General features: G+C 35.1%; 7 protein-coding genes and 1 non-coding gene across 15 annotated transcripts; 3 read left to right on the forward strand and 5 right to left on the reverse strand.

Annotated features, from left to right (window-relative positions):
- The first annotated feature begins 18,033 nt into the window (after positions 1–18,033).
- On the forward strand, positions 18,034–22,510 carry LOC121238909 (asparagine synthetase [glutamine-hydrolyzing]). 2 transcript variants are annotated; one of them, XM_041136004.1, is made up of 14 exons: positions 18,034–18,177; positions 18,273–18,367; positions 19,146–19,284; positions 19,526–19,621; positions 19,791–19,932; positions 20,047–20,237; positions 20,467–20,628; positions 20,719–20,799; positions 20,891–21,112; positions 21,201–21,335; positions 21,451–21,531; positions 21,623–21,709; positions 21,848–21,955; positions 22,063–22,510. In XM_041136004.1, the coding sequence occupies exons 2-14, from the start codon at positions 18,288–18,290 to the stop codon at positions 22,300–22,302; spliced, it is 1,764 nt and encodes a 587-aa protein (XP_040991938.1). In that variant the 5' UTR covers positions 18,034–18,177; positions 18,273–18,287; the 3' UTR covers positions 22,303–22,510. The 2 variants fall into 2 exon arrangements, with proteins under 2 accessions (XP_040991938.1, XP_040991937.1); XM_041136003.1 differs by having other exon boundaries at positions 18,096–18,367.
- A 497-nt stretch (positions 22,511–23,007) lies between these two features.
- On the reverse strand, positions 23,008–23,079 carry TRNAH-GUG. The gene has a single exon. It is a non-coding gene; the product is annotated as a tRNA-His (tRNA).
- Positions 23,080–23,749: 670 nt separating this feature from the next.
- On the reverse strand, positions 23,750–26,831 carry LOC121238944 (protein PMR5). Its single transcript, XM_041136048.1, has 5 exons — positions 26,371–26,831; positions 26,107–26,278; positions 25,527–25,705; positions 25,245–25,403; positions 23,750–24,236 (listed from the first exon to the last, which is right to left on the reverse strand). The coding sequence occupies exons 1-5, from the start codon at positions 26,703–26,705 to the stop codon at positions 23,897–23,899; spliced, it is 1,185 nt and encodes a 394-aa protein (XP_040991982.1). The 5' UTR covers positions 26,706–26,831; the 3' UTR covers positions 23,750–23,896.
- A 3,007-nt stretch (positions 26,832–29,838) lies between these two features.
- LOC121238885 lies at positions 29,839–38,773 on the reverse strand. Of its 4 annotated transcripts, none has more exons than XM_041135962.1 (11): positions 38,501–38,773; positions 35,973–37,946; positions 35,694–35,823; positions 35,500–35,588; positions 34,468–34,697; positions 33,946–34,032; positions 33,684–33,783; positions 32,391–32,598; positions 32,196–32,313; positions 30,466–30,503; positions 29,839–30,334 (listed from the first exon to the last, which is right to left on the reverse strand). In XM_041135962.1, exons 1-10 carry the CDS (start codon positions 38,594–38,596, stop codon positions 30,485–30,487), a joined length of 3,051 nt encoding a protein of 1,016 aa, XP_040991896.1. In that variant the 5' UTR covers positions 38,597–38,773; the 3' UTR covers positions 29,839–30,334; positions 30,466–30,484. The 4 variants fall into 4 exon arrangements, with proteins under 4 accessions (XP_040991896.1, XP_040991894.1, XP_040991895.1 ...); XM_041135960.1 differs by having other exon boundaries at positions 30,466–30,511; XM_041135961.1 differs by having other exon boundaries at positions 32,187–32,313.
- A 10,771-nt stretch (positions 38,774–49,544) lies between these two features.
- On the reverse strand, positions 49,545–51,492 carry LOC121238955 (gibberellin 2-beta-dioxygenase 5-like). Of its 2 annotated transcripts, XM_041136065.1 has the most exons (4): positions 51,242–51,492; positions 50,654–51,115; positions 50,050–50,374; positions 49,545–49,906 (listed from the first exon to the last, which is right to left on the reverse strand). In XM_041136065.1, exons 2-4 carry the CDS (start codon positions 51,103–51,105, stop codon positions 49,676–49,678), a joined length of 1,008 nt encoding a protein of 335 aa, XP_040991999.1. In that variant the 5' UTR covers positions 51,106–51,115; positions 51,242–51,492; the 3' UTR covers positions 49,545–49,675. The 2 variants fall into 2 exon arrangements, with proteins under 2 accessions (XP_040991999.1, XP_040991998.1); XM_041136064.1 differs by having other exon boundaries at positions 50,654–51,489.
- A 2,187-nt stretch (positions 51,493–53,679) lies between these two features.
- LOC121238999 (PHD finger-like domain-containing protein 5A) lies at positions 53,680–57,253 on the forward strand. Of its 3 annotated transcripts, none has more exons than XM_041136123.1 (4): positions 53,754–53,813; positions 53,970–54,078; positions 54,651–54,793; positions 56,691–57,253. In XM_041136123.1, the coding sequence occupies exon 4, from the start codon at positions 56,747–56,749 to the stop codon at positions 57,077–57,079; it is 333 nt and encodes a 110-aa protein (XP_040992057.1). In that variant the 5' UTR covers positions 53,754–53,813; positions 53,970–54,078; positions 54,651–54,793; positions 56,691–56,746; the 3' UTR covers positions 57,080–57,253. The 3 variants fall into 3 exon arrangements, with proteins under 3 accessions (XP_040992055.1, XP_040992057.1, XP_040992056.1); XM_041136122.1 differs by having other exon boundaries at positions 54,708–54,793; XM_041136121.1 differs by lacking the exon at positions 54,651–54,793 and having other exon boundaries at positions 53,680–53,813.
- Positions 57,254–65,063: 7,810 nt separating this feature from the next.
- On the forward strand, positions 65,064–66,555 carry LOC121238934. Its single transcript, XM_041136036.1, has one exon. It carries the CDS (start codon positions 65,137–65,139, stop codon positions 66,427–66,429), a length of 1,293 nt encoding a protein of 430 aa, XP_040991970.1. The 5' UTR covers positions 65,064–65,136; the 3' UTR covers positions 66,430–66,555.
- A 773-nt stretch (positions 66,556–67,328) lies between these two features.
- Positions 67,329–68,388, reverse strand: LOC121239507 (glutathione S-transferase T3-like). Its single transcript, XM_041136764.1, has 2 exons — positions 67,957–68,388; positions 67,329–67,877 (listed from the first exon to the last, which is right to left on the reverse strand). Exons 1-2 carry the CDS (start codon positions 68,386–68,388, stop codon positions 67,329–67,331), a joined length of 981 nt encoding a protein of 326 aa, XP_040992698.1.
- Between the last annotated feature and the right edge of the window lie 2,404 nt (positions 68,389–70,792).

Consider the following 70,792-nt stretch of genomic DNA (forward strand, 5'->3'; position numbering starts at 1 on the left):
TGTCTCCTATTAGATAAGCTTAATGGGCTTTTAATCCAGTAAAAGAAGAGAGTAATGGGCTACATCTGTCGCTTCATTGGGCTGAAGGTTCATTTTCCAGCCTAGTGACATTGCAATCCAAACCGGGCCAACATCAGGCATACCCACCATTAAAAAAACCGCTTCCAAGACTATTTTTAACAAAATATCTGTCTGCAAGTTTGTTTTTCGACTCGTTCAATGAAGTGAATCTCACAACGATAAAAAATTTTCTCGTTTTAATTTTGTTAACATATATCAGATTGCATAACAAGTGATATAGTGATACACCATGCATGTATATAGTAAAAGAGAAATAGTATTTGCAGTCTTAGAATATGTAAGCTCTATGCACTATCTATAAAAAAATAGGTAAATTTGAGACCTACATAAAAAAATCATATTTTTAATGATGGGTCCCATTTTTTTTGCAAAGGAAGTGCGCAATAGGATTTGCACACCTTAGGATTGAATCTAGCATTACTCATTAAATATTATGGAATCAAAATTATCTTTTTAGTAGGGGTGACAATTCGTGTTTGCGGGTTGTTTTTGTGTCATGTCTATGACACGAAACCCGACCCATTAAGCTAAATGTGTCAAACTTTCAAGTAATCCAACTTATTTAAATAACGGGACGTGTCGTGCCACCTGCTTTGACCTATTTAATAATTAATTAGAAATATGTTAACACAACATAGCTCATTTAAATCCATTTCATGTAAATAAGTTGAATTACACGCATAATCCATTTGACATAATCAACATAATTTCATATAAAATTTAAGATCGATATTCATTAGTAGCCAAATTATCTAAAAATAATAATAAGACTACCTACTAACAAAAAAATATCAATAATTTTCAAACTTTAACTTGTAATAAAATCAATATTGCAAACCCTATAATAACAAATATGATAGGTCCAAAATTTCAATCCCAACAATAATAACATAAGCATATTGAAAAATACCGATATTACAACTCAACAATAATAAAATTATAAGTTTGAAATAAAATTTAAATGGGTTATTGAGGGTTGATTTCTGGTTAAGCATGTTGACCCATTATTGATCCGTTTATTAATCGTATTTTAATTGGTTAACTCGTTTTGATCCAAATCCATTTATATAAAACCCAAATTCATTAATTTCGTGACGTGTTTATGTTAAGTTCACGAGTCATGTCACGTATTAACACTCTTGCTTTTTAATATTCAATTAATTAAGGTGACATGGCATGAATGATCAAACATCAAAGAAACTTTCTTTGCATCGGTGATAAATTATTAATATAATAAATGTTAGTTTGACTGACATTTTAAATTTTGATTGGTGATATATAGGTTAATTTGTAAAACAGATGTAGTGGAGAGGGTAAAAAGATGTAGCCCAAGAGTCCAAGGCTCCACGGGCCAAAGGAGGCCCATCGGTTTGGTAAAGCGAAGATAACATAGCCTTTGATGGGCTCAAATAAGAGGTCCGTTCAGCCCGGCCCAAGAGTAATGAGACATCGACAGAAGGGGCCAAGGGTGACGTGTGTTGACCTAACAGCCGCCTTGTATCATCACTAGCACGTGGTTACTAGAAAGTGTGTAGAAGAGGTAACATGACTCATAGGCTGGGGAAAGAAAGGTGGGTGCCACTGTAGCAGGTTGAGAAGCCATTGAAATGATGGTCATGAAGCAGCCATTGAGGTGGTCATGAAGCAGCAGTTGCGGGGATGTGTGCCGAAAAAGCAATCATGACTCTCTCCGCAAAAAGAGATAGATGAGACTCGAAGGCCCTGATTGAGAGGGCACCGAGATGTAAGTCAGAGCCCAACGTCGTAATAATTATTTCCTTCAAAGCAACTAATTCACACGTGCTTGAAGCATGGAGCACGATGGAACAACACCTTGAGAATGGAAGTAACAACATCTTAAGCCTAAAATAAAAGCCCACTCAAGTTATGTTCAAACTCACAGAATTTGAGAAAAAAACAAACACTTCCTAAGAGCACTCTCATTGGATTAACCAAAGTTAAAAGACATTTTTTATAAATGTAAGAGAAATTTGACTTTTGGTTATTCCATTCACATAAATCTCCATATTGGAATATCTATTTTTTCATTATATAATAATAAAATAATATAAGATGAATTTGGTTTTAGTTATTCACATCAAATTTTCACATTAGATTATACATTTATTCATTATAAAGTAATGAATAAGTAATAATTTTTAAAAAATTTAATTTTTTTAATTATTAATTTAATTTATCATCTTTTACTATTCTACCTAGTATATATTAATTAATAATCATATTCTTATTAAATTAATATATCACTAACTCAATTTAATATACTAATTATGATAAAATATGTGATAGAAAGAATGAGAGAAATAATTAATAAAATATATATTTGATGTATGTACAGTAACTTTTAAATTTAAAAAAACTTTTGAAAGTTACTGTGGCTATTTGTAATTTAGCTAATCTATTGTGAGCATATTTTACTCTCTAATAACTAAAAACTCAATAGATTTAGTTTTTAACTAATCTAATGAGAGTGCTCTAAGAAGGAAACAAACATAAGCATTAGATGGTCACCTGACCACCCCCAAGCTCCCTTCTATATATATATATATATGTTTGCAGGTACCTTGATCCACCCCAGCTATCCAAGAAGATCTCCTAGTACGTGCGAAACATGTACAATACAAGTAGTATGACTGATCTTGAAAGGGATAATTGTGAATGAGCTAAGTATTTTTAAAAAAAAACTATTTCTATTTAAACGTGGCAGTTATATCCTTTTAATGAGACCATTTTATTTCATGACACTCAGGCCATGAAAACTGAAAGAAAAAGACCCCGAAAATTATGCTCAGTTATAAATTAAAAATCTAAGAAAGACAGCTAGCCGGCCATAGCATCCAAATTGCAGTGGATAAGAAGTATGGAAAATATGCTAGTTTGACCAGGCCAAATTAGCATCACAACCACGCGTTTTTTAGCACAGACAAATAAATAACTCAATGTCTCTTTCAGAAGGATGAGAAAATAGATGCATGAGGCCGATCGAGTATACGCGGTGGTCGGCACGATAGTACGTACGTTCCATTGTCAATGACCGGTTGCTGCACACGCAACTGCATCGTGTAGCCGCACGCCATGTCACCGTACATAGCAAAAAAATGGCAATATTATATATATATATATATGAAAAATAATTTATACAAAATCGATAAATATCGTATAAGACTTTTGTAAAAAATGTACTTCACCTTAAAAAAATATAAAAAAATTTATTTTTTATTAATGGGATTCACATTTTTAGTAAAAAATTTATATAAAATTTACGTATCTAGCATTATTCATTTACATTACACATCCTTTCTATTGGGCCTTATTCTCCACCTATCTATATATCTAAATTATTGATCTTCTAAAGTCACACTTGGCCTCATCATCATTATTAGGAAAAAAATGGATTTTAGACCCAACATGAGCGCATTCTCCATGCCAGTACCCTATTTCTCATAATCAACATTAAATGATATATAAGACAGATGACTGTTGACTGTGCTGGTCGTCTGAGAATGCAGTGACGAATTAAAAGAGAGCGAGTCACAAGTATACAACATATAGCGCTCTTCTCCGGAGGCATTGTGGTCAGAAAAAGTATGGAATTAGTGCCAACAATTTTTTCTCACTATTTTGTTCCGTGTCATACCTGTAGAGTTGGTGAGGAAAGAGCTTTTTTTCACTAAAAAATTATTTGTAGGAAAAAATTATTTTTACCCATGACAACATTGTTAGATAAAATATTCAGAATTTTGTGACAAATAGATATAGATATTATCTTTTATTGTGAGAAATAATATTTTGGCAATTATACTTGTTTCCACGTCCATATTTTGTGGGAATTAATCAAAAGTCACTAAATTACTATTTCCTACCAACTTAACTCTTCTTAAAATGTCTTTTCCCACAAAACCTGCTTATAGAAACTTCTAGTTTTCCCACAAAATTTTACAATTAAGTTTGATTAATATCACTATATTGAAGGTACAAAATACCAAGTGGCCATAAAAAAATATCAAATATACGAAAATGCTCAACTAAACAACAAAATCTCATTCACTTAATTAAACCAACACCTGAAGAACTTTAACAAAAAAATCAGAATGTGAATTATATATATCAAATCAGTTTGGCACATATTTCCACTGGCCAATCAATCAAGGCCTACTGCTTTACTACAATGTTTGCAAATAGGGAGTATAGGAGAGAAGCCAACATGGTCAATATTGTTCATAACAAAATCCTTTTGCCTAACTACATATATACATATTTCTGATTCTAAACACATTACTTAAAACACAAATTACTGCTGCTCTTGTGTGCTCCAATTCATGTAGTAATCCGTGAATTAGTTTCTGATAATCTCAATTCATACTTCGTTGCAAAGCCTCTTAGTCCAAAAATATTAGGGGCTCATAATTACCTGAAAAAAACCATGTAGTGATCTGTATTAGTCATTTTTGTGTCACATTTCTTACAGGACAGTAGGGACATATTCTTATCAATTAGTAGGGAAAGATGATACAAATGGGACATATGGAAAAAACAATTATCTAGCTACCAGAACATATTTGCTTAGCAAATCAGTAGGGAAAGATGATACAAACATATGTCTATTCCACGAAAAAGCAATTCAATGGACCAAAAAAAAATATTGAAGTGATTCCCGAATAAAGCTGGAAGGGGCCAAACTATTCCTAAAATCCATTCCACAAAATAAGAGATAAGCAGTTATCAAGGGACAATAATGGGGTGGAAAAACTAAAGCCATTGGGTTAGATCCAATCACATGATGTGCCATGTATATCTTTAAACGTCAAGGTGCATGCCAACTGATAATGTCTGCTTGCACTTTTTCCATTACATCTTCAATTGTTATGTTATTTAATCTCATTTTAGTGAGGATAGTTCTTAGGTTCTCTTCACTTCTCAGTCGACCAATAGTAATACTTGTATAAATTGAACACTAATTTTCAAAACACTAACATGTATCAGGACACAATCATTTCAAGCAAACCAGATCTCAAATTAGCATATAAAGTGATAAAACTCATTACCTAGCAAATTAACAAAACTCAAAATCATTCAAGCAAAGTCTAGCATCACCATAGTATGCACAAGATCAACAAAATGGTAAAAGAGCTTTTTAATGCCATTCTTCTAGAGCTAAAAAATTCAACCCATAACATAATTTGTATACATTTGTTACAAAAGTTAGAATCTAAATAAGTTACCAGCCATACCAGCACAAAGAAGCTATTAACACAACAAGGTATCCATTTGAATTTATTAACAGAATAGGAAGCCAGCAGAACATTTTTTTGTAAGTGATCTTTAAATAAATAATAATACTAATAGTAGTAGTAGTAGTATTTAAATAGCAAGATTATTTTCCATTAGAGTGACAAGAACACTAGGAGCTAAGCATGACAACTACTTCAAGTAATAAACCAGCACAAAAAATCAAACAATGGAATATCCACAAGAGGCATATGAAGAATATTGGTTATTAAGTCGATATATATCTATAGATGTACACATATATTACAAGAGGAAGTTTTCTGGGCACCCTACCAGATTTTCAATTCTGATGCTCCAACTCAAATACCACAAAAATCAGTTTCTGTGGTGACCCACCAGTGCCCCCATCTATCCCATACCATATCCAAACTAAGAACAAAAGGGTGACAATATGAATTAATTGGATGACTAAAAATTAAAAGATCGAGCATCATGCACGTTCATTTCATTCTAATAGCTACAATATTACGATATGTTCCCATTTGTGTCCGGTCCACAAAGTCATAACTCTTAGTTCATTCTCTCTCTTATGACCTTAAACTCTCATTGGTTCTTGACTTAGACTTTCTCTACTTAGACTAGTCATTATCCAGATGACCTCCAATATCTATTTACTTGCATACTTCTCCATGACATCCCTAATTATACAAACTTACACCATTTTCATAAATCTTAGGCTTAGATTATGAATCTAGAAATCCCAACTTCATCTTTTGATTAACAAAGTGAGCTTCTATGCTTCACTTAAATCTCCAAGGCATCACTCCCCAAGCTTTACAACTTAGTCCCTCTTCACCATTAAATCCAAACTAGATACAATACCCATCCTCCATAGACATATAACTAATCCATTGTCAAATCAAGCTCGCATTCACGTCCTCACCTATAAACATGCAACACAATCTAAACCAATCATACATATACAATCCACCTAGTATACATGTGTCATATCTCATTATCACCTAAGATCAGCGTATAATTCACTTAAGCAGTCATTTGCTCTTACAAACCTCATCCATAATCAATACATTTAATATGAACAACTAAGTCCATATAGCAACCACCATCCTCATCATGCTTTTCGTCCCCACTACTATTCCATCATCTCATCCCAACACTTCAAGACAAGCCCAAACTTCATACGCTCACATCCAACACCTCAATACAATCCAATTATAAACCTAGTCCAACTACACATAATCATGCACTTAGAAATTGCTTCAATACTACAACATCACAATCCACACGATCCAACACAATGACAATACATAAAGATTAATAAGCTTCATTCATCACTCCACACACTTAACCTTCACAATTATTATATTATATTAATAAGTCTCTTAATGCATACTGTTGATATCATGTTTCATAGCCCGAGCACTTCCGCAATAACCAAGCTCACGTCACCTACAACTAAGAGGAAGAAAAGGCTTTGGTGACGTCCGGGATCACTCTGATGCCAAAGTTAGTGAACAGTCCTCTAGTGATGAGAATAACTTAGAAGATTAGAAAGAATAGTAAAATGATTCAAGAGAGACCTCCCGTAGAAGGGATGACTACTATTTATACCTGATCCGGGCTCCATTGTCGAGGGAGATCGTGGCGTGTCAGGTCGTACTTGAGTCAAACTTGCTGTCACTCATTCCCTACTGCAATAGTGTGTTAGTTCGCGACTTAGGCGGCCGAGGGAGATCGTGGCATGTCAGGTGTGCTAGGTCAGACTTGCTGCCACCTTTCTGCCAGGGTTGGGTGTCAGGTTGTGGTCGAGCCGTCCTACGTACTCTGGGGGTATGTCGTTGCCTTCGGGCCTTCTAACACATGCATTGAATGCAACGTGTCTTAAGTCTGACGAGACCACGATTGAGCACGTTTAGCCATCGCATACAGTAGGGCATCCTGCTTGGTGCCATACGGTAGGGCTCTATAGGTGGCCGAGTTCCGAGACACTCTCAGTGACATATCCGAGCTTGGTCTCGAAAGACCTCTCAGGTTGGTTTACGGTCACGGGCTCGGCACATGATCTTCTGGCCTAGGATCTTAACCCACGATAGGGTTTCGTCCTTGGGCCTGAGGTTCTGTATATTAACCTTCTCGGGCTTGGGCCCGTCTGGGATGGGTTCCTCCCTCACAGTACCCCACGAATTTCTATCACGGGCACGTAGTGGGAATTCATAACACTTTTAATTATGGTGCCGCCCATTTGGCTTCTATTGCTTCAAGTTTTCGAGATCATCCGCATGTTCAAAGGGCGCCTCTTTTCCTCTCCCGAGGTCGTCCCATCACCTGACGATCGATTGGACGTGCTGGCCGCCCTTTCCTTAGTGTCTTGGGACCTTATTGGTCTGTACCCCTCACTCTATTGACACGACGACTACCATTCCTACTGTCTCTTCAGAGGTCGTGTGTCGCGTGGCGCTTGTTGATGTCGTTGTTGTCAGGATTGCGTTGTTTCCCGCGTGCTCTCCATCCTTCCTCCACTATATAAAGCCCTATTCCCCTTCTTCTTCACCCATTTCCTCCTGCTCCCGTCTATCGTGTTCTTGATGTTTCTCCCGCTCTCTCTCCAGCCGTCGCATTTTCCTCCCTTTTTTTTTTCTAGCCACCGTGTCTTGCCATTTCTCCTGTCCTCTCTCCAGCTATCAAGTTTTTCCCTCTTTTCTTCTTCATTTTCTTGTTGCTACCTTTTTTTTCCCTTCCGCGGTCGTAGCCTTATCGTTGGTCTAACGCCTTCAAATTCGTTTGCTCTACCTCGCACTGTCGTGGGGTAGTCATGGCCTCGAGTGTATCTTCAAAGTTGATGAACCCATCTGCTCGGTGCATGAACTCCTTCAGCGTAGTAGGGGTCTTTCGCGCTATTTTTGTCATGAACGGATTTCGAGGCCAGATTCCCCCTAAGAGGACTGCCAATGTGATCTTCTTGTCTTGATCATCGGTGGTCATATGCTCCCGATTGAACCCAGTTAGGAGATAAGCTGCTAGGTGTTTCCTCTTACGACTTGCCAAGAACAATGTCATGAAGAGGCGGACGAGCTCCTTGAAGCTATCTACCTTTCCTGACGTCAAAGACCGAAACCAGGTCAGAGCGGTCCCTTTCAATGTTAGTGGGAAGGCTTGGTAGACAATTTATCCTAGGAAATCTTGTAGGGTTATGTGGGCTTTCAACGTCTCCAAGTGCTCTAGCGGGTCTTTGGATCCTTCGTACATTTCCATCTGGGGGACCTTGAACTTGGGGGGAAGCGGCACTGCCATGACTCCTGCGCTGGATGAGAGGTTGGTACTGATGAGCAGCTGGTCAATAGTGGATGGTGTGTCTGTCTTCTTAGCCATTTCCGCGCATTTGTCCCCAAGCTCTTGGATTTGGACGTGCATCTTGCGTATCTCCTCCTCCGCCGCAGCATCCGTATGGACCTGCCGCGAATCCTTATGTTCATTGCCGCTCAGTTCCCCCTACTAACTCTTCGTTGGTGTGCCTGATGGCCGCATTCTCCTGGCGTAGCATCGCAGCTTCTTTCGTCAGTTTCCTTACTGTCTCTTCCATGCTCGTGAGTCTTGCTTCCATCGTTCCCTCCTCGTTTTCTCCCATTCGTGTAGTTTGGGATCGTGTCATTGCCGGCATGCGAAGTACACACTTTTATGAAAAAACAAATTCCACAGACGGCGCTACTGTTGATGTCATATTTCGCAGCCCTAGCACTACCGCGATAACCAAGCTCACGCCACCTGTAACTAAGAGGAAGAAAAGGCTCTAGTGACGTACAGAGTTACTCCGATGCCAAAGTCAGTGGACAATCCTCTAATGACGAGAATAACTCAGAAGATTAGAAAGAATTGTAAAAGAATTCAAGAGAGATCTCCCGTAGAAGGGATTGAGTCGCGGGGATAGATAGACGAGAGTATCGTCGGGGGGAGGGGGGAAGAAAGGAATAAGGGAAAATGTTTTAATTTTATTAGCTTTTGCGGCAATAATATGCAGCAGGTTATTATTGCCGCAAAAGTTTATAATGTCGCCGCAAAAGCTAATAACCCAAAATGCTGCATATTATCGCCGCAAAAGTTTATAATGTTGCCGCAAACGCTAATAATCGAAAATTAAAATCATATTTCAGGTAAATTTATTTGGGACGAGAAAAAGTCGCCGCCAACTTTTGTAGACGTTCATGGTCAATTAATGGCTAGCTGTTTGGAGACTGCATGGTGTTTGCTAATAGCTTAAAAACAGGTCTATAAAATAGATTATAAGAATTTCTCTATCTATTCTCTCTCTCTCTCTCGCGTAAGATCACCTCATCATGTTTCATTGTTTATTATATTGCCCGTCAACCAATGACAAGGGATAGGATTTTCCGGCCATAATAATTAAGGAGACTTGACTTTGTAACATAAAAAAATGTTTGTATGAACCAGGTGTGACATGATATTGAACATAAACTTTTTAATACGATGATCATAAGCAATGCTAAAGATCTTGTTTATTTGTTTTTTGTTTCCAATATACTTCCCTCTTAGTGAATTAATAATAAAGGAATCTCAAAAACATTTTTTTATCAATTACAACTTTTCTGAACTATTATCAATTACAACTTAATTAAGAACATGCAGGTGGGATTTGTATATATATATATTTCTTCTATCTTTTCAGTTCAACTCTTGCATGCTCCACATATCATGACATGAGCATACTAATCATGCTCAAAAACAAAATATCAGTCTACGCACAATTAAAGAGTTGGAAGCCATATAATTGAAAGAAAATTACATCACCAGCTGTCATTTAAGTATGGTTTTGTCAGACCAGATTCGATAGGTTTTGCGTTTGTTCCGTATCTTTTTTTTAATAAATCTTCTCAATCTCCTAACACTCTATATTTTATATTTTTTTAATTTTTATTAATTTTTTTCTCTTATCAAATATTTATTATAGGAATAATAAATAAAAAATTTAAAATAATTTAAAAAGAATAAACTTAAAAAAAATATTAAAAAATTTAAAAATTTAAAAAAATATGAAATATAGAATAGAGTGGAGTTGCGTAAAAAAAAGATGAAGCTGTTGTCGAGTCGTAGACGTATTCATTGGGGGGGCCAGGCTTTACCCGTGAAGTTTCTCTGAGTATGAACGTCGTTCATTACTGCAGTTTCTTATTTTACTTATAATATTGATCTTAAAAGAAGGAAGAAAAGCCTCTGCATGCCTAAAAAGGACTCAATAATTGAGGAGAAAGAGCTGCAACCAGCTATAATTGCTATAGCCAGTGACCATGCGAATCTTTAATGAACTCGTACTAATGCAGAAACTTCTGGCAAAATAGTAGGACGTTGCAGAAACGAAATCTAAGGTCCAAATATAATGACAGGTGTTAGCAAATTAACCAATTAAATTGCAAATTTGCTGAATATATACATGAGTCCCTATATATATATATGTCTTGTTTCACATGCAAATATGCTATTTTTTTGTAAGAACCAACTTTAATTAGCAGTGTATTGGATGTGTTAATAAACCAGTAAAGATTTTTATAAAAGTCGATCCACACGTGTTGGGGGGGTACCCAGAAGTTGGGGTTGTTTCAACATGTACTGGCCCAATAGAAAAGAAAAGAACAAGCTACAATAATTTGTAGCCGCGGCGATATAATGCTTCTCATCTATTTCTCTGCTGTCATGCTTAGCCGAACGCATCTATAAACGATATGTCTGCCAATATGCTCCACCAATCAACCTGTGCCATCTCTCCCTTTACTTTGTCTAGAAATATGGAAAGGATAAGGCCTTGATCTGGTGAGCAAATTATCTGGGTTTTTAAATTCAGTTCTTCAAGTTAATTTTAAGTTGCGTTTGGATGTTGAACTGAGTTGAATTGAGTTGAGATGATAAAATATTATTAAAATATTATTTTTTAATATTATTATTATTTTGAGATTTAAAAAAGTTGAATTGTTTATTATATTTTGTATTGAAATTTGAAAAAGATATAATGATGAATTGAAATGAATTGAAATGATTTTGTAATCCAAACGTACCTGTCTTCGTGCCTTTATCCAGTTTGTGTTGCGAAACACGAAGACAATAAAGTAAAATGTACACAAAAGATAATCACACAATATAGATTTACGTAGTTCAATAACGTATCTATATCTATAGAACTATAGAGAATTTTATTATATTAAGGAATCATAAAGTATAGTTGTGGGACGATTTTCATTATTCAAAACAGCTGTATTATACATGAAAATAAGCATATTTATAGGATTACATGACGGAAATCTTAATTTTTACTTTTCTGTAACATTCGCTTGAGTGGAGTGTCGAGTGCGCATCAAACAAACTATTTGTGTGGCATTCTTTCAAGCCCACTTTTGAGCGACTGTCGAGCAAATTTTTTGTCTGGACTTTGCTCAACCCAAATACTGTCGAGCAAGACTCTATTGAAGATTCTGTCTAAACTTCGCTCTAGCCGAAAGTCGAGCAAATGTTGAACGAATTTTTTGTCTTGCTTCTTGAGTAAAAAAGAGTGCCAATAAACCACTCAAAAAACCAGCCTAGCTCATTAAGAATTAACTAAAAAATCGTAATAGATTATTATCGAGTCAAATCATCAAGTTAGATGAGTCATCGTAACAATAAACCAGCAAGAAATGTGTATACATTAGCCTCGACAACATTTTCCTATCCATGAGATCACTATATATGTTATCAGAGCTGTTTGCTTTACTAACCTAACTACTCTGATCTGATCATTAGGACGTTATAGCTCAATTATTTGATAACCAAATGCCTGCCTTAATCAATTGGTCTGCTGTGGGTTCCCCCCGTGATCTCTTCTTTTCCGGTAATGCTGGAAGTTTGGCTAACAATATATTAACAGATCATTTGCATTATTAGCTTTATTTTGATTAGAATATAGCATTAGCAATATCACCATAAATCGTCATATTTGATATGGTATCTAATATAAAAAGCATTTTATTAGTCGCTAATTAATGATAAATAATTAATTAATAAACAAGAATAAATTAGCTTAATTATGAAACATGATGGCACGTATATTCATTTATAATTAATGAAGTTTGATATAATTTAAAAAATCAACCAACAAAGCATTATGGCAGCTCGACCCATGTGCATGTGCAACAACCCACTTCTCAATAATAATATCCATGCAAGGATCTAATCGACTATACCTCTGCAGGTCGTTGTCATCCCACCCCAAGAAAAAGATAGCAGTGAAATATTCTTATTATACTCCATCTAAACTAATGTTTTCCAGCATTTTGGATCACGTAAAAGAGAGTTGAAATTCCAAACATGACCTTCCAATATGCCAAAAGTCGAAGCCGAGGTGTCTGAAACCGAAGCCGTTCATGTTAAAGAAAGCTCTTGGGGGTTGCCTTGTGACTATCAGCAAGTTGGAATTAGCTAAATAAGAAAAGGATCCTTTTGGTTTTTGGCAGTTTCTTCGCTTATGTATATATTTAATTCATCGATCGAGTTGAAAAGAACATGATATTAAAGTAAAATATTAAGCATGGCCTATAAATTAACGAAACGTCAATTACAGATTAAAAAGATTAAGAGTACTAGTATTGAACTCATTAAATTTATTTTTAAATTTTGATAAAAAGTACATATTTTTCATATATTTAAAACTTCTTTATTCATAATTTCACATTAGATTAGTTATTAAATTCATCAAAATAATAATATAATATTATTTTTTTAATAATAATATTATTTTTTTATATTTTATAATTACACTAATCATATGTTAATAAATAATTTAATTTTATTCTTACATTATTATTATAAGACGGTTGAAGATTAAACGTGAATAAAAAAAATCATTAGAGATTAAAAATGAATAAAAAATAGATTTGATGAGTGAACAATAGCTTTCAAATGTGAAGAAACATATTCATTTATTATAGTTCAAAATTTCATATTTATCTTTTTGATTAATCTAATACAACTCTCTTTTAATAAAATTTATCATATTTTATATTTGATTAAATTTTTGACGACGCTATTGCCAATAGCCTAAGTCTGATCATCTCATTTCATGCACAAGATCAGGCCTCTAACTGCCCTCTAAAAGTCACAGAAGTTTATAGAAAAAGAAAAAAAATGCAGAATTGTTAGCTCCATTTCCGTGGGTCTGTTCGTTTCGATCCGCAGAAAGTCACAGAAGTTTAAAAAATGCAGACGTCCATTAATACATTACTCTCTCTCTCTCTCTCTCTCTCTCAGTTTTTTCAAATAAGTGCATCATAAATGAACCTTACGTTGATTATTGTCCTTCTGATCATCTTTTCTTCATATACGTAGTCCATCATAAATGAACTGCATGCATGCATGCGTTGATGATGCCTGTCCAGCGATCAATAACCACAAATATATATTAGACTTAAAAAATAAAAAAACAAAAATAGACGATTGGAAGAACACCTGAGACTTCAAAGTAAAGAAGGCAGCTAGCTTAGACAAAATAAAAGAGAAACTTTAAGGTAATTAGTACAGTACTACGGGATATATACATACACACGGGGAACGGTTCTCCGAGTTGGTTTAGGAAGTGAGAATATTTAAAAAGTGTTAAAAATATTTATAAATAATAATAAAAAAATATTAAATAATAATAAAGAATAGGTGAAAAATAATGAATAGTAAAAAAATAAGTTAAGAATAATAATAAAGTAAAGAATAGTAATAAGAGTACTTGAGATACTCTCACTTGAACATACATTTGTGTATTTGACATAATGATTTAAATAAAAAAAATGAAAAAAATTAATAACTTATTTGTTTGGAAAAAAAATACAGAGTTAAAGAAAAACAAAAAATCAAGATTGAAAAAAATCTAAATTTCAGTAAAATATCTAATCGCAGATATGTTAAGAGTCTTGGTAAAACATGATTCTTCATTAAATTCTATAAGAAAGTTACATGTCAAATAGCTAAGAGACTTAAGGACATTTTGATAAAACAAAATTATTCATTAAATTCTATAAAAGAGTTAGACGTTAAATAGTCAGTAATTTTAAAAATCTTTTGATAAAATATGATTTAAAAAAAAAAAATTAACAGAAAAATAATAAAAATGATTATTTATGGTTAGATAGTTGCTTATTTTTATTTTTTATGTTTTTGGGATATGAAGTTTAGACGTACGCGGTGAAGTTTTTTAAGATGATATGATCGACGTGACCGGTGGAGGTCAACATGAATTATATAAGGATAATGAACCAAATTATATTTATATATATATGTAAATATAATATATCATTCTTTGATTTAGAAGCTACTAATTTACCCGTAAACCATAATATATATATATATATTTATATACACGCAAGAATAAGAATGGAGCAGTGATACACTAACAATCTATCTACAATTTGTCTACTACTTCTTTATAAAATATAATTTTTTCAAATTTTAGATACATCAAATCAAAACAAAAAAGCAAAGTCAAATTTAAAAATAATATTATTTTATTCAATAGGAGTTTAAGAATAATAAATTAGTTAGTAGTTTATCATTTCTCGTAAGAATGTGCAAAACCGTTATTTTTTTAAATTTTACTAGATATAAGTGAGTTTGCGTATTAAATTATATATTAATATTTGAAAAAATTTACTCAATTTCTTACTATTCACACAATCTCCACATATCACATATTTTTTAATTTTTATTATTATTTTTCTTTTATTAAATATTTAATATATGAATAATGAATAAAAAAATTAAATTATTTTAAAAAGAATAAACTCAAAAAATTTTTTTAAAAAAATATTAAAATTTAAAAAAATGTGATGTGTGGAGGTTGAGAAGGTTGTGTAGCATTACTTTTAATATTTACATGGTTTTTTTATTGAGAAGAAAAATAAAAATAAAAATTTTAAAAGAAGAATAAGATCATCTATCTTACAAAAATCATTTTCATTTTTAATTCGTACATTTTCGTTAAATAGACGCCTTACATATCAACATCAATGTGCAATTTAATACGCGAAATTGTTTGCAAGAAGATTTTTCTTTTTTTCGATTTACTAAAATTTTGAAAACTGAATATTATTTTAAAGAAATATAAACACACCGGTTAATTCTACGAAAAAATTGCAATAGTGTGGTGAATAATATAAGAATTTGCACTCATCCATGTAAATTCTGTGAATTAACCTGTGGCTGTATCGATCACTTCTTTATTATTTTTTCAAGTATCCGATTTTCTTCAATATGCAATAATATTCAAAGAGTAAGATATTTATATTAATTATATTGACAATCGTCAACTTGTATGCGCAATTGATGTTGAAACGAAACCCATGCCTTGATTATAGACAGATGAGGGTTTGAAGAGAAGTACGTGAACTTCGACCAAATTTGCGGATAGATCAATATATGTGAAGAGTAGTACATGAACTTAGATGAACTCTTGGCATATATGCAAATGGCAGGGGACCAAAATCATCATGAGGAGGGGAAGAGAATTATATATATATATATATATGTATGTATTGTTTTCCAATCACATTTATATATTCACATCAATAAATATAATTAAAAATGATAAAATAAAACAAAAATAACGCTAAAAAAGAAATTAGAAAACTCTGATTCGATCCCTAGGTACCTACATTATTGCAAATTACTTCCATACGAAATATTGTACGTTAATAGGTTATAATAACCACGAGTCTGGACCATAATGCATAGAAACGTGAACGTGACATAAGGCGCTTGCGGTATATATGGAAATTGAAAACACCCACATATGTATATAATATAATTCATGATCAGGTGATTCCAAGACTATCAAGCTAGCTAGCTCGCTAGGGTACTCATGTAGAGCTTCCTTAAAAAATGTAGTCACCCAAAAACAAATACAAATACAAAAACAAAACAAAACAAACATATATATATAATAAAAATTAGAAATGGGACAATATGTATAATTTTAAAACACAATGCATAATTAACTTAATATATTTTCAAATAATTTTTCTTGAAAGAGTGATCAGAAGCTAGCTAGGGGATAAAAACAATAAGCAATCATTTATATCCCCCACTTTATTTTCAAAGAATTTGTCTGGAAATTGACTCCATTGATCATTTTTAGTTTATCTGTAACTATTATTTTTATGAGAAATGATATTTGAAATTTTAAGTTTTGCAAGTTTTGTATATTTTTTTTTTCTTAAAAAAAGTGAATAATACTATAATCCATATAAAAACTCTATTATTTTTCAAAGAGATTATACGGTAATTAATATTACACACTCCGAGACTGTATTGAACATTATCTTGCTTTATATTTCTTTTTGGTAAGCACGATAAATGATATAGAAGCACATAGAGTAATATTCATTCAGAGTTTATTACATATAATTAAGCTAGTGGAGGATGTTTCCATTATGGAAATTAAATAAGGAAGTAATTAAGGGGTTAAAATATTTATTGAGAGAGAATGCCACCAAATTGGGATTTAGTGGCCGGCTGTGCATGATTACCTAATTAATTGATTGTTTTGATTCTAATGAATCTTCTTAGCTTTGATCAGTATCTATCTTTTGATTCTAAACAAGTGTTGAACTGCATTCAGAACCACCAGAATAATTAGATGGTTCATATATATTCTACCATTTTTTTTTTATTAATAAATCAAACAAAATAATTGCATTGAGAGAAAATTTAGCCTCTTGGCCACCAAATTCTGATGGTTCATATCTATCTTACGATTTATTTTTTGGTAGAAAAAAATGGATCACACGATTTTGAACTTAAATAAGACAAATAATTTGTATAAGATTCAAATAGACAAGTTTCATACAAATTTTTATAAAAAAGTAAACTTCACTTTAAAAAAATATAAAAAGAAGTACTATTTTTTATTAGTAAAATTCTTTTTTTTTACAAAAAATTTGTATAAGACTTGTCTATTTGAAACTTATCCTAACATTACTCTCTAAATAATAACCAAATTTTGTCATTTACCAATCACATTACCTCATATATAAAAGAAAAAAAGATTTTTAAATTCTTCACGTATGCATTGTTTTGTGGGTATAGATACACACAACATATTTTTATAATATATTTTATAATAATATTATAAAATAAAAATATTTTTATAAAATAACGTTACTTTTATAAAATATTTTATAAAATTATCTTTTATTTAAGACATTATTATAAAATATGATGTCGAAAATATTACGAATAAATCATTTTCTTTCTCTTGTCACCACTTGCATGGGCCAAAACTGGTCCATCAAAGCCACGTCAGAAGCCTGACTAAGTCTGCGGCCCTACCATCATAGTCACTGACACGTGGGCGGTTGAAAAAATGGTGTGAAAAACTATTTATCTAATAATTCTTAAGACTTTTTTTACGGTCCTACTTAAACTAAAGAAAAGTGCACTGCTGACTCAGCACTGAGACTTCCCAAAGGGATAAACCCAACCGTAGAAACTGGAGCTTTTGAAGTTGAAACTACCGATATAAATAATTAAATATGATTGTTTTCCTGTTTTTTTAAAAGAAAAAAAAAACCGCAAGGAACAGTCAATCGATAACACGTGGCGAAGACAAGGACAACATGAGCAGCGGGACCCGAAAGGAAACATAATTGAAACGGTGTCGTTGAGGTCCATTTGCTCGGACTCGGAGATCCTGCGCTATAAATAGACGTGGCCGAGATGGGAAGAACTTACTCCTTCAAACCAGAGTACGTGGTGTTCCCTCCTATATACACTCCACCCCCCCCTCTTCTCGTTCGTTGTTTCTGAGTACGTTTTTAGCTATCAATCGAGTGGTCGAAAAGATCGAAACTCTCTTTCACCTATATTTTTATTAGCAAAAACGTTCTTGTTCTTGGTCTTAGGTTCTGCAATTCACAATGTGTGGAATACTTGCTCTTCTTGGCTGCTCTGATGACTCTCAGGCCAAAAGGGTTCGCGTGCTTGAGCTTTCCCGCAGGCAATTTATATCCCTTGAACTCTCTCTCTCTCTCTCTCTCTATGGTTATTTATCTTATCTGTTCATGTTTCCTTAATTTGCCCCATTCTAAGCTGCTTCTTTTAAGGTAAGCACAACAGAAAAATAGGTGGTTTTTTCAACGTCTTTGGAGGTTCAACAAATAACAAAAATTTCTACCCATGATTTTGTTTGCCTGCCGTGGAGAACGTCTCCATTTTCCTTTTTTCTCAAGCCTCCAAGAAATCAAACGGTTTTGTATATCGGCGAGTATATTTTGCATAGGTTTAAAATATAAGGGAGAAAAAACCATCATTATCTGAACTTAATCAAAGCGTCGACATGGTGTTGGTCTTACAATCCGAATGCAGAAGTGATACTGTGGTGGCAGTAATTCTTCCCCATCAACGTCTTATCTTGACCATGTTGATATGCTGGTCCCAAGCTTATGCTGTCGTCAGAGAGGAAAATTAATTGTTTTGAATGACCAAGTTTCTTGCTCCATCCAAATTGTTGCTATATGGAAGAGAAAAAAAGGAAAGAAACATTGTCGCCATATGGGGGCACCCATGTGGAAAAAAGGGATAAAATTATGGGGGATAAGTGATATTAAAATATGGAAAGGATAAGAATTTAATCATGGTAACCATGTGGGATGTGGGTCCATGATACATACATCACTTACTACGACTAATGGTGGATGTTAAATGAAAATGGTTTAGCTTGTACGAGGAACCAACAACCTGCAACTCTGAAATGGTTTCCATTCTGCTTGTTACAGATTGAAGCACCGTGGTCCTGACTGGAGCGGGCTGTATCAGCATGGGGATTGTTATCTGGCCCATCAGAGGTTGGCCATTATTGATCCCGCTTCCGGTGATCAACCTCTCTTCAATGAGGACAAGTCAATCGTTGTCACGGTAGGCCATTTTCCTAAATTATTCATGATAGTGATATTCATTCTCAACTTTTAGCTATCTAACTTTCATTTTCAGCAGCTTTAAAATTTTGTTCGTGTTAGTAGCGTAGAGGACAAGTAGGTAGTAGTATATTGCCCTGCAGTTAGATTAGTTTGTTCGGAGTCCAAGAGCTTTCTTTGTTTTATTAATTTTTTTTTATTATAATTGCAAAATTGATGGAGAAGTTTGTGTTGAACATCAGGTAAATGGAGAGATTTACAACCATGAAGATCTGAGGAAGCATCTGCCGAATCACGAGTTTCGAACTGGCAGTGATTGCGATGTTATTGCCCACCTGGTGGGTCTTTGGGATGTCTTTGTACTAATCAATATCAAACTTGATTCATAATCTAAAAGAAGCTTTTAGCATTTTGATACACATGATAATTTCTTGTTGAACTTTAACATATAGAGGACATATATAGTTCTTGCTTAAGCAATAACAGTCTTGATAAATCTTTGTGCAGTACGAGGAGTATGGGGAAAGTTTTATTGACATGTTGGACGGCATGTTTTCTTTTGTTCTACTGGATACCCGCGACAATAGCTTCATTGTTGCCCGTGATGCTATTGGAATCACCTCCCTCTACATCGGTTGGAGCCTTGATGGTAATGTTTCAGGGGATCCTGTTTTTTTGAGTGCAGCCATGGCAATATATGTTCTATCTGCAATTTTGAACCGAAATTGGTGTTAGAAACTTAACCTTATTGTATTATGTTCAGGCTCGATTTGGGTGTCATCTGAACTTAAAGGTTTAAATGATGACTGTGAGCATTTTGAGAGCTTTCCTCCTGGCCACTTGTACTCGAGCAGAGAAGGTGGACTAAGGCGATGGTACAATCCTCCTTGGTTCTCCGAGGCTATTCCCTCAACCCCATACGATCCACTTGTGCTGAGACGTGCTTTTGAAAATGTGAGATTCCTATACTGTTTCCCAAGAGTGACTTAAAAGTTATTTCATCAGTCCTTGTAATTCTATAACTTAGCCCGAGTTTCTTGAAAATATGATTTGCCAAAGGCCCAAACGCTTCCTTTACTTCGCGGTTGGAGTCACAGCTCCAAGCCTCGTGAGAGGGTTCCAGATTTGGTTAAGATAAAGACAAATCTTGTGTCTTTGGCTCATTTGCCCATTTTATGTGCAGGCTGTGATCAAACGGCTGATGACTGATGTGCCATTTGGTGTTCTGCTGTCTGGGGGCCTTGATTCATCTTTGGTTGCCTCCATCACTGCCCGCCACTTGGCTGGGACAAAGGCTGCCAAGCAATGGGGAACACAACTCCATTCGTTTTGTGTCGGCTTAGAGGTTTGTTGTAAATCTTCATGATAACCAATTATACTGCAGCTCAGTGAAACTTCTTTTAGTGTCAAGACCAGTTTTTTTGTTGATAAGCAGGGTTCCCCCGATCTGAAGGCCGCAAAAGAAGTTGCAGATTATTTGGGTACAGTTCATCATGAATTTCACTTTACTGTTCAGGTATTAAGACAAAATTAGCATTTAAATCTCAAGTTTGGCCCGTTTTCGTGACCATCACGAAAACTAACAACTTTTGTCTGTGTTGTGACAGGATGGGATTGATGCCATAGAAGATGTTATCTACCATATCGAAACCTATGATGTTACAACGATAAGAGCAAGCACCCCTATGTTTCTTATGGCACGTAAAATCAAATCGCTAGGGGTGAAAATGGTGATTTCTGGTGAAGGTTCTGATGAGATTTTTGGTGGATATTTGTACTTCCACAAGGCACCCAACAAGGAAGAGTTCCACGAGGAAACATGCCGAAAGGTACTATAATCTTTTGAGGCACAAAGATCGCTGATATGTGGGCTGGTAGCATGAAAGATTATATGTTACATTCTGTTCTCGTTTGCAGATTAAGGCACTCCACCAGTATGATTGCCTTAGAGCAAATAAAGCAACATCTGCATGGGGCTTGGAAGCTCGAGTTCCCTTTTTAGACAAGGAATTCATTAGTGTTGCCATGGATATTGATCCCCAGTGGAAAATGGTACACAATTAACACTCGCTAAATTGAGTTTCCTTGATCTTTTCCATCGGAACTAAGATCATTAAAAATTACAAAATCACTCAATGGGTTTACCATCTTTTTCAATCAATTTCAGATAAAACGAGAAGAGGGACGCATTGAGAAATGGGTTCTAAGGAAGGCTTTCGATGATGAGGAGCGTCCCTATCTGCCAAAGGTATTGCAAATTGAACAATAAGTTTACAATTCAACGTTACTTGTCAGCATGGTAACTACATAGCTAACATGTCCTCCTCGATGCCCTGCAGCACATTCTGTACAGGCAAAAAGAACAATTCAGCGATGGAGTTGGCTATAGCTGGATTGATGGGCTCAAAGCCCATGCTGCTCTGCATGTAATAACCCGTACCACCTGCTTTCTGCTTTTTCGAACCTTTTTTTAGTTTGTTAACTTTACACACACTTCTACTGGAAGCTAAATGATCTTATATGACTGTCGTGGCTGATGATTAGGGCTCAACTCATACTTTCAGGTAACTGATAAGATGATGCTTAATGCTGCACACATTTTCCCACAAAACACTCCCACCACAAAAGAAGCCTACTACTACAGGACCATTTTTGAGAGGTTCTTCCCACAGGTGATGAAACCAACTGAACTTAGCCAGCAGACATTTAGTCTTCAATGTGGATAACATCGAGAACTAACTCGGTTATGCTTGCCTTCATTTTCTGTTTGGTCTTGCAGAACTCGGCCAGGCTTACCGTCCCCAGTGGAGCGAGTATAGCCTGCAGCACAGCTAAAGCTGTCGAGTGGGATGCTGCATGGTCCAACAATCTTGATCCTTCTGGGAGGGCTGCTTTAGGAGTCCATCTTTCTGCTTATGACAAGCAGGTCCCCTCTGTCAGCCCTGGCATACCAGAGATTCTTGATAATGTACATCTGAAGATGGAAGTTAGCACTCCAGGAGTTGCAATCCAAAGTTAGATGGCCTATGGAGGACATAATTATTTGTGACTTGAACCATTTGAGTCACTTTGCAAGCCCTGTTATATTGAAAGGGATAATACTCTTGATGTTAAGAAAGAACTATTATGGTGTTGTAAGATGATGTGTGATCAACGTAGTCTACTTTTCCTTATACGTAGTTTTTGAAGTGTGCAATGAATATATTTCATCTGTTTTTAAGACAAAATGGGAAATCTTCCTTCTTTATCTCCAACTTCAAAAATTACTGATATGATTGGCAATACTAATAACCAATAGGCAGACCCAAAATACTATAAAGAATGATTCTTATATGTACCTAATTAATGAACCATTTTTGTTAGCATCTTTCTTATGTTGGTTTTTGACAAAGTCTCGAGTGCAGAACTCAGCCAAGTTTAAAGCAGAAAAGACCAATCCCAAAAGCTTCCGAAACGACAGAAAAACTTAATTCGTAGGGAGACATTCTATAAGCGTCTTTCTTTACAAAAGTAGCCCAACCTCGTTGCACGGTTAACTCCAAGCACAGCTCGTTAAACAAGGCCCAGGCCGCTTTTGAAAGTGGGCCTCGTTTCAAAAGACTTAAAAGAATTAGAACGATTTGTCAAACAAAGAGCCTGGCTCCGCGGAAGTTGGGCTTATAAATGCAACCATCTTCTGGAGCTATGCATTTTTGCGAAAAACACAAAAAATACAACGGTAGAGTGTGGCTGCTGGGATTCGAGCCCAGGTCTCCACGGCCACAACGTGGAATTCTTACCACTAAACTACAGCCACTTATGTACTCAATGTCGTGTAGAGATTATAACATCTTCGCATATACTATGTCATTTCACTCACGAGGAAGACAAAAAATTAATAACTTAGAATAACTCAATAACATGTGTTGGTCAAGATTTCGAGATTTGTTTATTGCGTTGAAATGAGATGAGATATTTTATTAAATATTGAATAAAATATTATTAAAATATAATATTTTAATATAAGTTTTTTTTTTTTTTTTTTTTTTTTTTTAATTTGGGGGAAGGGAGTTTTGAACTCCAGACCTCTATTTTGAAGAATTATTTTTATTTTATTATTTGAAAAAGTTGAATTGTTTATTATATTTGTGTAAGAATTTAAAAAAATTATAATGATAAGATGAGATGAGATAGTTTTGTATATCCAAACTGAGCCTAAATTAGATGGCTAAAATCTTGTCACCTCAGCATTTATCATATGTGTAGTATGAAACAAATTTAGCACAAGAATATTCTAATATCTGAACCTTGGCAATTGCATATATTACACGCAATAAATGTTGAAATGGTAAATGTTAAGTTTGAAGTACCCAAAGAAAGTGACGGTAAGTTTCGTTGTGTTAATTACAAATTTGTGTAGGTAACCTATTGAATGAGATTGGGCCAACACTCTTGAAAAAAAGTAGCAAGATGTTTAAGTTGGTATATCTAACAACAATATTTATATATATATATATATGTAGTCTTATTTCCCAACAATATGCCATTAATTTACACGAGAGAGATGTGCAATTTTGCACTCTCTAGCTAAATTTATCACAACAATTAAAAACCATAGACTAGTAACAAACACACTAAATTAAGGAAAACAAAGTATTATAGAACAATTGGTTCCAAGTATCAGGCAATCCAGGAAGGCACCAATGGCTACAATCGGCAGACCTTGCAGGGTTGGCTCGCTGCTTGGGGCTCAAATCTCCGCTGTAGATGGAAGGGTGGCCGTCTTTCCTCAGCTCAGATAGCATGGTTATGTCCAACATGTATGCAGGGTTATGCATGTCCCTAATGACACTGTCCACCACCCTCATTTGATCAGGGTATGTCCCAGGGTATGTTGTTCCTGTAATTGGTACTGTTTCTCCATAACAATTCTTTGTTGTTGATGCTGTTGTGCCAACATTCCATTCACTTGGGCTGCCAAAAAAAAGTCATCCACCAACACATTTCAGGTCTCTAATCTGGCTAAGGGATTAACATTATGGAACCTAACACAGCAAGCCAGATATTTTGATCTGGTAGCTGAACTTGAAGATGCTGGATAATCAGAACAGACCCCTGTAAATACTAATAGTACTAGAGTGTGATTACTAATAGGAAAAACCAGGTGGGCCACCGTGATTTCTAGTGAAGCACAGAAGCTAGTTTGTCCGCCGACGGCATTGCTTGTGCTTAGTGCCACCGACAGAAACTTTCTTTTACTGATTTGTTTTTTTTATTTTAATTTATTTTCTTTCCCTGTGCAGAACTATCATTTATTGTGTCATGTTTTCTTTCTTGTCATCATATGAATATCATTTATCCTCTAATATTATATATACAGTAATATTTTAAAAGAACTAGTCGTTTTAGAAGTTCCCTAGGATTGAATGCCTCCCAACACTAATCTTGTTCTCTGGCTTTTCTTATTTCTTTGATAAATAACTTCACGGGACTCGGGAGTATCGTAGACCACATAAATTTCTTAAGGATTTAAGCCACAATATTCAACAGGTTGGGCCCAGTACAGCCCAACTCTCAACTTATAATTTTATAAACAGCTTATATTTTGGATCTCGAATTTAGGATTTAAATAGTATTTCGAATGAATTTATTTTATTTTATTTTTATTTAATGATTAAGAATGTATTTTTTAATAATATTATAAATTTTTTTAAAAAAAATATTTATGATGATTAAAAAAATATATAAAAAAAATTAAAATACACTATTCAATAATTTATTCAAAACTTAAAATTCGATAACTGTAGCACCGCTCGTTTTATAAACGGAGCAAATTTTTAGCATTTGAAACTTGCAGTGTAGCACTCCAACACACAATAATGAAGCCTAGATTTTCACCCAACGCAATTAATTATGAGAGAGAGAGAGAGAGAGAGAGAGAGAGAGAGAGAGAGAGAGAGAGAGAGAGAGAGAGAGACCCACTTGTAGTGTGTGGGAGAGATGGACATAAAGAACACTTTGGTTCTGGTGCTGTCAATGTTGGTGTCTACCCAATTGGCCCATGTTCTAAGTCCCTTGTCCAAAGCAGCCAACCGATCCATGTCTTGGTAAAATTTCCCTCCTGATTCCATGTAATCCCACCTGAAAATTATCACCTTAAAACCTTTAATCAAACTAGTCAACCTCTTAAACATACATATCATATACAAATAAATTGCAGATGTATGTTTTTTAAGTTGAAAACAAGGGCAAGAATTTGCCAACCCTTGAAGGGATCCTATGTGGCTCCACCAGTGACCAGTGTTAAAGGACAGCACATCGGCCCCCCGCCAAGCGTTGCCGTTGCCGGACATTTCTTCCAGCCTCAGAACTCTCTTTCCTTGCACCATTTCAATGCCAACCAGATATGGAGCTCGGTAAAATGATATGGACAGATTAAAATCCTGCAATAATGTTATAGCATAACACAATTATGGCTAGTTTGTGTAGACTATAATTCTGGGCCCAAAAAAAAGAAAAGATTAAAAAAGGTGGTTAGCGTGTTGCAGATAGCCAACCGGCAGAAGATAATACTGAAAGCTTTTGTTGGGTCTTTCAACAAAATTTCCAACTGGTTTTTGTACTATAAAAATAACTCTATCCTAGCCCTCTAGCATTAATTCAAGGATTCATGAATCGTGACGTAGATGAGTCAAATGACTTGTGGGGCGTGGCTACCAGAAAATCATGCGTTGTTTTTAGCTTTATCTCTTGGAATTCGTAAAAGTTGAGAAAGTAAATGCGAACTTGTAAAATTATTGAAAGAAAGACAGACAGGGAGGGTCAATACTATACTGAGACTGACCAAGAACTTAAAGGTTGAGAGAGGGTCGCCCCTGAAGATTTTTGTTGGGGTTGTAGGAGCTGCAGCTGAAATCATGCAAATCAAAGATTCCCATTGATTCCGTCCAAGCGAGTCACCCACAAACATCACCGTTTTCCCTCTCATTCTCAGTAGAAACTCAAGCCCATTGAACCTACCATGAATATGCTACAACATAAGTCACAAAAATTGTACAACAGAAATACAATAATCCTGCTGTTGCAAGAAAAAGCTGCAATTTTTTACCTTGGAAGCTCACAATTGAGGGGCTGCCATCGATACTTGAGGTAATCGGAGTCTGGCCGACCGTACATTTGGCAGTTGAACTCGGGGTCTATGATTGGACAGTTGGAAGATTGGTATAGTGGATATGTGTCATCACGAACCCAGGTGCCGGCAAACAATGCACAAGTGCTTTGGTTGGCTTGGATCATGGGACGTCTGTGTTGGTGGTTGGTATGGTGGCTTCTCAAGCCGAATAGGAGAGCTGAGGAGGCTCTGCGGGGCTGAACCACAAGTAGACACAGAATTGTTAGACACGACCCAAAAATAAAGCGAGAAGATTCATTGGAAAGAACCATTGCAGAGGCTATTAGGAAGGAATGAAAAAAGCAAAAGCAAAAAGGGAGGGAGAGGGGCTACGTCCTATATATAAAGGCCGGGATGAAGAGGAGGGGATGCGGGGAGTTTGGTTCTGTGCAATGCGGTTTTATATAAAAAAAAAAAATGGAGGGGGTGTTGACATCTTGTTTTGTTGTATGTAACATGGATGCATGTGAAGGTAGCTAGATGGGTTCACGTGAGTTAAATGTATTGATGGCGGTGTGCCTGTGAAGCTGATTTGGACCTTCAAACAGATCAGAAAGACTCACAATTTGCGGCTTGGGCTTTACATTTTTCCATCTGATTTTGTCAGTCTTATGTTTTCTGACAATATATTAAATAAAATTAGTATGATTGAAGGTGACAAAACTTTAAGTTAGAAGAGGAATATTATTTTCATCCTTATTACTGTTTGAGGAGCAACCAAACATAACAAAGTGATTGTTGCATCCCTTAGTGCAAGATTAGCTAGAACTCAAGTGAAAAACAGAAACCCCAGTTAAATCTGGTTTCATTCACGTCAATTTTGGATACTAGATGGTAGATCTTCTTGAAAAAGGCAAAACAGTGTTTAACAAAAAGGTTAGGAGAGTAGATAACCAAGAGGAAGCCAGTTGGGGAGATGGGGCCAAGGATATTGACCATTGTTAAAGCTACGGTTGGCTGAGAGGTCATCCCACTTGGAGCTAGGCATGGCCCCTGGCCCTCCCTCGTTTGCGCCTCAAAGTTTGATTTCCCAACTCCGAATCACGGAAAGGAGGCAGAAGAAGAAGAATACTTGCAGCTGCATTGTTTTTTTTTTTTTTTTATCCTCCTTTCTATCAAAGTAGGCAATTGCTCAAAGCAAATGTTCTTTGCTTTCCTTCTCCCACATACATAGAACGTCATTCTCTTTCACTCTTCTTTTAAGTAAACTCCAAGGAAATCTTGGAATCATCTTTACCAACCTCCAGCCACACGAGTTTGAGGTGTTCCAAAATGAATACATGCATGTAAATCATGTCAGGGTTGTAAAGCACCATACAAATTCAAATTCAAATCCCATATGGTCTGTCAAAGATACTGCCATGATTGAGAGATTTATATTGCCTCTAAACTTTATGGGTTGAAATTCAAAGATGGTATTCCCTACAGAAACCAATGATGGCAGTCATTTTATAGAACCCAACTATATCGCATTACAGCTTATAATTTCAACTTAGGCTACGTGGACGGAATTATCAATAGAATTTGCAAAGAAAAAAAAAGAAGAAAGGAAGACATTTGGTAATCGGTTAAGTAGAGAGAGCGACCCTAACCTTGATCTCATCCTAGGATTTGACCTCACATGTTTCCAGAAATGGGGAAGAAAATTCAAATCTTTTACAAAACTTCTCAACTTATCTTATCTCATCTAATCATTACAATTTTTCTAAATTTTTATATAAAATAAAATAAATAATTCAACTTTTTTAAATCACAAAATAAAAATAATATTAAAAAAATATATTCTAATAATATTTTATTCAACTTTTAACTTTTATCTCAATTCAACTTATTTCATCTGAGCTGCAAAAACAGACGAGGTCTTAATCGTTTGGTGCATGGTACCCAATGCCATGTGATTCAATCAGGAAAAACATTAATCATTATCAGACAAACATTGTATGGGGTCTGGGGTTGTGGGAATGGTATCTCAGCAGTAGACATATAACATCAAACCGCAATGTGGCTCTCCTTTGCCACCCAAAGGAGTCCTAAATAATGTTTTTTTTTTTTTTTTTTTTAATTTTCTATAAAAGTTACAGAAAATAAATAAGGAGTAATGCTACATATCACGTACTTTCATCTCACTATGTGAAATGTGATATTTTTTTTTTTTTTATCATTTTTAGATTATTTTTTTATTTTCCTTAGAGATAAATTCTAATGCTGATAGACATATTTAACACTTCATTATCTGTGGGGTGTGGAATTGGATATCAAACTTCGTCAGTAGCATGCTTCTCAAGCCTTGAGTTGAGTGATATATATGTCTCGTGTGTCGGATGTGAAGTAGCTGTTCTTCTTCTTATTCTGCAAATCGACCTTACAATTATTGCACATTCGAGGAGGAAAGATGCCGTCTCGTTTGCTCATTCATCAGTAGATAATATATATATTTGTTTTCTTCTACTCATTTTTCTTTAAGATGCATATGTCATGCAAGTAATTTAAAAAATGATTTTTACATAAATTTCAGATTTATCCACCTTTTCTTTTAAAGATAATGCAAAGGACTTGCATACTCTAAAATTAATTCCAAATATAATTTCTCTTTAATAATTGAACCCACGTCAAAACTCTCCGTCCCATACAGTGCCGATTATGCTTTACAATTCTTTTTTACATCGAATCAATAAAATACTATATCGCCATTAAAAAAAAAAAAATAGTTTTCGTGATTGGTATCTTTTAAATCTGACATGATTATCCTCCATTTAAAATAGATTTATAAAAGAATTATAAGTGTATTATTACATTTGGATCTCAAATTCATCTCAACTCATCTTATATAAACATTACAACTTTTCTAAATTCTAACACAAAATATAATAAATAATTCAACTTTTTTAAATTCTAAAATAATAATAATATTAAAAAAATAATATTCTAATAATATTTTATTTAATTTTTAATTTTCATCTCAACTCAGCCTACTCTTTAAATGAACGTTCAAATGGGTGATTATGTCAAACATTTATAGAGGAAATTTGAAATCACCTGCCCCAACATAAAAGGTCCCTACCTTTTTGGGCTCAATTCCAAAACCAATAGGCAAAGGGCTTGGATTTAAGCACTTTCTTGATAATGCATATGATCCCATTGCCAAAAATGGTTTTGGCTAAGTTGTCATCCAAACTTTGCAAGTCAAGGGTGGCCCTCCCCAAAGCACCGGTCCAACAAATTAATTTCCATGATTTGGGGACTTCGATAATCGAACCCCCACCAAATATTTTTGAATCTTGAATCCATTTTTTGCGGTTAAAACTTAGCATGGAGGAGGCAACTGACCTTAAGAGCATAGTCCTCCCAGCCTGCGAAAGCAATTTTGATTTGCAGCCTGCCAGTTTTTAGACACTTCTCTGGTAATGCTGTTGTAAAAATCTCTTTTGTTTCTTCCCTTTAAGATTGTAAGTCCCAGATATGCATCGTAATTTTGCTGGAGATGTTTGAATGGCTACATTTCTACACCAATACTATGCATCCAAGAAAAATAAAAGTTAGCTCTATAGTCACATCCATCTCTAGAACCTCGAAGCTCCTTCCTAACGTATTCTGTACAATCATCTGGTGGAGCAAAACTTGAAGTACTCAAAGTCTAAACAACTATCTCATAATTCTTCTACCCTCACCCTGACAGGCTAGAACGATTTTCACTTCGCTGCGCTGTGATCGCATTTAGATCGATCTATTTAGTTTTCTGGGCAATAGAACCAAGCTCAGCTTCTGTGGGATGATATCATGATACCCTCCTCCGCTTGTAGAACTTGAGATCAGAATCACTCTTTTTTCTGACTGTCTTGTCAAAATTAGCAGCTTCAACCAAGCACTCTCTACTGGTTTCGCTGAGACATTGTTGATCCACCTTTGGACAAAGATTCAGTCAAAAAATCTTATTTTAGAAGAAAATAGGCATACCAAAATCAGGAAAGGAGAAGGACAAAGACAGAATGATGGAAGAAAAGATTTGTTCACAATGTAAAATAACATGACAACCATATCAACTGGGCTGATGCTACCGCCTCCTTTGGTGCCTGCAGTCCTGAAAAAAGTCCCCATGGTCAGCAACAAAACAGACACCTCCACATGTATGAATACCGAACAGGATTATAAAAACAAGATTTATTTTTCAAGCAAGAAATGCACAAGGAAGGAAATGATCAATTGGGTAGGAGATAAGTGGCTCATTCCCGCAGGAGCAGAAATCACCTGAAGAAACATGTTTTTAGAATGGAATTGATGACAAAAGAAACTACACCCACCAACTAGACAAGAAAATAGGGTAAAGGAAGGAATAAAGAAGGAAAGGAAAACACATCTATGTTCACCAACGACCTAGGGGCTCGTTTGGATACAAAATCCATCTCACCTTATCTCATCTCATTATTACAACTTTTTCAAATTCTCACACAAAATATAATATACAATTCAACTTTTTCAAATCCCAAAACAATAATAATATTAAAAAATAATATTCTAACAATATTTTATTCAACTCATCTAAAATCATTTCGACTCATCTCATCTTAACTCTCAATCCAAATGGGTAATATGGGTGGATTCTAGGGTTAATAAGACCAGCGTGGTTTTAAGAAAACAAAAAGTTTAATCTATGAGACACATTGCACATAAAACTTTGAAAAAATGATTGCATTGCCTGGTTTGGTTACATAAATCAAATTATTTCATATCATCTCATTTAATCATTACAACTTTTCCAAACTCCCTCATAACATATAATAAACAATTCAATTTTTTCAAATTTCAAAACAAAAATAATATTAAAAAATTATATTCTAATAATATTTTATTCAACTTTTAACTTTTATCTCATCTCATCTCATCTTATCTTATCTATATAACCAAACGAGGTTGTCAAAAAAACTCAGACATAAGTACCCCACTAGAGCCCGAATGTACATTAATTCTAACCTTAAACTTCTTACCAGATGGACTTCCGTTAATAGCTGCAATGAGAGCAAATTCAGCATGAGATGGGATTAAGAACTTAGAGAAGGATTCCCACATGTTCTTACCTTTTCTTTTTTCATGCGTGTAAATTACTTAAAAGGAAGGCATTAGTTTTAAATATCAACGATTCATTTTAATATTATTCTAATATGGAGCAGTAGAAGCTTTACCTACAAAGCATAGTTAAAATTGTGGAGCAGGCTGCATAGTCATATTGTATGTACCTAATTTCAAGGTTTGCACGACTACACACACAAGCAAAGAGTCCCATTTTTGGGTGGTAGCAGGGAACTGTTATTTTTAGAAGGGTTGAGATTTATTTTTTTGTTCAAAACTCTTGAATTATGAAGTGAATCAATCTTCATATCATTTTTCAATATTTATTGAGCCCAAGTCTAGCCAGTTGAGTTGAATTACAGTAATTCTGAATGGTTGGTATAAATTTTAGATGACAATCAAAAAACAGAAACGGAGAACGGAATAAGAACACTGCTTCGATGGGGGATTTGGACCTCTGCATTTGGGCCATGGCAGTCCATAAATGTATTCAACCCAGAGCGTTGACTTGTTTTATAAATATTGGAATATGAATTATTATATTATAACAACATTCAGAACAAAATATTTCAATTCATATTCTTAATGTAGCACAGATTTGGACACTAGGATTGAATGTGATTGTCCGTGAAGATAGAATCCTATATTTTTTCATTTCATACACAGAGGAAGTGAGAGGTTAGACATACGTCACTAACCCCTGTTTGATAAACGTGCTCTCATCCACTTGTTCTGATTGATATACTTCAGAGACGGCACTGGACACATCCAAATCAGTATCGTCCCTGGTTCCACAGACAAGATCATGCTGTGTTCCTGCCATATGGAGTATTTACATTAATTTAGTGATTTACTTCCCTTTGTATAACGTACTTGGAGGGTAAAGAGGATACCTCTTGATGGCTTTGAATCAATTGGAGGGTTCTTTCTTAGGAGTTTCTGGCACATGACAGTATCCGGGAAATCCAAGAAAGTATAATCCAAAAATAGAAATCTGTCCAAACTTGTCATCTTTGTAAACCCAAAAGAAGTAGTCCACGTGTTCAGCACACTAGGAGTTGCAGGCAAAAAAAGCCTCTCAACTTCGAGTTCCATGAGCTTCTGCATTTAAGAAAAAAAAAAAAAAAAAGAAATGGAGTGAAAATCATGGTGAGAAATTACTATAGTCTGTATTCCATACTTATTTTAACAACACAAGTTAAAATTTGAGGGGTGGGGGGACCCTGTTCTTCCTTTATTTTTTCAAAATTCTACTTCAAAATTTATCCAACCATTTAATTTTCAATTTAGGAAAAAAAAGGTAAACAGAGCTGAGAAAACAAAGATCTATAGTACATTATGTACAGTTACTAGGGCAATCAGCAACCATCAATGACAAACCACCATAAGCGAATTAATACTAATCATCAAAAGTTTTAGACAAGACTTCAAAAGACTACAGAAAACAAAAACACATTTTTTTGTAAAAGAAAGTGGTATAAGGGCTGACGTCCACTTACAATAGGAGAGAATATCGTTTTGAAGATTGCAATTTTGAGAAAATACTGTTTAAAGTTGCATTGAATGTGTATTAAACTAAAATTACACGTTAGCACTCCTAGAGGATTGGAATGATTAAAAAAAAACTAAAAATTCTTTTGGGTGCGTTTGGTGGTGGAATAGGCAGCTGGAATGGAGATGGCTGGGAATAGCTATTCCCAAATATGAGGAATCCAAATATGAGAGGAATAGGTATTCTGGTGGCATCGATGTAAAAGTTATAAAACATATTTTTTTCTTTTAAAAAATCTAGTTGGTGGCCATTGGCATCCCCCAACTGCCCGCCCCACCAAGCCACCCCTATGGCCACAATGGGGTCCACCCCCATGGCCAATGGGCGGTCTGGCCAACCCCTAGGCTTTGATAGGTGGCAGACCACCATCTTTTTTATTCTTTTTTGAATAATAAGTTTAATTGAAACTTTTTTCTTTTCTATTTTACCTTTGAATTTAAAAATAAGAATAATGGCATTTTTGTAAAAAAAATGTGAAATTTGGATATTATAGAAATTTCACTTCAATTACATTGAGATATTCATCATTTATCACCAAGCAAAAGAAAATGAATGGGTCCTTCAATTCCTAAAGGAATAGGAATGGCATTTCGAGAACCAAACATGTCCTTAGTCATTTTTGCAACCTAGTTACCTTTTCCAGCTCATTCATCAAGATGCGGCACATTCCACGTCGACGATATCGGAGTCTAGTCCCAACAAGCGGTATTTCTGCCACCTTCCCTCCATAGATCCTAGATCAGGACAACAATTCAGAATAGCACACTTTGAAAAAGCAAAAAACTGGCATGAGACCGGGGTTTACTCTACAGGAGTGGGCCCGAAGGGCCCTACCTTGTAGAGGTTTCCAGACATAAGAAAAAAAGGCAAAAAACTGAGGGATTTTATACACTCGCCTTACAGTAGCCACAGCAATCATTTCATCATTTCTCTCCAAAAGCACTGTGTAGAACCCTCGAAAATTCAAACGGTTAAGCTCGGACCTAAAATATTTCAAAGCACAGAAATCATGGTTTGGTGCTGAAAATTAGTAAATTGCACAGAGGCACAGGTGGCTGCCACAAACATAAGAGTTTTAAGATTTCGTTGGTATATCAAATAAAATCAATTTTATGCCAAATTAAATCAATGATTTATAATGAATCAATCGATCCATTTTTTCTTAAACTATGTTTAATGGATACTTTTCTTTTAGATCACGATTCTATTTATAGATCATGGTTATATATTGTTTTTTAGACTATGATTCCATTTTCATTTGTATTTTCAACACTGGTAAGAGTATATGAAAACAATGCTTGAAGAGATCATAGATTAAGTAGAGTATTATGTGCTATGAAATAAAATAATTATGTACCGTGCTAACATAAAGGAATATAATGAAGTAACGAACACAGCCAAAACAAAGAACTTCTTACCCTCTGCTAAAAATAACATCTTCAACAAGATCTGTGCAAGTGCGAGGTTCCTTAATAGGTTCAAAACACTCATGCAGCACACCAAGAGCAACACTAAGCTTGCTATAATTCTCTGACAAGGCCTCAACATCATGACTATCAGGCGTCATTGGCTTTAATAATGTCCAAGACAGAGTACCCTCACCCACTGGACTTGGTTTGCCTAAAGTCTCTTGGAGGCCCAAAAATATCTGCAAAAACAAAATGAATATAATACATCCATGAACTACTGAAAGAATAAAATGAAATTAAAATCACACACATTTGCATCCTATTCCCAATAGAAAATAGAAGATAACAGCCACTTATGCTCGCTCAATTTGCACTTCTGCTCACTCAATTTGCTCTTTTCATATTTTTCTTAATTGCAAATATCTCTGTCATAAATATTTCTGCAAACTTGGATTGCATTAATGATATCACAAATACCAGCTGGAACCTAAATCTAGAGAGTGCAACCAGGAACAATTAATTACAAAGATACCAAGAACTCTAATCCCCCACTGTTCCATGAACTGCGTCATAATAGGAAGAATGAGAAATTCTATAAAGAGAAAAATCAATTTGGATATGCTTTTTAATATTTCCCAAGACCATTTAGTTCTAGCTCAGCATTTTCGCTTTTGCATTTATTCTTCAAATTATTAAAAGAGAGTTCTTGCCCTTGCAAATACTTTAGGCAAGCATGGAATGATCCAATTCCTTATATTTTCTGGTCTTCAAACAGTACCTCCCAAATGTGAAACTCAAACTTGAAATTTGACATGAAAAGCAAAAATCATAAGAGAAGGATACCTAAGAATATATCTTTTACATGAAATTTGACATTCAAGGCCTGGTTGCAGCAATTTTGTCTTTTTTTTTTTTTATTATTATTATTTTTTATATATATGAATTAAGAGAAACAGCAAAAAGCCTTAACATAATAAATTCCAAAACCAACAGTTGTTGACATAAGTAATTAATATTGGAAAAAAAGTGGATATAAAATACCTGTTCACACTTTTTGCAGCAAAACCATTTGTCTTCAGGATATATTTCCAGCTTATCGGCTCCTCTATTTCTTAAGCAGCCAACGTGATCTACAGAAAATAGACAAAAATGTTATTAGAAGAATGTCAGAATATGGATTTGCATACCCTTAAATCATAGGCAGTTTAGCTCCAGGCAGATTATAGCTAACCCACATTTACGCCCACACTGATTGCATGTGAGAACAGTGTCATCAACCAGATGTTCACAGTTGCTTTCAAATTTCCTTTGCCCACAAATTCCACAACAACATGATGGGCAGAACCAATCACCATCTGGAACATCCTGTGATAAAAAAATTTGCAGTCCAAAAAAAAAAAAAAATCAATGACCTCAATCATATAATTCCTAAGGAAAGGTCTTGAGGACTGAGAATAAAGTCCAAGGAATCTGATAACTGAGTTATGAGATCAGAATTCAGGACAAAAATCTACCTTCAAATTGAGGCAGCCTGTATGAAATGCAGATGGGCAGTTATCACATAAAATCAATTCACCGCCATAGTGACAAACAGAACAAATGTTGTCATTCTTGCCTTCATGAGAATTTTCGTCTATCCTATCTTCCGGTTTTCTCATGAAGCTTCCTATCTTCTGAGCACGCATCATTTGCATTTGACAATCTAACAGAGACCTGCCATCTTCCAGAAAAATATTAGCAGCTGGTCTGTGGTTTTTGCTGCCAGCATGAACTTCAAAGTTATGAAGAGTAAACACCATCTCACAACAGCTGCACTTTATTCCATCACGAGTTATCCGCCCTTCTGCCATTGAATGGTGGCTATCTCTGCTACAGTAATATACTTTTGCTCTTGGCAACACCACGTTGTTGTCTATCAGCCAAGAGAGTACAGTTCGAGGATTGTGGTGTGAGGGTCTAGGAGTAACCACCTGCTGCACTCTTTTGCTTGATAATAGGATACGGGTTGGACAATGACTTTGCAGACCATTTCTTAAATTTGTCAATCGTCCAAACAACTTTCTTCTTTTTAACTTTGGGAAGCTGGCTTTTAACCTCAATGTTCGAGTGTTATGATCAGGTGAAATATGCAAACTTCTCTGGCCGTCTGAGATTAAAGAGATCATCTCTGTGCTGGATTCCCTCATATCATCACAGACCTGACGAAGTGAATAGTAACATTTCCCATCAGGTGAGGTATAGCGTAGTCTATTTATGCCCCCATCTCTCATAAACTCAATTTTCCAACCCAGGTATGATAGATGCTTCCGCACATTTGTGGTTAAAGAATTCCCAGGCTTTCTGTTATTCATACTTAAATGTGCGTAATCAGTAACAGCAATTGGGCAGAATGCAGCTCCAGGAACTAAATCAGGGCCAGCAGGCAGCCAATATTTAGTTTTTCTTAGTGTCAAACATTTGGGATTCCAATTGATCTTATGAGAATTAGTACTAGAGAGTTCTTCACCAATCGTCACTGAGTTGGTGCTAGAAATTCCATCTGGATTGGAAGGCAATACTGGCAAATTCTCAGCTACCAGACACACTGCTTTACTATGGCAAGGTACATTTGAGTCGGCTAAAAGTTTTATATCTGACTCATCAACATCCAAAGTAGAAAATAATCCATCCACAGAAGGTTTCTCTTGATCAATAAATGAATCACTACACAACTCATTCTCAACGGGGACAATAGCAAGAGAGTTAGCCAAATTTGCTTCAGGGCTCATATCAACTTCAACGGTAGTTCTAGCTGACACCAATCCTCCACTGGTTTCTTGTAACAAGCCCCAGGGATTGAAAACCCAAAATACATCTTTTAGGATGATACTCAAGTTCTCATCAATGACCTCCAACATTAACTCTTTCCACAAGTCTTTCCTGGTACAGGTCCACACCTTAATCTCCCCAAAACCTTTTTTTCCCCGTAAGTCATACCATATTTGCTTCACTGAAACGCCAAGATATGCCTCTTGTTCATATTCCTCAATCAACTGGAGAAATAACCAGGTCCCACGAGGCTGCCAATTCTCTGTAACCTCACTCCAGTCCTGAGTTATTCTAAACATGTGAATTCCTGTCTTTAATTCATCACCTAAATCAGGAAAGAAAATCCTTCTCTCATCCGAACCTTCATTACGATCAAAAATCACACCTTCCCACCAAGCGTCCTGATAATACACATCCACACACAGACCATAGGGAAGGCCCCATTTATTAAACTCCACATGAGGTGGCAACGGCCTTATAGACCCACGATAATTATGGCTTTTCGCAGTGGCAAAATCAATGCCATCCAATAAAGGCGAAACATGCACAGCATCCTCAAGATTATCAGACCCGTCGTTGCATAGGATATGGTCGTATTTAACACGACGACCTTGGTTATAACATGCGATAACAGTCCCAGGATGCCATGAGCCTTGAAACCCATCTTCCTCGCTCCTTACCTGCAAAAGTTTACACCTTATAAAGAAATTAATACTTGGAATTCCCAATTAACATGTAGCAAATTTCGATAAGTGAGTGGCTAAAAACGCTAGATGTGGAAACAAAAAATGAAATAGTATTTAGCAAAATCCCCCAAGTCCACGCCTTTGTTCCCCCAAAACAACCCACCTCCCGGCTTCAAGGAATACCAAACAGAACACAAACTAGACACATACATGGACAAGAACAGTAAGAGAAACAGCTGCAGTGCACAATGTGGCCTAAATCAAAATAGATAGCATTCACAGAAATGGAACCCAAATGATCAACACACAACTAAAAGCACCGGAGGATGAAAGCAAATAATTAATATACAAATATAAAAATTTATAATAAACTAAGATCGAAAACTCAACTGGGTATCCAAAAAAGTTTTAAAAGAGAAAAAAACATGCATGCGCGCTCAGAACCCAAAAGTTTTGTTTAAGACAGAAAAATAGCAACCCGTGAATTATGAACGAAAAACAATCAAGAAAAAGAAAAGACGTTTCTAACAAAAGCGGCATTGTATCACCTCCACTCTTTCACCTATGCCGAGCTTTCTTTCCGCGGCTGACCTCTTTCGCTTTCTCTTTTTCCCATATTTTGATGCGATCGCCGGCGTTGCCATTGAGGAGTAAACCGGGAGTACAGCACTTGAAGGAAAGATAGACAAAGATGTAGCTTGCTCACCAAGTAACACACGCACTGAATCCCCTATTTTTCACGGGGATTGTGTCCGGTGCGTGTAAAAAGATATCGTGGGGTCCTTGAAATTCCACTCTCTCATCAAAACAATTATTAAAAAAAAGAAAAAGAAAAAAGAAAAAAAAAAGACGAAGATAAAGTTCTCGAAACTGGTTTTATTTTTTAAATTTTCATCACGAGGAATAATACCAAACTGCCAAATTGGTGTTTAAATCATTCTAAAAAAGCGCAAAAATAGAACTCGCATTTTTCCAGGAGTAGCCAGGTTGCAGGCAAATGCAGATGATCGTTGGGTCCATGAAGATTTGTTTCGACCTAACAAACGAAACCGAATGTTTTTCTCGTTCTTGTTATCATTTATAATAAGGTGGTATGGTAACGTGAAGCTAAAGCCGACAATTAGTGTACGAAAAACTATATACTTTTTCGTGAAAATAAACGGAAATAATATTGATAATTTAGGATTAGTTTGTTTTCAAAATTAAAATTTAAAATTTTGAAAATTTTGAAAATATTTAATCTCATCATTACAATTTTTTAAAATTTTTATATAAAATAAAATAAATAATTCAACTTTTTTAAATCTCAAAATAAAAATAATATTAAAAAATATATTCTAAAAATATTTTATTCAACTTTTTAATTTTAATCTCAATTCATCTCATCCCTAAAAACAAATGAAGTTAATTTTGTAAGTCTCACATAATTGTTTAAAAAAATAAATAAATATAAGATTTATATGAAATTTTAATAATAAATTCTATTTTTTTTTAAAAAAAAAAAAGAGCGTGCAGAAGTTATATACCAAAGAAGTGTGTTAGCCTTACTCAAATGTATTTTCTTATCTTGCAGTATTTTCTTTTAAGTAAAATGCATGAAAATTAATAATAAAGGCGACAAATTTTAAGTTTGTAATATTATAAGGATTAATCTTGAGACAAAATATTACATAAAGTATAAAACTTTTCAACCCTTTCCCTTTGACGGAATAGCGACTTCTTCGTGTCCAGTAGAGAAGCAGCAAAGTAGTTCCCAACCGCCGCATTTCTTTGCACACATGACGGCAAGAAATCTGAAGATCCTCCTCCGCTGTAAAAGGAAAGCGGTAGATTTTTGTTTTTAAAAAAAAGAATTAGGTTGTGTTTGGATGTTAAATTGAGTTGAGTTGAGTTGAGTTGAGATGATAAAATATTGTTAAAATATTATTTTTTAATATTATTATTATTTTGAGATTTAAAAAAATTGAATTGTTTATTATATTTTGTGTTGAGATTTGAAAAAATTATAATAATGAGTTAAGATGATTTTAGTTACCAACCGAACAAAAACTTTTAAAAGTGATTTATGCAAATTTATTTTAAAATATACAAATCGCAAACTTTTAAAAAAATTAATTGTTGCAGTTACAATACATTTTATTTTGTTAAATGAAAATTGTCAATGTGAGAAATTCTTATGGTAGCACACTCATGGCAGGGCGTCGCAATAAGTCTTCTTGACATGAAATGGAAAGTTGTTTGAAAGTTGTAAAGGCGGCATTTTATCACCATGGCCAGTTTTTAGTAGCGCTGAAAATCTCAAAAATAAGTTTTCAACAATCGTTTGTGTCACGTTAAGGAAATAAAGAGTCACTTTGTTTGCTCAATATAGACTTTCAATATTTTGCAAAAAAAAAAAAACAAAAAAGATATAGGCTTTCAATATATTGGACTCAAAATCTTTGAAGATATTATCAGTGGTGAATCGTTGTTATTAAAGCGACTTTGCTTATCGACTAGTAAAATTATTTTGTAAATAGAGGCCTCAAAAGACCTACTTCTTGAACCACCACGACCCGACTCATGTCAAAAAAAGATTTTATTTTCTTCTCCATGCGTGTCACCCAAAAAAAAGAAAAATAATAAATTATTTATTTATTTTACTTGCAAGTTGGTGTATATTGAAGGAATAAAATATTGAATATGAAATAGTTAACGGCGGAAATAAAATAGTATGTACCTCCTGCCATGGTGATTCAAGAATAAACAAGAGCCTAAAAGAAATCTCACTTTAAGAAAAATATGCTAAATATGAGTAGGAAGAAGAGAATTTTCTGGCCGGTGTACACAGGCCCTTTATTTATAAGCTAGGCTAGGGACCCTCTAACAAAGTTAGACTTAAACTATTCCTCCAATCAAGGAATATGAACTATCCATTACTAGTTGTTCATTAGAAATAAAACTCTTAATACTCAAGTTTAATTGAATTAAACTTCTTAACAAACTGTGGCATATGAGTCACTCAGTCACTCTAAATAGAATTCTAACATTTTCCCACTTGACTCTTATGTCACACAAATTTTCATATAGGGTGATAGAAAAAAAAAATATTGCCAAACATTATTTATTTCAACTAGTTATAGAACACTTCTACTCAGATAAAGAATATTATACACGAATCATGGCGGTAAAACCCTTTATAAAGTCAAGTCATCCCTCCCATGTATCACATGCACAATACCCCTTATATAAGTATCATATGAGCAAACAACTTTATGAATAAACTTCCAATAAGTTGGGTCCTACTTTACATTATCCCCATGGATAAAAACAATATGCGCAAAACAACTTTATTCTCCAAAATAAAATCAAAATGAATATTGTATGTCTATAGACCAAATAAAGAGAAACTAAACATAAAATAAATTGGTAAGTCCCATATTGTCCACATGACCCTTGAACTGCAGTACTGGTAAGTCTTTGGTCATGGGATCTGCAATCATCAACTCAATACTTATGTGCTTAATAAACACCACATTCCTCTTAATGTTCTCTCTAATACTGAGGTACTTGATGTTGATATGCTTACTTCTGCTACTGCTTTTATTGTTCTTGGAGAAAAAACTGTAGCAGTGCTATCACAGAAGATTTTTAGTAGCCTTTCATCTTAAGACCACTGAGGAAATTCCCCCAACCATAACGCATGTATAGTAGTTTCATAGCATGCTATGAACTATGCCTCCATAGTAGACATATCAACAATAGTTTGCTTATAGCTTTTCCAAAATATAGTATCTCCAACAAGTAGAAAAATATATCTTGAAGTAGATTTTCTGGTGTCTACACATCCGGCAAAATCCGAGTTTGAATAACCAACTACCTCTAAATGGTCAGTGTATTTATAGGTCAATCTGTAGTCCTTGGTTCCTTATAAATACCATAGAATCTTCTTTGCAGTCTTCAAATAGCCCAACCTCGGTTACTTTAATATCGACCTAATAATCCTACTGTAAAGCCAATGTCAGGTCTAGTGCAGACCTGTGACCTACAGATTAGGCTTCCTACTGTAGATGTATACGTTATCCCTTTCATCTGCTCCTGCTCCAATGCATTTTGAGGACATTGGATTTTACTAAATGCATTCCCTTTGACAATAGGTACCACTGAAGCTGTGGCGCCCTCGACCTTCATGTGTTATTTTTGTGGAGTTCGTGACACCGGGATGATGACCACACAGATCACGCACCCCAACGACCAGTGCTCAAAGTGTGTACAACATACAATAAATGTACAGTATAATATTCGCAGCGGAGAAAATAAAAGGTATTTCTTTATTAAGTACCAGAATTGTACAAAAAGTAGTAAAATAATTTTACAAGAATTTTACAGTCTTCCGACAGATAATTTAAAGAAAACAAATCACATAAGGGAAACAAGTCCCAAAACGCTGAACAACATATCAGCGTCTTAAGCTTCTGGCGGAGTCGGTCCTTCAAGTTCATACTCAGGCTCTGCGTCAAACTCTATGGCACCATAAAACGGAAACGTAGGATAAAACACCACTATGAGATTATGACATCTCAGCAAGTAATTAACCAAAACAACATTCAAGATATTTAAAACACATTTATATAAACACGCGTCCCCATACGGACAGATTAACAACCCACATTCATTTTCTCAAAAATACCATTTTTATACTTACACCAAAATCCCATTTTTGGTCCCAATCATATTTATTATGAGATTACGCATGCACCACGGTCTCCCCTATGGACCGTCCGCACACCCTGGCTCTCTTAGTCACATCACGGGTAACATTCGTGCATGAGACTTCGTAACGAGCGATGCCCAGTTTCGCGCCCAGCCCGTACATGGCCAAGCATCCCCTAACCTCGCCAGCCAAAAGGTCACAGAATCGGTACGAGAGCGTTACCGTCTCGTCCGTTCCCATCGTCGCCCTGCGACAACTCAAGGGATGTCACGTCAGTCTATTACGCTCCCGAGTGACTAGAGGAGCTCCACCGAGATAATACCCCATCTCGGCTTGGGGTCGTGTTACACATGCACCCACACATTCAGTAACCAATGCAACAGACCACGTAACATCACAGCACATTTTAATAAAACCATAAATATACAGTTCAATCGTTTAATAGGAATATATAATTCATTTATAAAATTAATCATTTATTTACAATTTCACCATTTCCACAATACACGTCATACCCCGTCCTCCACACCGGCAAAGGCCCAATTCCAACAATTTCAACAGTTACAACCAAATGTTTTAACGGCCCATGGCCCAATTCCAACAGATTATTTCAATCAACAGTTACAACAAAATGACAGTTTACAAAATATAATTACAACAACTTTATTATTAAAAACTGAGAAATTACATACACACGAAGATGGGTATTTCTGAAAGATCACTCGAAAGGGCGTTGCTCAAGGTGGCGGCTCAACGGCGGCACACGGCAATTACCAAAAATTTCACCAAAAACCCGTTTGAAATTACACAATTATAGAAGAAAACAGGGCTCGGCAAAGCTTCACAAGCTCACGGGTTCACCAAAAAAAATTCACAGAACAAGACACAAATCAACAAGAATAGAAGATGGCTAAGACAAGAGAGGAAGATGATGAACTCGGAAGGTTTTAATCGAACAACCCGTGGCCTATTTATAGGCCAAGTATGGCGGTGGGAGGAGCCGCGTATCGCACGGGAGGAAGAAGAACAAAAAGGGCAGCAAACCGTGCGTGGCAGTGCGGGTTGACAGCAGACGGAAGAATGGACATGAAGAAACCATGGAAGCTCGAGGTGGAAGGTGGTGGTGGCCGTGTGAAGCCACGGCTTGACAGCAAGGCTTCGGAGCCTCCATCGAACGACACAGAGAGGAAGAGGCAAGGTAGAGGTGGCGGCTTGCGGCTGATTTGCGGAACGAAGGCCCGAATGGCATCGGCAGCAGCTGCGTGGAGGAAGGAAGAAGAAGAAATCTGCAGAAGAAACTAGAAGAAAGGAAGAAGAAGGAGCACGACGCAAGGGAGAAAGAATAAAACCCTAACTCCTTGACCCAAAACGGCGTCGTATTGGTAAGTGAGGGCTGGGTTCTCACGGGCCCCACGGGCTGGGCCCTGCTGGGCTGGGCTTTGGCTCACTCACACACACACAAAGCTGCTACAGGCTTCACACAACACTAAGCCCAAAAACAAATACTCACACACAGCCCACAATAAATAATCACTACAATAAAATTACACAAAAAAAAAAAAATACTAACACATATATAAAAATAAATAATAATAAGGAAATTAAAAACCTAACATACCAAAATAATTAACAATAAAATAATACACTTAAAAATAACATAAATAAAATAACACAATAATATAATTAAATAAATAATTTAAAACCCATAAAAAAATAGGGATATCACAGAAGCCTTATAGCTCTTCATGTTGAATCTTTCCAAAACCTTTTCAATGTAGGTATTTTGAGACAGTTCCAAAATTCTTTGTTCCCTGTCTCTGTGAATCTTTGTGCCAATGGCATAAGTGGTTTCACCTAAATCCTTCATTTCAAAATTTTGAGAAAGAAACTGCTTGGTGTCGCAAAGCAAGCCTAAATCACTGTCTACAAGCAAAATATCATCTACATATAGGACTAAGAAAATGTATTTACTTCCATTGACCTTAAGGTATATGCACTGATCAATAACGTTATCAATAAATCTAAATGAGCTAATAACCTTATGAAACTTTATATATGGCGGGAGGCCTACTTAAGTCCATATATAGATTTCTTTAATTTGTAAACTCTCTGACTGTTATCTTTAAAACCCTCAGGTTGTAACATATATACCTCCTCTTCAAGATCCCCATTTAAGAATATCGTTTTCACATCCAGCTGATGTAACTTTAGATCAAAATGAGCTATTAATGCCATGATTATCCTGAACGAATCCTTTTTAGAAACTAGAGAGAAGGTTTCATGGTAGTCAATACCTTCATTTTGAGTAAATCTTTTAACCACAAGTCTAGCTTTACGTCGTTCAACATTACCAGAAGCATCCCTTTTGGTTTTATAAATCCATTTGCAGTCAATGGTTGCTGCTCCATTAGGTAAGTCAACGAGATCTCAAACTTGATTTTTAGCCATGGATTTCATCTCATCTTTCATGGCATCATACCAAGATGTGGAACTATCTCCACTTATGGCCTCTGAAAACGAGATTGGATTTTCCTTAAGTCCAATATCAAAGTTAGATTCTTAGAGGTAAATCATATAGTCATTAGAAATTTCTGGCATCCTTACTCTTGAGGATTTCCTTAATACTACCTCCTATCTAGTTTGTAAACTAGGGGTAGGTTCTGCTTGAATCTGTTCTTCATGAGTAGATTGTTCAGGAAATGATTGTTGTTCAAAGTAATCAATTTGATCTTCTCTTAGCATAATCATACGTCCTCCATATGAAGGAGTTTTAGTATGCTCTTGTGCTTCCTCAAATTGTAACTTATGAGGATAAGCATTCCCATTAGGTTCAGCATTCTCAAAGAATTTGGCATTTATGTTCTCAACAATTCTAGAACTATTTGAAGGACAATAAAACCTGAATCTTTTGGAGTTTACTGGATAGACAATGAAAAAACTACTTATTGTTCTTGGGTCCAATTTCTTTATGTGAGGATTATAAATCATCACTTCAATAGGACAACTCCATACGTGTAAATGACTCAAATTTGATTTTTGTCCAGTCCATAACTCAAAAGGTGTCTTAGAGACAGCCTTGGACGAAACTCTGTTCAAGATATACAATTTTCATGACTTCACTCCACAAGAATAATGAGAGTTCAGAATTACTAATCATGCTTCTTACCATGTCCATAAGCGTGCGATTCCTCCTTTCAGCTACATTGTTTTGTTTTGACTTGCCGAACATTGTGTATTGAGCAATAATACCATCTTCTTCGAGGATTTTCACAAATGGACTTATCATTTATCCATTTTCTATGTACCTACCATAATACCCCTATCAAATCTTACGATCTTGATTTTCTTTTCCTTTTATTTCTCTATTTCAGCTTTATAGGTTTTGAAAGCATCTAATGCCTCAGCCTTTTCATTTAGAAGGTAGAGATACATATACCTTATATGGTCAGTAATGAATGAGATAAAATATCTATAACCATTTAGGCAAGGAGTAGGGAAAGGTCCACAGATATCAGTGTGTATGATTTTCAAAATACTTGAATTCCTTGTGGCACTTTTAGTGGTCTTGTTGGTTTGCTTTCCCTTTATACAGTCCACATAAGTCCTAAAGTCAATAAAATCAAGATTTTGTAAGATTCCATCATTTACCAGCCTTTTAATTCTCTCTATAAAGATTTGTCCCAATCATCTATGCCATAACATTGATGAGTTTTCATTTATGATGCTCCGCTTAATACTAACATCAATATGCAAGGATAAATAATTATTCATAAAATTGAGATCTAACTCAAATTTAAATAAACCATAAACTTTTATGCTACCACTAATGTAAACATTATCCTTAGAAATGCTGAAAGTATGATTAACAAATCTAAACTCAAATTCAATCTCAATTAATTTTGTAACTAAGACCAAATTTCTAGAAAAATTAGGAATAAAAAATACATTTTCAAGATCTAAAACAAAACCAATCTTTAAAAATAATCTAAAGATCCCAACAGACTCCACTTGTGAGCGCATCTTGTTTTCTGAATAAACATATTGTTTACTTGGTTTCGGCTTCCTTTTTTGAGAAGTCCCTGCATGGTATTAACAATATGGATTGTAGAACTAAAATCAATCTACCATATGTTTCGGGGAACTTCTACAAAAAATGATTCATGACACACTAGAGATAAGAGATTATCTTTATTTTCGAGCCAACTTTTATACTTTTGGCAATCCTTCTTTATATGCCATTTCTTTTTGGAGAAGAAACAAGAATCATTATTACCATTTTTCTTGAATGACACATTGTGCTCATGCAATTGGACATCCTTGCCTTTCTTGGTCTTTCCATCAGTATGAGTGGCCATATGAACACTTTCAGGCCTCTCATTTTTTGTTCTCTCATCTTCTTAAACACACATAGTCAATAATTCATTAATTGACCATTTATCTTTATATGTGTTGTAAGAGATTTTGAAATGACCATACTCAGAAGAGAGAGAATTCAGAATGAAATGTACGAAGAATGATTCAGAGATCTCCATCTTTAGGGACTCAAATTGAGCTGCCATGTCCATCACTGCATAATGTGCTTACGCACACCTTTAGTACTATCAAAAGTCTTATTTGATAGTTTCTTCATTAAGGTGCTAGCTAAAGCCTTATTGGAACGAATGAATTGTTTCTCAAGAGTCTTCAGGAATGCTTTAGCCTTATCAGTTTAAGGGATAGAACCTCTCATGCTCTTGTTGATATGAAATTTCATGAACAACAAACATGAGCAATTAGATCTCTCCTACCATTCATGTTTAGAAATCTATGTTAGTGTACTTGATTCCGTGAGGGCAGGTGGTTCGTCCACACGGAGCGCCATATCAAACTCTAAGCAACCAAATCTCAGAAGAATATTTTCTTTCCAGTCAAAGAAATTGTCACCATTTAGTATCGAAATATGAGTAATATCATCAGAATGTGAAGTGAGAAATGTTAAAGCTGCAATAACCAAGAAACACTTTAATGCTATGAATTTGATTTTATTTAAATCAACCAATGTCAATTTAACTCATAGTAAATTTTAACCAGCTATAAATAGAGGTTGCATCACACATAAATTTACTACATATCTAAATAATAAGACTAGAATAATTTAATGCTAATGAATAAATTCTCCAAACCTTTGGGCCTGGGAAAATCTACCACCAACACTAAACCATCTATCTTATTTTAATTAAACCACAAAATAATAACCTCTCATTTGGGCCGAGTCACTAAAATAATGATTTAATCATAACACAGATGCCGATATATCTTTACAAAGTTGAAACTTTATTTAATTATCATTATAAATTAGGATGCTTTGGCTACTCCCAAAATACTTTGATAATCAATCTTATTTGATTATTTTTCAAAAAGATGAGGATGCTTCGGCTACTCCCAAAATATTTCAAATAATCACAACCTTTAACATCTTACCATAGGAAAAACAATATATTGATCCACCAAAATTAATCGAAAGAACAAACTATCCAAAAACAAACCCAGGAATAAAATCTTATTTTTTTTGAAAAGTTAATATTATTTAAATATTAATATTTTATTCCTACAGATTGGGCTAGTAACAAATCGTTCTGGATGGATCAACCCACGCCTACCTAAGCACATGGCCCAGCCTGAAAGGCTGGCCTAACATGAGTGCATTTTAATGGGTAAAAGTGTTAAAAGACCAAAGGCCTAATAAGGTCAAGAAACCAAAATAATAAGCAGACCCATCCTTTTATACAACCCAGACCTTATCGCAGATTCGCATGTATCCCTTTTTTTTTTTTAATAATCATCACCTGTCAAGTAAAGAGGAGGGGCTGTAATCACGCACTATATGGGCACGTGAATCTCACACACCTTGGCCAAAGGTCATCCCCTACCTCTGGTCGGGTCTAGAACTAGTTTGGGTATGGTCTGTGGGTCTCAAAATGGATTTTTTGGACATCACTTGAGCTCTAGAGCTCCAAATTTAGTTATTATTGAGGCGTTTATTCGTAATAAAAACATATATCACAATTTAATGCTTATGAAGTGGGTATTAATAACATGTGACAGATTTTGAAAAAATCATTCGGTCTTAAAACCTTATGAATAAAACATCAAACCCTAGACTCTTAAACCATAAATCATGCAATAAAATCGTGTAAGCATGGACTATATAGTCTTATTTATGAACATGTTTGAATACAAAATCAAGAATCACAAAGAATCAAAATCGAACATGTCAAGATGTGAGTTATAAAGTAAAAAATAAACCAAGATGCCTACGATTTTCCAAAGATCCAGAGACAACATAAATCACAAGAAAGACCATAAAACTTCTCATATCAAACCAAATGTGATCTCACAAAGAAAACACAATGATATTGGATTTTCATGCTCAAACGAAAAAAATACAAATATCTCAAAAATCTTAATCAACTGACATGAAGGTGGCTCTGAAACCACATGAAAGAATAAAACACTAAATAGGAAATAGCTAGCACTGGAAATAAAATAGCACGTACCTCCTGCCATGGTGATTCAAGACTAAACAAGAGCATAAAAGAAATCACACTTTAAAAAAAATATGTTAAATATGAGTAGGAAGAGAATCTTCTGGCCTATGCATTTTTATTGCCATACCTATGGTGTACACATGCCCTTTATTTATAGGTTAGGTTAAAGACCATCTAACAGAGTTAGACTTGAACTATTCCTCCCATAAAGAAATATGAATTATCCATTAGTAGTTGTTATTAGAAAGAAAACTCTTAACACCCAAGTTTAATTAAATTAAACTTTTTAACAAACTATGGCAAATGGGTCATTCTAAATAGAATTCTAATATATATATATATATATATATATATATATATAACATTCATAAATAGAAAATTTTGATTTATAAAAAAATATAAAATTAAATATTCTTACAAATTAAACTCTATTACATCAACAAAGCAAAAAGAACGGTTTGAAAATATAATTTTTCTCAATACATCGTTGAAGCCCATCATGCTCAAGAGGTCTCAGTAAGCTTGAATCTTTCAAGCCCAACCTTAAACCCAACGCTCTTAACGTCTTCTTGCACTTGTGCTCGGAAGTCCCTGTATGTAAATGGCCTGTACTTCGCGCTTCGAATCACAGTACCTTCACCTGGGAACACAAAGTAGCAGATTGAGATCCTCTCTTTATCTTTGCTTGCCTTCACTCTGTGCTCCACACTCTTGTATTCGTCATTACTTATTGCCTGCCATATTCAAAGAGCTTTCATCAACGAAAAAGCCCAAAAAAGATCAATTCATGAACGAATAGATTACCATGGTTTGTTTTATGTCTCAAGCATTTAATGCATGGCAAATATATACATGAGGGAAGGTCTTTTGTAGGGACCTGCATTATATCTCCAAGATTGACAATTAGTGTGTTGGAAACAGGTCTAACTTGGATCCATTCCTTGTCCTTGAGGACTTCGAGGCCACCCACTTCGTGTTGGTTCAATATGGAAAGAACCGAGCTGTCTGTGTGCACGTCCATGCCCCAGGCAGAGTTAGCCACAAAGCATTGTGGGTAGCGATAAACACGAACAATTTCTGTGGATTCTGATAGAATATTGGACTTGGATTCTTCTGAATATAGATTGAGTTTCATCACCATAGCTTCGAATATGGTTGTAGCAAGTCTCAACAGGTGCTTTCCATATTCTTCTAGTAGCAGTCTTGTGAAACATGATATAGAACAAACTATATATTGGTATATTATATAAATGTGTCCCTAAAAATAATAGTTTTGACTAATATCAAATATGAAACGAGTTTAATTATCCGATTAAACAAACGATTTTAGAGATATTTTTCCTTCAAAAACAAATATTATTTATCATTCTTTCATCATCACTTGATATAGTATGAATGATCTTTTCTCTTTCGCCTCGCCGTATTTTATTTATCATAATATCTCAAGGAAGAAAAAAAGAACTAGCAAATGAAACGTGTACCTGAAAGATGCAAGTACAGGATCTTCAGCTTGCAATTGCGAGAGTTGACGAAGAGGAGCATTGAGCCCTTCAACCCAATTGACATTCTGGGGACCTATCTGTAGCGCTGCACCAGAAGGAGTGAGGACAGGGGTGCCCCAAAAGTATGACAAAGGGCTGCTAAATATGGCCTGCTTGGATTCAAAGGGAAGAGAAAAAAGCTTCTTGGCATGGTCTTGAAGTTGGCTCAGAAGGGTTGGAGGAACCCCATGATTGACCAAACGAAAAAGACCCCAATCTCTGCAAACCTCCCCAAGCTGGTCAAGGTCTAAGCATTGGAGATCTATGACAGGTATAGGGTCTGAATCTGGGACCTGGATTATAGCACCAACCGTGTCAAAGTTCTGGGTGTGCTGCTTCAGCTGGCGAAAGACCGGAGGGTAGGAATCAAAGTTCACTTCAGATTCAGACATGTTTTCAATCCTGCACTTCAACCCAGAATATGGTAATGCTAAAAATTCAAAGAAGAAACATACAAAAAGAAAAAGTTCTGGAAAGCTTAGTTTATTGTAGGACAGGGTCCACTTTAGCCCATATCGCGACACATACCTCCGGGGTCCTCCGTCCTGCCCTGCCTTGGCTTATAGATCCAACTCACGGCTCTCTGCAACTTCGAGAACAAAGTCTTTGAACAGTTCCTAAAGCTGGTTCTGATCAGTTTGCTAAATTTGATGGTCTTGCCGATATAGTTGCGTGGAGAATATGAATAGCCGTATATTGAAAGGGCAGCCTAAAGTTTCTTACTTTATAGATTAGTCAATAGGTTTATTAGTTTATAGTAATTAGATTAGACTTCATGAAACGGTCTAGATTGGGTAGAATGGATCAAAAGCCAACAAAAACACATCGAAATCAGTTATATGTCAAAATATATAGTCTTTTGTCGATGCTGTTGGAATTGGTGAATCGACTCGAATACTACTTGCGAAGCCAACGACAATAGAAGAGACAATAGATTGAGGACAGCAAAAAGGGTGCTGCTCAACCTATGAGTTTGTCCTCTTAAATTTATTATTGGTTGTATTTTTTCTAAATATTTTTTTAAACTTAAAAAAATATATAATTTTATTAATAATCTTAATCATTAAAAAATTTAAAAAATAAATATTCGAACGGTAACTTTAAGGAGATAAACTCAAGGAACCAAATATCATTTTCTTAATAAAAAAATGTGGCGACAAATATCTATTTCGTGTAGCCTAATTGGTTCACTAATCACGAATGAAAGATTTTTATAAAGTTGAACCTATTTTCTTATTTTCTTTTACTGTAATTATCCATCTGATTAACATTGATACATTCCCTCTTTCAAGAATTTTCACTTGACATAAACAGTTTTTTTTTTTTTGTCAAAAACACCTTTTTATTGGTACATAGAAAGGTACTGAACATGACTATAGTGACATTGTTAGAAAATGACAAACACAATCTCTTTTTCAATTATTTATACAATTATATTTTAAGGATAATATCATTTTACATAAATACCTTCATTTTAAAATATAGTGCTGTTACATTTTAATAAAAATTTATTTTGTAACGATTATCTTTTAAATTGCAACGTTTGGATTTTAATATAGATTTTTACTTGCATGCCGTTGCAGATTTTCTTACATTAATATATTTTGTAATTATCTTGAAAGCAGTTTGTAATAAATTTTAGTGTTTTACGTTTTCTTTCAGTAGGCATGCATTGCATTTATGGCTATTGAGGTACTAGTTTTCCAGCTATGACTTTAATTCATGTATATACGTTATCCTTCTTTTGACTGACGGAAAAATAGATCCAACTTGAGAAAGTATTTTCAACTTTTGATTGATTATGATTTTTTACGGTTTTGTTTTAAGGCTCAGCCGTTTCAAATCATTATTTTGTGCGTTAACTTATGCAGAGTTTAATTCGTCGGTTACTTAATAAGTCGTTTTTACTAGCCTATAAATAGGTGCTTTGGTTATCAGTCAGAGGTGGTGCATAAAAAGTTTCATACGATTTCATCTGATAGTTTTATGTGTTCGAGAGATTTCAAGTAAAATAGAGGTGTTTTTATTTTGTAGAGTTTTAAACTCAATCACTTGTGTAGAGTTAATTCAGACTATACAACGATCAGTTGGGCTATTGTATCTTAAAGGAGTCAGTCAAAAACATTTTTACTGTACTGATTAATTTGAGACTTTGTACACTGCAAGAAGTTTGAATCTCTTTAAAAAAAATAATATTTCCGTACTTCAATCCAATTGACTTCGTTTTAATTTTAATTTCATTATAATTTTTATTATATAATTATATATTTCACCCATATATAGTTATATAAAAGATCGTGAAAATGATGGTGCGTGCATCATTACTCAAGGTTAAAACGATTGTATTATAACTCGACCCAATCTCATTAGGAGGCACACTCCTTTTTTTTTTTTTTTTTTTTAATTAACTTTCTACTTCAATGAAACGGAATAAAACGTTCATCTAACGCTGGATGGGGCTATGGCAACAGAAATCAACTATTATAGAAATGGGTTGGGCCATGTGGGCCTCATTCCAAATGTAGTCAGACCACATAATTAAAGCAAGAGATAATCATCCGGTTTGGATATACAAAATCATATTATTTCATTATTATAATTTTTTTAAATTCATATAAAAAATATAAAAAATAATTTAATTCTTTAAAATTTTAAAATAAAAATTATATTAAAAAATTATATTTTAACTATGTTTTATTTAATTTTTAATAAAACATCTCATTTTAGTATCGTTTAGATTCAAAAATAAGTTGAGATGAGTTATGAATAGTAGTGAGATAGGTTATGAATACTAGTAAGATTTATAAGTTAAAATTAATGAATAATAATAAATAATAGTGAGATAAATTGAGATAAATTAAGATAAATTAAAATAAATTTAGATGAATTACGAATACAAACGGAACCTCAATCTTATCTGAATTACGTAAGTAAACGAGGCGTTTGATTATTAGGTCTGTCCATATAAAAAGCCCGGCCCAAATAGTGATGGTTCGATCGTTCTCAACATTTCCACTTCCCCTCCGACTGCGCAGCCTCTTCAACATTACACCAAAGGAGCAGAGCATCGCCCTTCGCCCTCGGCGCGGTTTAGCTGTGGGTATGGTTCTTGCGTTTTCTAGTATTATTTCGTTGTTTTAAGTTTGTTACTGTGACTGTTCGTTTTGTTTTTCCTAATGTTTTCTGGTAAACTCCCCCTCTCTCCCGTTTGTTTCTCTCTCTGTCTGATTTTCTCTCTCTCGCTTCACTGTCACAGACTCGAATCCGGCAACACACCCTCGCCCACACACCTGCCTGCCCCTCTCGGTTTTCTTCGAAGTCAAACAGAGGCAGAGCTTTGCCCTTCCTTCCCATCGTACAGCCAGGTTTCAATTTTAATCTAGGGTTTTGTTTTGTTTTTCCTTATTGTTTTGTAATGGTACTCGATGTTTTTCGGGTCCTGACTGGCATCCCTGTGCTTTCCAATCTTACCTTGTTTTCCCCTTTTGGTTGTTGTAGCTCTTTTGTTCTTCTTTTGGCTCTGGCTTATTCTTTTTCTTTCTAATATGGCGAATTTCTTTTAACTCATGTCTTCTAAATGCACTGAATTGTTTTTAACTCATGTCATCGTGTATGAGTCATAGCTCAGTATGACTCTATGATGCTTTTAGCTTGGATTATTTCAAGATTACTCTCGAAGATGGTTTTCCTAGAGCTGGAATGCAGATCTACAAAATCCAGCGTTCATATATGGCATATATATATATATATATATATATTTTTTTTTTTTGGTTCCTTTCTTGAAAATTCGCCTGTTGGAAGGCAGGATCGTGTCTACAAGATTTATTTCATTTGAATTACCTTGTGCATCTTGGCGTGAATGTTACATAAACGGATCTTATGTCTAACATGTAGTTTGCATTTTGGCGTTTTTGTGTGAGTTAAATTTGTTTGGAAGGCCTAAAAAGGCCCAAATCCGACACTCCAATCCTACTTCTGCTTGGTCTTTATGAAGTTAGAGCGAGAGTGGAGTGAAGTGGATATTTAGAGACTTTTGGAGGTGAAGTTGGATTTCAGATTCAACCTCCAATTAAGTCGGAGGTAGGCAATCTTATGGCGGAGTTAGTGCACATACCTAAAATATTGGGGGTTTTAAGACCATAAAACTAGAAATTTTGCATTTAAATTGGATACAGAGAAGCTAGTCAAAGAATATCAAATTTAGAAAAAATGCTGAGATGCATTGTTTGAGTACGTATTGCGTGCTATAGAGCTGTGCACGCCAAGCAGACACATACATGGTTTTTGTTATATTTTAAGTGCATTTTGTAAATGCATGTTTACGAAATATTCTCATCAAAGTTTGATTTAAGTGCCATGTAATTATTATCATTTTTTTTTTAAATCGGACTGTACTTGATTACATCTTGGTTCTTGATAGGTCATGCATTGTTCCTAAACTAATAGCTATATTATAGGAAATAAGTGTTTGATGAAGTGCTATTGAGAATGTTTGGGTTAAAATATAGTTGGGTGGGTTATTTTGGGACAAAATATAAGTAACTGGGTTGAGCTTATTAAGTGTTGCTACGAAAAAGAGTAGGGGAAGAAGCTGTTTAAGGAAACTTGAGGGTTGATTGGAGCTTTTGTGGGATGTAGTGGTGCAATTACTTTTTCTTAGAACAAGTTAGGTTTGTAGGGCCATTTTGTAACACAATTTGAAAGGAAATAATCTGCATATCATTCATGTATTGTTACAATGGTATATTTCAGTTTATTTTTTACAATGATTATCTATATATTGGGCATAGTAACAAACAATAAACTGGACTTACTGTTGTTTGATCAAATTTTAGGTAGGTCCATAGAGTTTATACCTTTCTTGGAAGTTTAGGACCTAAGATCATTCTGGTTTGCCATTAGTGACCCTAAATTCAGTTGGTTTATAATTTCAGTTTGAGCTTGGCGCAATTTGTATGTTATATGGATCTGATAAGAAAAAGAAAAAAAAAGAATAGTTTCTTCCTCCATTTCACACATGGGTTTTGTATCGTATGTATTGTCTCTTGGACCATGGTGCTAGGATTAAGTTGTAGCTGCTGTAGTGTGATGATAAGCTGACACTTTATTTGACCAGGGATGGGAAAAACTTGATTGATCAGTTAAGTTCATATTGTGAGGAGCAATGTTTTGGCCATTCTTGAATTTGGCTCAAAACTTGAACAGAAGCATACTTCTAAACTCATTGTTGAATTCCTCATCCTGGACATGTTTGAAATTGTTTTTATCTCAGGCACTGCAATGATTTTTTCTCTTATTGTCCCCTCATTCATTTGTCAGTAAATAAATATAGTCTATCCGGACCCTACCCATATTCCTTTTTCTCTGAGTTGACTGCTGAACAGTTTTAGAATTCTGAAGAACGTGGAAATATATTTGATTGTGTGACATTTATCTGGGTTTTTAATGCTCACATATTATACACAAATTTTGTACATTTTGATTTCTTGTCTAGTTGTATGCGTCCAACGCATGGAGGAGGTATTGTTGAAATTAAAAGAAAAAATCCATTTTACTTGAAGAAACGTGGCAAATTGCTTGGAGAAGGGCGCCTGAGTTTGTAGGACCATTGCCATTTTAATCCTCGTGAATTTCAGCTGGAGACTTTTGTGACATCTAGTTGTTCCCTATCTAAACTTTTGTTTGACAAAATGTTGGTTTGATTGGATGATTATGGGGAAAGTTGGAAGTTTTCTTTTTATGTCATCAGATGATAGTTAGCTGTCTAAACCAAGCAGTTGATTTTACTTGATGTGCGTGCACACATCATGTTAATATGCCAGGCATTGTGATTTGTTCTCTGGAGGACAATATTCTTTACTCATTCCAGTATAGAAATTAGAAACTGAGATGCTGTTAATATTCTTTTTTGTTTGTGGATGAGCTTTTCTGTCTTCTTGATGATAAAAATCTCTGATAAAAAAAAAATGCCATGCAGGGATTTTGCGTGTTCTTTATAACTTCTCATTAAGGAACTAGCTGGTTTCAGAAAGCATGGCCAAGCATCATCCAGATCTGATTATGTGCCGGAAGCAGCCAGGAATTGCCATTGGAAGACTTTGTGAGAAATGTGATGGGAAGTGCGTAATCTGTGACTCCTATGTGCGCCCTTGCACGCTTGTGCGGGTTTGTGATGAATGCAACTATGGGTCCTTTCAGGGTCGCTGTGTTATCTGTGGAGGAGTGGGGATTTCTGATGCCTACTATTGCAAGGAGTGTACGCAGCAGGAGAAAGATAGAGATGGATGTCCGAAAATTGTTAATTTAGGTAGTGCAAAAACTGACCTATTTTATGAACGCAAGAAGTATGGTTTTAAGAAAAGATAATGATGAGCAGTGGATAGAAAAATATCTGGTGCTTTTGAACTGCCTTTTCTTTTTTGGTTGCTCTGTTTGAGATGACGACTCTTGATATGTTGGAACCACCTGATGATTTCCTTTTACGAGTAGAACCTCTTAATGATGAGCATGGCATAAACATATATATGCTGCTTTTTTAAATAGCTTTTGTGCACTAAAATATCAACGAAGTGCTATTTGTGATTAAAATAAGTGAGTATTTTTTTGTGGAATCTATTTGTGACTAAAATATTTCTACCATATTAGATATGATTTGAAACTGAAAACGGATTCAGGATTAAATTCTTGCATGATTTGTAGTTTGGAGATGGGGCTCTTAAAGGAAAACTTTTAAATGTGTATCAAACTGATATTTATTCATTTTGTTTTAGCAAAATTATATTTGTAAGTTGATGTATGACATCATGTTGTTTACACTCTTTGCATATATAATCAGATTTATAAGAGATTTCCTTAATTGTGGAGCAAAGATCATTAGCTCATTGGATTGTTACCATAAAGACAAATCATTTTGACCAGATTGTTTACAAAAACTAAATGAGACATCATAGATAATGTTACACGATTAGAAGCCAAATGAAAGTGAGATCGGACATTATAAAATAAGGGAAATTTTGCTTTTATAAGCCTGCAAAAAATAAAAAAAATAAATTGTACCAGTTCAGTTCTCATTTATGTTTTACCGTCCTGACATTTTGATTTTATCCTAGCATCTTAAATTCTATTTATTTCACTTCAAATAGAAAAACCTGAAAAAAATAGAAAAAATCCCTTATCTTAAGTGGTTTGGATTGGGTATTAACGCCACACTCTTAATAAATACTACAAATGGACTTCTAACGTGGCATTTTCCTTCTGAAGTCGTGGCGTTCATGGTCGAGGGTATGACTTTGGCCTGTGCAAGAAACCGTTCATACTATGACTCCATCCGGCAAAAAAGGTTGGCCATTTGTCATTACCAGCGGCAGCGGGTAGCCTTTTTGCCTTTTTTTCCTATGCAATACAAATGGTATATGGGTCATGAGAACATTCTCATCCGGTCTGCTGTAATTTCTTTTTTTTTATAATTTGAGAAAAAAATTTAAGAAATACTCTCAAAACCTCCTGCATCTAGATCCCTAACTATTTTAGGGAAAATGTTTAGGGGATGAATAGTAGTTTCCTAAATATAGGAAACTAACTTTCATCCCCTAAATCACTTTTATCAATATTTTATTTATTTCAATTAAATTAATTTTTCTTTCAATCATCTACACTTTCTCTCATACTCATATTTGTTATAGTTTTAAATAATAGTTTTAAAAATAATTTAAATAACTACGAAAATATAAAAAAATAATTTTAAAAATATTAAAAATGATTTAAATTCTTATTTAAAATATTCACTACAATAATAGTTCAAAATATAAGAAAAAATATTGAGTAGCTAAATTTGTAAATGGAAGTGAGAGAAAAAAGTAATAAAGAAAGAATAAAAAAATATTATTTTAATAAAATAAGAAAATGATAGGGAATGAGATGTAGAAGGTTTTTTGAAAATGAGTAAAATTTAGGATAAAATTATAGGAAATGTCATTTTTAGCTAAAATTTAATGAAAAATTTAGGAAAAATGCTCTGAGTCAGATTTCACACAGTTTCGGCTAGAGAGAGAGAGAGAGAGAGAGAGAGAGAGAGTTAGAGAGGGATGGGTTTTGAAGCTCGCCTCAGCGTACTGATCTTCTTCTTACTCACCTTTGCCATACTGTGCTCTGGTCGCAAAATCCCTGCAGGTATGTAACATCGTTGTTGCATGCAGTAGGATATATGATTTCATTATCTTCATTTATCTGTTAGGTCTGACTTAGTTAAGATCATCTTGAAATATACGATTTATAGATCAGAGGAAACCCAAAAATCTTAACGAATTGAACCTGCATGTAAATACCAGATTCACTTAAACGGTCACTATCCACTTGATATAAGAAGAGATTTGGCAAAAGCATTTGTAAACTGTTGATGTTACTCCACAGGAGATGAAACCATTTGGGGCACCGAGGACTACGATGGCCCTGGAGCCAACCCGAGACACGATCCTCACCCTTCTCCTGCAATGCCCGTTTCCACTTCACTTCCAAGTATATATGTTTGTCATACTCTCTCTCTCTCTCTCTCTCTCTCTCTCTCTCTATGCATGTCTTATATATATAGTAGAGAGAACCTGTAATTTGTAGTACTGGCGCATGACAAAAAGTGTATGTCATGGCTTAGAACCCTATGATTTGCAACCAATCTCTCTCTTTTTGGATGCAAAGCCGATCCAGATCTCACTTTTTATTTTTATTTTTTGTTCTTCTTCTAATCAAGATTGCATTCATAAGACGCCTTGATTAAAAGTGGAAATTTGGTGTTATGTTTGCAGGGAAAGAATTGAAGACCCAGAATCATCTTCCTGCAGCCAAAAAGAGTAGCGGCTGTATAGTTCAGAAAGACACAGCTACTCCATGATGCTTTTGTTTCATCAATTGAAGTGAATGTCTGCATAAATAACGTGCATATCATGTCGTTTTGCACATTAAGAAAGCTTGTGTACCGTATCTTATGATATCACCAAAGCGTTATGTTCTCTAAGGTCCTCTCTTTAAAAGAAAATATATAAGAAAAAAGAAGCCAAACAGAGTCAAATCCCTCTGTGCATGCTGATGGGCCCGTACATTTCTACCCGGATAAAACATTTTCTGTCGACGGTTTTGAGTTCAAATCAGTAACACCGAAATCACTAACTGCATGGGAAATATCAAAGATTGCAAGTAGAATGAAGAATTCAACAGAGAAAGACTTCAGATTGGAAGATTCTCTGTACAATGACCTTTAAATGTTGATTCGAAATGCCATTTTTTCTGACCAACTTATTCGGCATGGATGATGATCAGTTTAACTCATATGAATGCAGATATTCCAACGGATGATCTACATATGGAACAGGAGAAATGATTCTTTGTTCCACCCTATAAAGAAAAGTGGCTCTTTTTCGTAATTTTTGATCTTTTTACACCAACTGTTGAACTGTTGATACTTGTTAAAAGTCGGCAACATTTGGTAGACGAGATAGAAATGAGAGATTTTAATTTTTTTTTTATAATTTCTTTTTCAAACATCAGTACTCAAATACAAAATACTTTCTAATTTTAAATATTCAGTTTTTTTTTTATCAAATCATTATAATTATACAAACTTCAAAACAAAAAATAAAAATTAATACAAAATTAAACCATTTCTTTCTCATTTTTCAAAAATAATTTAAACCATTTATCACTCATTTCTTAAATTTTTCTCTCTCATTTTACAAAATTCAATAAACATTTTAACTTAAATTATTTCATTTTTATTTACAAAATTTTGAGTTACTCTAAGGCTGTATTTGAATGTTGAGATGACCTTAGATAATTCGAGTTGATATGTGAATAGTAGTATTTTATAAGTTCTATTAAGATGTTTTTAAATGTAAATAGTTTATGATATGTGTATAAATGTATAAAGTAGGTTGAGATGAGTTTAACATTTTTATAAGAAATTAAAAAATAGTGAATTCCATCAATGATTTAAGATGAACTAAGACGAGTTTGTGCTTAAATGTCCAAACGAACTTAGGATGTTTGGACAAAAAGATAGATATAAAATTCTCAAAGTTTCTCATAATTTTTTTTCTAAATATCGATAATTTAAACACAAAATACTTTTCAATTTCAGATTTTAAGATTTTTTATCTAATCATCATTCAAACACAAAAATCAATACAGGTTTTACAAAAACTAACATTAAAAAACTAGATTCAAATAATTTTTTAACTTTGTAATATTTTTATTCAATTTTTTCTCTCTCATTTTTCAAAATCCAATAAAATAATTTAAAGCAAATTATTTCACTACTATTCATAGAATTTTGAGATACTCTAAGTGTCCAAACTATGTGATTAAAAACAGTTCAAAGGCCTTTTACTATATATAGGTGAGAAGCGACATATATATTCGCTACAAGTTTAGGACAGATAAGTACCTCATAAATCATTTTTAAAAAGGAGGAATTTTTTTCTAATTGCTCTAATTGCTTTTTGTTCAAAAAATTTGCACGAAATGTACATGTTTTGATATATCATTTTCCCTTATTGAGTATCTATAGTCAATTTTGATGAGAAGAAATGAGTGTTGTGAGTGTAAAAGTTGAATTGTGTTTGTATATGAATTTCTTGATTAAGTATTTCTTGATGATTTCACAGGAGTAGGGCACTTTTATCCCTGAGCGGAGTATTTTTTAGAACATTAAGTTGTCTTAAGGAAATGGTGCATTCTTTGAATAAAAAAATGTCTGGTAGAAATCTTATGGTAAAGATTGATATGTCCGAAGCTCATTATAGAGTTGATTGAGATTTCCTTATACACGTTCTTGAGTGTTTTGGATTTTCAAGTCAATCTTGTGCTTTGGTGGCAAACTGTGTGTGCTCACAATGATTCTCGATTATGATGAATGATTCTTACACGGGTTTTTTCAAGTCCACCCGTGATCTTCGTCAATGGGATCTTTTGTCATCTTATTTATTTATCATCATGGAGAAAGTGCTATCGTGGCTTTTGAAAAGGAATCTTGCAGAGGGTAGGATTAAGTGTTTTTCTCATCCATCGGGGGCACCTTTGATTTCTCATCTTCTTTACGCGGATGATCTTTTGGTTTTTCTTAATGGGGAGAGGAGGTCTTTGCGCAGACTTATTGAAGTTTTGGGGATTTATGAGAGGTGGTCAGGTCAGTTGATTAACAAAGAAAAATCTGCTTTGTTCTTTTCTAAGCATATCTCTACGAGTAAGAGGCTTGGTTTGAAGAGGATGTTGGGTTTTGTGGAAGGGAGTTTCCCAGTGATTTATCTTGGTGTTCCTATTGTTGTGGGGCGACTTAACGTTCCAGATTTGGAACCTTTAGTAGCTAAAATCAGGGAAAAATTGGCAGGGTGGAAGTTTAATTTGCTGTCGCATGGGGGTCGCCTCATTCTTCTTCGGCATGTCCTTTCGAGCATGTCTATGCACCTTCTAGCTGTTCTTAACATTCCAAAAGCAATTCATCATAAAATAAATTCTTGTATGACGTCCTTATTTTGGGGTGGCTCGGATGGTCGTCATAGGAGAAAATGGCGTGCATGGGGAAATTTGTGTACACCAACGGAGGAAGGGGGTCTGAGTTTGTGGAATTCATTAGAGGTACAAAGAGCCATTCATATGAAGTTTGTGTGGCGTTTATTGGCTTGTGATAATTTATGGTCTAATTTTTTCCTGGCTAAGTATGTGAAGAAGGGTCATGTGGCGTTGGCTGTTCATAATCCCTCTGGTTCTAGATTCTGGAAATCAGTCATGGGTGTTTTGCCGGAGGTGCTTGAGAATGTGCAGTTAAAGGTCAAGGAGGGGCGTGGGTCATTTTGGCATGATCGTTGGCTTTCGAGTGGGCCTCTATGTCTTCATGCTAACACGTTTATTAATCCAACTTCTTTGCGTATTAGAGATTTATGGGTTGATAATAGATGGGATATTGATCATTTGTTGGAGTCGGTGGAGAGGATGTTCTGGTGTGGATGCCGAGTAGAGACGGCAAGTTTTCTGCTGCAAGTGCATGGGACCTGATAAGAGTAAAAGCTCCTAAAGTTCAAGGAATGGAGTGGATTTGGCATGGTTTATTACCAAAGAAAGTCTCAGTCTGTGTATGGAAAACCAAGTATAATTGTTTGCCAATGGATGAAAATATTCGATTTGTGGGAATCTCAATTGCTTCCTAGTGCAATTGCTGTTCTTCAGGTCATTGTGAGTCGAGGGATCATGTGCGGAAACGACGTTGGGGATGCAGAAGGTGCATCATGTTTCGTGGTGGTCAAGAGTCTCTCATTGGTTTTCGTTTGCTAAGAAATCTTCCATGAGGGGTCTTTTAATTGGTATTCTGCCTTGTTTATTGCCTTGGAGGTTGTGGATCCACAGGTGCAAGGCACGTGTGGAGGGTAGCCTGTAATCTGTGATAAGCATTTGGAGGGCAGTGAAGGTGTGGCTCCGTATTATCTCAGATAGAATGTCTAATGGGGGTGCTGTTTCTCGTATTGATACAGAGGTCTTGGCTGCGCTGGAATTTAGGGTCCCTATAGCCACTGTATGTAGTCCTCATCTTGTTCAATGGAGGAAACCATTGGAGGGTTGGGTGAAATTAAATGTGAATGGAAGTTGTAGAGGTAACCCGGGAAGTATGGGTGGTGGGGGTGTTATCCGTGACTGTGATGGACATTTCTTGGCAGCTTTTTCTAAGTTTTTTGGTCATGGTACGCTAATAATGAGCCTAAGCTATGGGTGCTGTTGGAAGGGGTAAGGATGTGTACTAACATGGGTTTCTTGCATGTTGAAATAGAACGTGACTCGAAAATTGTGGTGAATTGGGTTAGAACCAGAAGATGCTCGGTTTGGTATCTATGAGATTTTTGGAAAGAGTTTCTTGTAGCTTCTTCTAGACTTCCTTCCTCTATTTCTCATTAATTTTGAGAAGGTAATATGGTCGCGAATTTTTTGGCCTAGAGTAGTGAGGAAGGAGGTGGTAGAATGTATGAAGAGTATGACTTGCTTCCCAAAGAGTTGAAGGGTTTTTCACGTTTGGAGAGGTTGGGTTTGCCTTATATTCATTGGTAATCTTTAGAGGACTTTTAGTTTGTCCTCTTTTTTTATTGTTTTGGTGTTTTGGCGTTTTGGGTCGGGGTATTGGTTTGATTTGTTTGTTATACGGTATACCTCCGCATTAAGGGAGGGTTTATTTTCAATAAAGTTTAGAGGTTTTGTAAAAAAAAAAAAAAAAAAAAAAAAATGTATACTTGTAAGTTTGTCAATTTTATAATTAATGTTTTTAAATATTATAATGCATTTTGTGATTCGGACCGGACAAAGGCTTTGAAAACGCTTCTGAATCACAGTGCACTCGGTAGGTGTAGCATTGCTAAAAAAAAATCATGGAGTTTATTTTTGATATAATCGTATCTATTTTCTTTTAGCAGTGCTGACTGCTACACCCACCAGTTTTTTGTTTTCTCTTTTTAGATTTAATGAAGTTTGGCTTGATTTTATAAGATTCTTTGAATAATTTTCAACTTTTATGTGTAACTAAACAAGGTCTAAGATTTTGTTTTGTTTTTTTTTTTTTTGTCAGAATTAAGAAAGTAAGATTGATTATGAAAACTGGGTCCATAAAGAGATTTTTTTTTTCTTTTTCAAAAACCTACAAAGAAATATTGTAAAAATAAATTTATAAATTGATGTCAGACATTAAATCTACTTAATGATAAAATCAACTTGTCAATTTGACGTACAATGTAAAAGTAGATTAAAATTTTTATAAACCAAATATATATATTTTTTCTTTATCTTAATTATAGTCATTATCGGGCACTGATCAATATTATCCAGAAGATGCCTCTTCCAACTAGAGAAAGCCATGCATCAAGCCAACTCATCATCACAGCTAGCTGCATAGATAGTGGACCATAATATCTGATGCTACTGTAGTACTGAAAGTAAGAGCACTGGCATTGGATTCATCAAATTCATCTTCAAAATTTGATGAAAAGTACATATTTTTCATATATCTAAAATCTCCTTATCCATAACTCCACATTGGATTAGCCATTGGATTCATCAAAATAATAATATAATATTATTTTTTTAATAATATTATTTTTTATAATAAATTTTATAATTACACTAATATATGTTAATTAATAATTTAATTTGATACTTAAATTATTATTTTTGAATTAATTTTTTTTCTCAACCTAATTATCCAACAAACACATTTTAACAACCATTCTTCTACCCAACAAGTAGATGGTGCCAACCATTCTTCTTTTACCAATTTTTTTAGTTATAACTAATAGTCTCGGATTAAGCTCTATAAATAGATCCATCCTCTCATTACTTCCCACTCATCAAAAACCAATATTTCTTCTTTCATTCCATCAAATACACAATTCTCCAAATTCCCTATGGATCCCTTTGAGAGTATTGATCATATAGAAGATGAAGATTATTTTGATCACGAGGAGTATATGATACAAGCAATGGCCCTACATAGACAACAACATGCAGTCGAGGGAGCATCTGCTTCACGTCGTCGTAATTCTCAACCTCGTATGTTCATCCGACGTAATCCATTGGAAGGTCATGAGCGCCTTTGGAATGATTACTTTGCTGAGCCGTCAATATATCCGCCAAACGTATTTAGGAGGAGGTTTCGAATGCATCGTAATCTTTTTTTACGCATACATTCTGCAGTTGAAGCTCACGATGATTATTTTGTCCAAAAAAGAGACGCCAGTGGGAGACTTGGATTGTCCTCCCTTCAAAAGATAACTGCAGCAATTAGGATGCTTGCATATGGGGTTACGGCAGATCTTATGGACGAGTATGTAAGAATTGGAGAAAGCACCGCACGGTTGAGTATGAAGAAATTTGTAAAGGCGATCGTGTCAATTTTTGGGGGTGAGTACTTGAGGTCTCCAACCAATAGTGATATAACGAGGTTACTAGAAGTCGGACAAAACCGTGGGTTTCCAGGAATGTTGGGTAGCATTGATTGCATGCACTGGAAATGGAAGAACTGTCCTAGTGCTTGGAAAGGTATGTACTCTGGTCATGTAAATGAACCAACTATTATTTTGGAGGCTGTTGCATCTTATGATCTTTGGATATGGCATGCTTTTTTTGGTTTGCCTGGGTCTCATAATGACATCAATGTACTCGATCGATCTTCTGTTTTTGCCACGTTGGCCGAAGGTCATGCTCCTCCGTGCAACTACACAATCAATGGTCACGAATACACAATGGGATATTATCTTGCTGATGGTATATATCCTTCATGGGCAACATTAGTGAAGACAATTCCTGCTCCACATGGAAAAAAGAAAAAACATTTTGCTGCTTGTCAAGAGTCTGCAAGGAAAGATGTTGAGCGAGCCTTCGGAGTACTCCAAGCTAGATTTGCAATTGTGCGTGGACCTGCTAGGTATTTTCAGCCCCGAGTTCTAAAAGACATTATGTACACATGCATTATCTTGCACAATATGATCGTTGAAGATGAGCGTCATCAATATCTCGGGGCTGACCAGTTTATTTACGAATCCAATGATGATACTCCACATGAGCCAATTTCACGCGATAATATACCTGAATTCATGGAGTTCATTGCGCAACATCATCGAATTAGAGATAGAGGCACTCATTCTCAACTCCAAGCTGACCTTATCGAGCATTTATGGAATTTGCATGGCCGCTCATAATTTACGAGTTATGAAGTTTATTGCCGTTGTTTATTGTTTATGATTATTAAATAAGTTTATTAGTTATGATGTGTCGTTGTTTATTATTTTAAAGCTTTTTATTGGAATATTATTTTAAAGCTTTTTGGAATATGAATGTCATTTGGAATATTGCAAATTCATATTCATGCTTAAAAAATATATATAAAAGACAATGCACACATTTTGTGGTTGCATTGTTTATGTTTAATTTTATCATTGTTGCATTGTTTATTTTATCATTTTAAAAATGAATTCTGCATTGTTTATTTGGGTGTTAAAAGCTATTTCTGTGCAAATGAGACATATTGAATTTATCGTTTTTGTTATATCTCATTTACCTGCCTATTTGGGTGTTAAAAGTTGTTTATCTCATTTACCTGCCTACTTGACCATCTTGCCATTGTAATAGAATGACATCTAGAATGTCCATATCAACAAAATAAATTCTCCAAAATCAACAACATCAACTAACATTCAAGTTTGGCTGGCTATCCATATCAACAAAATAAATTCTCCAAAATCAACAACATCAACTAACATTCAAGAGACTGCTGGCTGTCCATATCAACAAAATAAATTCTCTAAAATCAACAAAATAAACTAACATGAGCCAAGAGACTGCTGGCTGTCCATATCAACAAAATAAAGTCTCTAATCCACAACAACATCAACTAACATGAGCCAATTTCAAGTGGCTGTCCAGCCTCAACAAAATAAAGTCTCTAATCCACAAAAACATTAATTAACTGTCCAGTCATCTATTTAATCCAAAGCTAACATTCAGTAGTACTAGTGGCTGCCCAGCCACATGTTTTGGATATACATGTGGCTGCCCAGCCACTAAATACTGGAATTTTGGGTTGTAAATGAACCAACAGTTACACACCTCCATGAGGTATGGATGGAGATGTGTCGAATGTACCTTCGGAATTATTTAAAGAGTCCTCATAAATTTTCTTCTGAATATTCAGGAAATAGGCTTGTTGCATGACGGTCATATTAGAAAGATCCTTACTCATGATCTCCGCCTCGAACTTCCTCTTATCAAGTTCTAGTTGTGCACCCTTCACTTCATCAGCCTTCGTCACCCATGCTCTCCTCTCTCCCATGAACAGTCGCCTATCAGCGGTCATTTTTTCTAGCGCACTGTTGAAGTCAACATCACATGCTTCCTGAGCCTTCCGCTTCCTTAAGTTATCTTTCTCAAGTTTTTTGCCTGGAGGCCTCTCAACATTCTCCTCCACAACGTCATCGGGAACTTCAAAAGACTGCTCATTGGCTGGACGTTTATCGGGTGGTTTTCTCCTTGTATTCAGATTGTTCATGTGTTGCTGCCATTTGGGTTGGTGTCTCAATTGACACCAACAATGCTCCACTGTGAAATTCCCCTTCTCTATCTCTTTGTACATTATTTTAGCTTTTTCAATCTGAAAAATTGAAGGAATATTGTCAAAAAAATAAATAATCGATAAAAAAATACATTATTTAAAGGAAAATGGTACATACCTTGTCGTGCTCGGTTGCACCACTTGGGTGCAATGATTCTACTTGCGCTAGAAATGCACAAAACTTGTTTGTGCATTTCTGGATCATGGACCAACGATTGATCAATGACCCTATCGAACGATTTGCAGTATTTGGTTTTTTATACTCGTGATAAAACTCAGAAATTCTGTCCCACATTTGTGTGGATTTTTGATCGGTACCCCGTATGGCATCAATGCTAATGTTGAGCCAACCGGATACAAGTAAGTTATCCTCCTCAACAGTGAAAGATGCACCTCTCTGAACTTTTTTTGGAGGAGGCCTCTTTTCACCGTGAAGAGGAGTTGTTTGGATCATAACACTAGAATATTGCTCATAGGTTGGAGTGCAACCTTCTCCTCCACTTTGTAAGAGAGTGGTGAAGAAGGGATCCTCCTCAGATGGACTGCCCATCCTTTAAGAATCAAACAATAGATACAAGGCAGCACAATAAGCACAAAAAATTAGATACAAGGCAGTACAATAAAAAGATACTACTCAGCACAAGAAAATAAAGCAGTGGAAGCATATTTTAAGAAAATATCAAACCATGTTGCATGTTGGTTTATACACATCATTAACATGAAGAGAGAATGAGTTTATGCTTGAATGAATACATCAAATACACAGAATACACAAAAGAGAGTCACAATTCCACAAAAACATAAATGCTTGACTGCTGCCCAGCCACTGAATACAACTCAAATACACAACTCAAATACTGGAATGCAAGTTCAGAATTAGAGATAGTGGCTGCCCAGCCACTAAATACAACTCAAATACACAACTTGGATACAGAACAAAAAAATTTTAATTAGAGATAGTGGCTGCCCAGCCACTAAATACAACTCAAATACACAACTTGGATACACAACAAAAAAATTTTAATTAGAGATAGTGGTTGCCCAGCCAGTAAATACAACTCAAATACACAACTCCACGAGTATAGGCACACGGACCTCACATTACAAGATGCACTTTATTTTTTACTCAAGTGGATCCGTGTAGATTAAGACTATCCCTAGAGGTTGGCTTTCTTAATTTAAGGGAGTTCTTACTCTCAATCACTTTATTTTTATCCCTAGAGGTTGACTGCCCAGCCACTTTATTTTCAATCATTTTTATTTGTATGTTTCAAAACCCTTTTGCATAACTGCCTATACAAGGCCTCAAATTTTGAAATATAAATGGCTCGGGAGTTCTTACTCTCAATAAAAAACAAGGTGGTTCCAGCTTTTGCAAGAAACAATCAACAACATTGTAGGGCTTGGCAAATAACTATTGAAGTGACTGCCCAACCACTTCAGAACTCAATTACACATGTTTTTTGCAAATGGCCAACGAGGGGACAAGTCTACAACTGACTTAACAGCATTTGAGCCACAAATGTAAATAAGACAACAAAAATCTCCAAATTGAATTTAAAAAAAAAAACTTTCAAGAACCAATATTGAACAAAAATGGTTATTGGATGCATCTACAGAGGTTTTACATTAGAACCTGTGGGAGACAAAAACAAAGATAAGATTCCTAATATTGAAGCAACATGACCATTGATAGATAAATGTGTGCAAAAGTACACAAACAAATAGATAAGCATGAACAATACCTTGCTATCTGAATCGCCAGTTATAAAGCCATCAGACCCACAGAAAAAAGACTCTGTCTAGGCTTAAAATACACAATCAAAACTTAATGTAATTTGATTTCCTAAAGACTAATAAAACTTCATGGACAGAGAGCTCTAAAACTTAATACACAATCAGCATATATCTTGAATATTAGGCATGGACGGCAGGTATAGAGAGCTCTAAAAGTTCTAGTCATGGACGGCATGGACAGAGAGCTCTAAAATCAGCATATATCTGGGCAAGAACAGAACATTGACAACCCCCCAGAAATGGGGCCGAATCCCCTCCTCCACCATCTAAGCTAACATGAAGATCATATAAATTCATACAAAATCAATTCGGCCCCAAGAAAAAGGTCATATAAAATCATATAAATGATCATGCAAAATTTTTCATACATGCATATATGATTAATATATATATATATATATATATGAGAGAGTGAACTCACGGAGATGGAGAACGTTCGGAGCAAAGGGAGAAAGGATCGGCGACGGTGTGCCTATGGAGGTGATGGAGGTTCTGTTTCACCTGAAACACCTCGTACGCACTTCAACATCTACTTCACGAAGATTCACGGGTCACTTTCTCGGCAAAGTTTTTGATACAAGCTTCGGGAAAAACAGGAGGAAACGGAAGGAAGAAACGGAGAGGAAGAAAGGGAGCGGAAGAAAGAAAGGGAGAGGAAGAATCGAAACGGGAAGTCGATATTTGGGGGTTTCGGGGTGGAGAAGAAAACAGAGAAGAGAGGGAAGACCGAATGGTTTGCCAGATTCGGGAAGAAAGAAAGGGAGAGGAAGAGTCGGAAATGGGTTTGAGGATTTCGGGATTCCGGGGTAGAGGAAGAAGGAAGAGAAAAGGGGGAAGAAAGAACTGGAGATGCGTCGATTCGGGAAGAAAGAAAAGGAGAGGAGAGGAAGAAGGAAATGAGAGGAATCGAAAGGGATTGGGGATTTCGGGGGTAGAGGAAGAATGCAGAATAGAGAGGGAAGAGAAACGGCTTTTGCGTGCGAAATAATTGTTTCGTAATAAAATAACCGGATAGATGTTGAATAGTAGGTCGCCAAGTTTGGTGATAGAAGAGATTTCACTGTAGCTAAAAGTTTAAGATTTAAGGAAAAGGTGAATCCAATGCAGAGTATTTTTCGTTAAATTCTTCAAATTATGGACATTGGACTCATTTGATG

The sequence above is a fragment of the Juglans microcarpa x Juglans regia genome, chromosome 7D (assembly GCF_004785595.1).
Source record: "Juglans microcarpa x Juglans regia isolate MS1-56 chromosome 7D, Jm3101_v1.0, whole genome shotgun sequence".
Classification (NCBI taxonomy): Eukaryota; Viridiplantae; Streptophyta; class Magnoliopsida; order Fagales; family Juglandaceae; genus Juglans; species Juglans microcarpa x Juglans regia.

What these genes read in the sequence shown, in the direction of transcription:
- LOC121238934 (XM_041136036.1), top strand. Translation starts at nt 65,137, where the DNA reads ATGGATCCCTTTGAGAGTATTGATCATATAGAAGATGAAGATTATTTT.
- LOC121238944 (XM_041136048.1), bottom strand. Translation starts at nt 26,705, where the DNA reads ATGGTTCTTTCCAATGAATCTTCTCGCTTTATTTTTGGGTCGTGTCTA. An exon ending in TCTCAACCTTTAAGTTCTTG is followed by an intron (nt 25,706 to 26,106) that starts GTCAGTCTCAGT and finishes ACATTATTGCAG; the next exon opens with GATTTTAATCTGTCCATATC. An exon ending in CACATAGGATCCCTTCAAGG is followed by an intron (nt 25,404 to 25,526) that starts GTTGGCAAATTC and finishes GATAATTTTCAG; the next exon opens with GTGGGATTACATGGAATCAG.
- LOC121239507 (XM_041136764.1), bottom strand. Translation starts at nt 68,388, where the DNA reads ATGGGCAGTCCATCTGAGGAGGATCCCTTCTTCACCACTCTCTTACAA. An exon ending in GTGCAACCGAGCACGACAAG is followed by an intron (nt 67,878 to 67,956) that starts GTATGTACCATT and finishes TCAATTTTTCAG; the next exon opens with ATTGAAAAAGCTAAAATAAT.
- LOC121238909 (XM_041136004.1), top strand. Translation starts at nt 18,288, where the DNA reads ATGTGTGGAATACTTGCTCTTCTTGGCTGCTCTGATGACTCTCAGGCC. An exon ending in CATCGGTTGGAGCCTTGATG is followed by an intron (nt 19,933 to 20,046) that starts GTAATGTTTCAG and finishes TATTATGTTCAG; the next exon opens with GCTCGATTTGGGTGTCATCT. An exon ending in AATTTCACTTTACTGTTCAG is followed by an intron (nt 20,800 to 20,890) that starts GTATTAAGACAA and finishes GTGTTGTGACAG; the next exon opens with GATGGGATTGATGCCATAGA.
- LOC121238955 (XM_041136065.1), bottom strand. Translation starts at nt 51,105, where the DNA reads ATGTCTGAATCTGAAGTGAACTTTGATTCCTACCCTCCGGTCTTTCGC. An exon ending in CCTGTACTTGCATCTTTCAG is followed by an intron (nt 50,375 to 50,653) that starts GTACACGTTTCA and finishes ATGTTTCACAAG; the next exon opens with ACTGCTACTAGAAGAATATG. An exon ending in ATCTTGGAGATATAATGCAG is followed by an intron (nt 49,907 to 50,049) that starts GTCCCTACAAAA and finishes TGAATATGGCAG; the next exon opens with GCAATAAGTAATGACGAATA.
- LOC121238885 (XM_041135959.1), bottom strand. Translation starts at nt 38,596, where the DNA reads ATGGCAACGCCGGCGATCGCATCAAAATATGGGAAAAAGAGAAAGCGA. An exon ending in GCTGCAAAAAGTGTGAACAG is followed by an intron (nt 34,698 to 35,499) that starts GTATTTTATATC and finishes TTGTTTTTGCAG; the next exon opens with ATATTTTTGGGCCTCCAAGA. An exon ending in ATCAAACAGGGGTTAGTGAC is followed by an intron (nt 30,512 to 32,186) that starts GTATGTCTAACC and finishes GACTTTTTTCAG; the next exon opens with GACTGCAGGCACCAAAGGAG.
- LOC121238999 (XM_041136121.1), top strand. Translation starts at nt 56,747, where the DNA reads ATGGCCAAGCATCATCCAGATCTGATTATGTGCCGGAAGCAGCCAGGA.